The sequence below is a fragment of the Raphanus sativus genome, chromosome 6, assembly GCF_000801105.2.
Source record: "Raphanus sativus cultivar WK10039 chromosome 6, ASM80110v3, whole genome shotgun sequence".
In the NCBI taxonomy this organism is placed as follows: Eukaryota; Viridiplantae; Streptophyta; class Magnoliopsida; order Brassicales; family Brassicaceae; genus Raphanus; species Raphanus sativus.
In genome coordinates, this window is record NC_079516.1 from 26,162,446 (window position 1) to 26,226,388 (window position 63,943).

Sequence of the window (63,943 nt, forward strand, 5' to 3'; positions counted from 1 at the left end):
GAAGTTTGTAATACCCTGTGTGGTACAAGAGATTGAATTTCCTCATGCACTATGCGACACTGGTTCATCAGTCAGCATCTTACCAAAGGTCATGGCAGACCATCTGGGCCTGCAAGTAGAACCTTCACCAGAGATCTTTACTTTCGTGGATTGCTCTCAGATAAATTTTGGAGGCTTCATCAGAGACCTGGAGGTACATATTGGTGATGCTATCGTCCCTGTGGATTTTCATGTCCTAGACATCAAGCTAAATTGGAACTCTTCCCTCTTACTTGGAAGAGCATTTATGGCTACAGTAGGAGCCATATGTGACATGAACACCAACAGGATGTGCTTGACTATGATAGATCCAGAGATCCACTACGACCCTGTCAATCTTGGCAAACCACCAGCCAAATCAGTGGTAAAGGAAGATGATACTGGTATCATCGCAGTTTGTCATTGTGAAGTCGAGTACGAGACAGAGTACTCGGGATCGATCGACAGTACTTTAACGTCATCGATCGACACGTACAAGTCAAAGGAGATCGACAACAACTATGGAACATCGATCGACAGAGACCCACCAGATGATGAACTCGATCTACCAGATCATTGTTACCCGAATTTCGCCACCCCACCCAACCGAAAGGAAGATGATTACTCAGTAAGGAGTTGGGCAGATAGCGGATTTCATGAGAGTTTTGCAGTAGACATAGCCACCTCTTCCCACAGTGGAGACCACAGTGAAGAACATGATGCAGACTATTGGGAAGAGAAAGCTTGGGAAAATTACTTGGAGAATGACAGATTTGCAATTCGATTCCCAAAATCGATCGACATCAAACGCTCACCATCGATCGATTATCTACTTCATCCAGCAAAACGACATCGTCCATCGATCGACATTGCCAGTATCATATCGATCGATATTAACCCGGACGACTTGAAGGACAAAATCAGAATTTCACCGATTAGGGCAACACATGGGTATAAAAGGATGACAAATCAAGCCACGAAAATTCAAAACTTTTCACCTTCTACCCAGCAGCTTCCAGCACTCAGAAACCTATCAATGGAGGACTGCAACAACATGTTCAATCGATCCAACCGTGCAGCTAGACGTGCACCATCGATCGCCACCACCACACACCCATCGATCGACACCTTCAACAGAGCCCAACCGAGATCTCATGAACCTTATGATATCAGGAATGTTTCACTAACACCTGATGAATTTGGAATTTTCAGGGACACAGATGGCTATGCAAGAGCTATGGATGGAAGAGTTCTGCACATAACCAGAGAAGACATTGCAGACATCCTCCAAGTTGCTAATGGACCAGAAAACATGTTCACACAGCAACGTAGCCATCCAGACATCCTAAATCACGTCCAGGACAACCACAACACCAACACAAGGGAGGATACAGTTCCTCAACACTTCGGTCAACCTAGACATTCACCATCGATCGACATCGTTTCAACACCATCGATCGATGGCGGATATCCCGGATCGATCGACAGACCAAGAGTCAGATCGCCCGACAGACGATTGGAGTTTGGACGACGTGCTTTCAATGCTGATGGATCTAGGAGATTCAAGTGGGAAGCTAAAGATGAATATGGTGTCTATAGAGATGAGTTTGGCTATGCTAGAGGAGTTGATGGTGAGATCATCCATGTTACCAAGGAGCAAGTAAAGAGACTCTTGGATAGAGCATCCCTTTTTCACAAAGGTTGCTTACGCCTTCCAATACACACGCCCTTACCATGCATACACATCACCACCAGTGCCCTACAGTAGAGAGGAGGTAGATGATATGGTGACTGATGTATGGAGAGCTCAGGCGCACCTTGAGACAAACATGAACACATTGGTGGAAGACACTTTCCAGCCTTTGTATGTCAGTTACAAAGACTTCTGGAATGATATGGCTGAGATAAGAGTGGAGCTTGGAAACATATTGACCATGCTTGAGAAAGAGGCTACACCACCAGTATCGACCGACAGAGTACATTTACCATCGATCGACACCGGCAAGACTACATCCATAGACCGACCAGAATGTTCATCACCTAAGAAAGATGAATGGGAGGTTGCTTACATCAATACACGGATTGGAGACGTCTACATCCCTCTCAACAACAATGTCAAATGGTTAAGCAAGAGGATCGATCTTCTACAGAAAGAGTTGGACACATTTCGCCAGAATGACCAAACTCAGAATGCTACTTTTCCATCGATCGACACACATTCTTCACCATCGATCGACACGAGGTTCGCAGAACTGGAAGATAGGATGAAATCGTACATAAGGAAGCATGAACTTTTCAGTCCACCTATCCTGCGATTCCAGGCCACAATGTCACGACAGCTGAACGAGTTACAAAGAGACATGAGCATAGTTCAAGATCATCTTGGCCTTCGTGACAACACGGCAACATCGATCGACAGGTCTAAACCAACATCGATCGACACCGAACCACCACCAGCGAAGAGAGCATGCACCACAGCAGCGGTTGAGGGACTTCGACATGAGCTGTACGAGGCTATGGATGCTATGGAGAGGAGACTCCACGGGACCTGTGATACCATTGACTACACTGTTAACGAACGAGTTAACAGCCTCTGCAGAACTACTCGCCATATGAAGGGCAATATAAGTGCTCTGCAGTACCAAGGACAGTGCTCACAGTCGATCGACACAGTGGATTATGAGTCGACCGACAGACCCCTCAGCGAAATGACCAACGCGCATCTCGTCGCATCGATCGACACCGAGTCTTTCGCAGACCGAGATCAGTTTATTCTTGACAGGATAGATGCATTACAGAGTGAGCTGAAATTATTGTCCGTACATACCTAAACATACCTACCAGACCATTGACAGGAAAGTTGACCAAATCGAATACATCGAGAATTCTATGAGGAAACTTCAAGATACAGTCCTCCAGATAGATAAGAAACAACTACGAGCGGATGATGCCACAAGAAGCTTCGTCGCCACATGGTTCAATAGTAGGAGACACAAGATTGATGATTGCTGTCCGGCAATCAGCGTTTCTGCACCCCACGAGTCACTCACCTACCACAGTCAAGTTAAATGACTATAACCAAGCGCTGAGTGGGAGGCAACCCACTATAAGGTTTTATTTTTCTTTATTTATTTTTATTTTTCATTTTTGCTTTTATTTTTTCGGATTTATTTTGCAGTTTTTATTAGATCCAAGTAGAAGGATAAATCCATCGACCGACATTCACCATTCATATCGCTCGACACCACACGACCATTACTAACGATCGACATATACCACTACGAATCGATCGACATCTTGTCGATCAGGTTTATTCATTCTAACTTGTTATATTTATTAATTATGTTTTATTTATTTACCTCACCACCGGCTGTGTTACACTGGGACAGTGTAATTTAAGTCTGGGGGGGGGAGTTTACTAATATGTGTTTTTATTTTGGATTATATTTAACTTGTTTTTCAAAATTATTTTTCGCATAAGTATTAAATAAGAACATTGATATGGATTTATATTTGATTGTCTGACCACTCTTTAGCACCATTCTAGATTACTGATTGCAGATAGTACTAAAGATGCTAAAGTGGATCAACTTGCTATCTATATTCACTAGCTAAGATTGTTTGAAGGAACCAAAGCTGACCTCCAACACTAATATTGACTTATTTGCTTGTTTTGGGGCTTGGAAATCACTGGATCGGAATCCTCCTACAAGTCTGGAAGGTAAAAAGTCTGTGTGTTTCTGGTTCACTTCCTTCTCTCTCTTCGGCATCTCGAGATCTAAGTTTATGTGATAAAAGATTGAAAGGATTTCTTGAGAGGCAGAGGGGTAGGAGTGATTCCTGCGACCCTAATATTCTAAATCTCGAGGATGATCACACATTGTAGAAACGAGGGATAGGTTGAGTACCGAACCCCATTATTCGCTACACTTTGTCAAAAATGTATGAGTTACAATGCAAATGTCAATGAGATGGATTAGATGACCTATGTGGCATCGAAACCTGTTGAAATTGAAACTAATAAGAGATTCAGAGAAGAGAGAAGAGGGGAGAAAGGGATCAGAGAAGACTACCTGTGTGTTCAGATACTTGTTTGAGTTGAATCCATGTGTCCTTTGATCGATACTCCCAAGGTAAAGCCTGCACTTTTATTTTATGTTAAGAAATGAGGTTAGTAGAGGGGAATGTCAGATGAGAATTGCTAAGTTGTTGGCTAGATGAGTTTGTTTGCTAAGATAGGATAAGACATAATGAACTTCTGTGATTAGGATGTTTAGACATGAATTGCAAACCCATAGAGTGATGACTTCAATATATTTAATCTTTGAGTTCCTGCTATTTCCAAACCTTTTCCAAAGACTACTGTTTTTTGCTTGAGGACAAGCAAAGGAGTAAGTCTGGAAGAGTTGATATACCATGGATTTTACCCGTTTTTAACCATGGTATACTAGTATTTTATTATATATTTAATCTGTTTTCTAGCCTGTTAGGTATGTTTTCAGGTTCAGGAGCATTTTGTGAGAAAGTGATGTTTTTGGAGCATTTTGGAGTGCAAGAGATGATACACCCGAGTTGACCATTCAAGACTAAGTCGGAAGTCAACATTGCGATTATAATCGATCGATACTCATCCCGAGTTGTCGATCGATGTAGCTGAGAAGATCCGCGTACTAGAAGATTAAAATCGATCGATACACATTTAGTGTTATCGATCGATATCGAGGACGAAATGGTTTAGCCGACTACTTCACCAAGACTTCACCAAATTACGAGATTGCCCCTGACGAGTTTTTAACCTAATGGAAATGCTTAAATACTCCTGCAAAGTATTTTTGACGAAACCTTCGAAAGAAGCAAGCTTTTAACAACCCTCAAAGCAGAGAGTGTGAGAGCGAGACTAGAGTTTTATTTGTTTGAGAGAGATTGGAGAGATTTCTCATCTCCTTTTGTATTTTTACTTTATTCTATCTATGCAATTTTTTCATCTATCTATTGTTATGAATTGCTTAGCTATGTCTGAGTAGTCTACTTGTTAGATCTAGGGTTTAAATAGGTTTGTGGGATTAGCCCCAAACTATAATTGCTAAGTTGTGATACTCATCAAATGGATTGTACCATATGCTTGTTTTAGATTAGCTAACTAGAATATAGATCACTAGGATCTTAGATTATCTTGAATTATCCATTTGAGTGATGCCTGTCTCCCGTTGAGAAGAATGACATTTCCTCTTTGAGACCTTGTGGTCATATTCGGCTCGCGCCTAGGCAGATCTAGAAGCCGTCGATCGATATCTCGACAGGTGAATCGATCGGCGCTGCGAAAGGTGTATCGCTCGATATCTCAAAGGATATCGACCGACTCTTTTTCTGTGTCATCATGCGAAAGGTGTGGCCAGAGATCTAGATATTTTAGATATTTTAACCAGTGATTCATCACATATGTTAAGCGGCTGAGATCTATAGTATCATGCAAGCAACTTGTTAAAGCATTTATAGAGATTATAATCTCCATTCTTGAATAGAAACCCTAAATCTAGCACTCTTTATCCCATTTAAACAATCCATCATATTGTTAGTTAGAGCAACTACCTTGCTCATTTTAGGAATTGTTATTTTCATTTCTATCATATAAACCAAATTTGCCTAGGATTGATTAGTAGATTTTATTTAATTGGTTCCCTAACTCCTCGTGATTCGATCCCTAAGTACTACAGCTGTACCTCTTATTTGAGAGAGTAAGCTCTACTGGGTAATTTGGGCACTATCATTTAGCGAATGAAAATTGGCATACGCTCTTCCCAGTTTCTTTTACAGAATATCTAGGGATGGTCGGATCTGATCACCGTCCGGTGGTGGCCTTTCTAGACGACAAAATTCAAAGGAAGAGTGGACAATTTCGTTTTGACAAAAGGTGGATAGGACAAGATGGACTTATGGAATCTATCACTAGGGGATGGAAGGAAAATGATGGAGATGATACGGTTGACGTGGTTACAAAAATAAGTAACTGTCGACATGAGGTTGCTAAATGACAAAAGAATAATCCACCTTATGGAAAGGATAAAATAGCAGACCTACAAAAAGCTTTAGAGAAGGTTCAAACGGATAATAATAGGTCTCAAGAAGAGATATTGGAGATCTCGAAAAAACTCGAAGATGCATATAAGGATGAGGAAGAGTATTGGCAGCAGAAAAGTAGGAATACATGGAACACGGCTGGGGATCGCAGTACTAAATTTTATCATGCTCTAACCAAGCAACATCGTGTTCGTAATAGGATTGTGGGACTTTATGATGAAGGGGGAAATTGGATTACAGAGGAGCAAGGTATTGAAAAGGTGGCTGTAGACTATTTTGAGGATCTATTTACTACCACTTCTCCATCGGAGTTTGAGGTTTTTATTGAGGAGATTACACCAAGTATTACGCATCAGACGAATCAAATGCTGTTAAAATTGGCGACAGAGGAGGAGGTTAGACAAGCTCTGTTTATGATGCATCCTGAAAAGGCACCCGGGCCAGATGGAATGACTGCGCTTTTCTTCCAACATTCTTGGCATATAATCAAGAAAGATTTAGTGGAAATGGTAAATAATTTTCTGGTTTCAGGAGAGATGGATTCCAGGTTAAACATTACTAACATTTGTATGATTCCAAAGACGGAAAAACCAACATGGATGACCGAGATAAGACCGATAAGTTTATGTAATGTTGGGTATAAGATCATATCGAAAGTGCTATGTCAGAGACTAAAGCTTTGCCTCCCAAAACTTATATCAGAGACACAATCGGCATTTGTGGCAGGAAGGCTGATTTCGGATAATATCCTCATCGCTTAGGAAATTTTTCATGGACTACGAACCAATAAAGCATGCCAAGGAAAGTTTATGCCAATCAAAACGGATATGAGTAAAGCGTATGATAGGGTGGAATGGGATTTTATCCAAGCTCTTCTGCATAGAATGGGCTTTGATCCTCACTGAATAAAACTGATGATGGGATGCATATCTTCAGTGCAGTATCAGATTTTATTAAATGGCCAACCTCGGGGTCTCATTGTTCCTCACAGAGGTTTACGACAGGAGATCCGTTATTGTCTTACTTATTTATTATGTGTACAGAAGCTTTGATTGCCAATATAAAGAAGGCTGAGAGGGGGAAACAACTTACGGGAATGAAGGTGGCTAGAGCATGCCCATCTATATCTCATTTGCTTTTTGCAGATGATAGTCTTTTCTTCTGTAAAGGGAGAAAGGAAGAGTGTCAAACCATCCTTAGGATTCTAAAGGAATATGAAGCGGTCTCGAGTCAACAGATAAATTTCCAAAAATCATCAATCCAATTTGGTCACAAAATTGAGGAAGCTAGTAGACAGGAGCTAAGAGATATTTTGGGAATTCAGAATCTGGGAGGAATGAGATCTTACTTGGGCTTGCCAGAGAATATTGGCGGGTCTAAAATCCAAGTCTTTGGATTTATTCAGGAGCGTTTGAATAGTAGGGTAAATGGTTGGACTTTTAAGTTTTTTTACTAAAGGGGGCAAAGAGGTGATCATTAAATCAGTGATAACGGCACTGCCAAACCATGTGATGTCCTGTTACAGGTTACAAAGGCGACTGCAAAGAAACTAACAAGTGCAGTTGCACAATTTTGGTGGAGTCTAGGTGGAAGTACTAAGGGCATGCATTGGAAATCTTGGGACAAGTTAGTGTTGAGTAAGGAAGAAGGAGATTGGCTTTCAAAGATTTTATGGATTTTAATACGGTAATGTTTGGTAAGCAACTGTGGCGATTGATAGAGAAATCCAATACTTTATTTTCACGAGTTTTCAAAGGACGGTACTTTAGGAATGCTTCACCCCTGGAACCGATCCGCTCATATTCCCCGTCATATGGCTGGAGGAGTATTACTTCTGCTAGATCTCTGGTTAGCAAAAGACTAATTAAAAGGGTGGGAACATGATCTTCTATCTCAGTATGGAATGATCCATGGATCCCACCCACCCGCCCGAGACCATCAAACAAAAATCTTCATATTACTTACCCTGATCTGACAGTTGATTCCCTCATCGATTCAACTTCAAGAACGTGGAACTCGCAGGCACTTCGGACTTTAGTGGATCCCCACACTACAAGAAAATATGAATATTGCTACCACAATATTTGTCACAATATATCATTTTTTCGTCACAAGTGTTCTATTGTGACCGAAGTGTGACAAATTATAAAAAGTCACAATAAAATGGTCACAATTCAGTTTTCGTGTCAAGATCGTCACAATTTTAGTGACCATTTACTGTAGTAACAAATTTGTCACCAATTGTGACAAAATATCAAAGTCACAAAAACGACACGATTTGTTACTAATTAAATTGTCATAAATAGGTTGCAAACCGTGACCAAAGTTAAGCCACAGATTCGTCACAAGTTGTTACCAGATATGTGTCACCCATTAGTTACATATTCTGACCAAAATTATGACGGTTATTAGTCACAGTTTGCTACGGAAAGATGGTAATGAAATTGTCGCAAACTCCTCTAATTTGTGACGTTTTATTGTTACTAATCTTGTAACATATCATGACTAACAGAGTGAAAAGAAAGTGGCTAATTAGTCACAGACTGTAATTATAACATTAGTTTCAAATATATAAATATTATATAAATATACGATGAAACAACTAAAAACGTTACAATTCATATACCAAAATAAAAGTTAACATCCAAATCGAATAACAAAGATAGGTTCACAAAGAAAATAAACATGAAACAGTCTTAACAAAATACATAATAAAAGATACTAGAAACAAGGGGTGAACGTGAGCTTCATGGAAAGTGGAAATTTTTGGTGGTGGATCCAAGTCTAGACTCTGAGATTTGTGATAGACTGAACAAGAGTCTCCATATTCTCAAGTCTTTTCTGAAACTGCAGATTCTCTTCACGGCTCTGTTTTAGTTCTGCTTCCACCTCTTGCAATCTTTGTGTTATCTTTTCAACTTCTTCAGAAGTTTCGGGTGCATTCGGTGAAACATCACAAGCTGGTAAAATCTTACTGTGTAATGCTCCAAGTCCAAAGACACGTCCCTGCTTAGACATTCCAGCAGCCTAATAGAAATGAAAAAAAAACATGAGAACAAAAACAAAAGCCCTACAAAACTGTAACTACAATAAATAATAGTATTCACCACTGTAAACATCACAAGAAATGCACGTGTAGTTAGTAAAAAAAAAACAAGACAGATAATCAACACTAACTATTACGTGTATAACAGATAATCAACACTGTAACTAATAAACACGTGCATAAAAAAGAAACAAGACAGATAATCAACACTGTAATTATTACGTGTATAACAGATAAAACACTGTAACTAATAAACATTACAAAAGTTATAACGGTATAAGAGTTTAGAATATTACCTTGACATAAATTTCATTTTTTTCACTCTGGTCAAGATTCTCAAGTGTTACATTATCTTGACCAGAAGATTCGAGCTGTCCCAAACGTTCTTCCACATGTTTCTCATAAGTTTCTGCAACCAAGCGAGCACGCTCATCAACGTATGTTCCGTCAGGTCTTTGATGAGTTTTCTTCATCACAGCAATAAAAGAGGAGTCTTCATTGTTTGCTTCCTATAAACAAGTATATAATTAGAAAATAAATAATACAAGTATGAAAATAAGAAACTAAGAATGGAAATATAAACCTTACCAGCACATCTTGAACTTTGGCATAGGAACATGAACCCGCTCTATGTCGATGCGGACCTAAGCCATTGCGATCAGACAATCGAGAAGCACGTGCACTAGCACTCGTTTTTTGGCTTTCGCTGTTGCCCAATAAGCTTGCATAGTGGTCCAATAATCAGACAAAATCCAGTCAGGTTTCACTCCTCCTTTCTTTACAACACTTACCATTCCTTTGAGGCGATAGGCAGCAGTTTTGTTAAACTCTCTTTCAACTGAATAGTTGATTGAAGCATCCCAATTGAACTTTTTCTGAAACAGAGTATAGCAAAGATGATGAATTAATTATAAAATCATTACAGAATTAGATAAGAAACATAAAATTTATACCTTAAACATTGAAAACCATGTTCGTTTATAGTAAGGAGGCACTTTTTTCCAAGAGTACCATGGTCCTTTGAAACAACCTTGAATGATCTTTCTGATTGCAGTTGACACTTCAGTGTTGTGTTTAAACCTGTTCCATTGAAATAAAATTAGTTATGAATTATAAGTCTGAGACAGATGGTAATCGGTAGGGATCGGACAGTACCATTTAGATCCATTGTTTCGAGAATGATGGAGCATGGGCAAATCTGTACGAACTACATATGAATCTTCCATATGTACACTTGGTTCAGAATTCGCAACAGGTGCAGGCGAGAGAGCAGGGGAAAGGGGTTCTTGTGAACTACTACCAAATTGATGATTTGATGATCTCCCATAGGAGCGCCCACCTATTATTGGTGAAGCCATCTAGGAAAACAATTGATCAAATAAGATATAATATAATCATGAATAAAGCTTTGATACAGTTTTAGCAATTCCACTCCAAATCCAGAATCAAGTAGAAATTACCCTTCTAACTGTGGAAAACAAACTGAATAAAGAAGACGACGGAGAGATCGAGAGAGCAACAGATAAAAGAGATACCTAAAATGATAATCTTTTGGGGGGTTTTAATGGGTTCGTGAAATTTTTGGCAACACTTGAAGCGGTAATAATGAAAATTTCTTGCCTCCACAGATCCACTAACAAAACTTCAGGCGGCTTGATTAAAACGTGTGGTTATTTAACAAAAAAATTTCATGCCTCCACTATCTAATTTTTAGACGTGTGGTTAGTTGACAAAAAAAAATTACTTAATGAAAATAAGAAAAATTTGTAGCTTAAATAAGTCATAGATAATGACAATCGTTAAAAAAATAATGACAAAAAGTAACAAATATGTTTTGTGAAAAGATCGACTAGTAAAGACCTCGTACATTTAAATACAAAGTATTGTCCATGACTATATATTATTAGGCATGGGCGTTCGGGTATTAATTCGGGTACGGGTCGGTTCTTTCGGATGTCGGGTTTTTAGGGTTTTGAAATTAAATTTCATTTGGGTATTATAAAATTTCGGATCGGGTTCAAGTCGGGTCTTCCCGGGTCCGGGTGAGTTCGGTTCTCATGCATATGAACCTGAAAAATAACCAAATAACCAAAGTATCTAAAATGGGTTCGGTTATTTGTATTCAAATTAACCAAAATACCCGATTCGGTTTAAATTTTTATATCTAAATCCCTCAAAATAACCAAAAGTAACCAAAAATATCCATTCTATATAGTTTTTGGGTAAACTTTTATCCAAAATACACGAAAGTACCGAAAATAACTATTATTGTTAATTTATAATATTAATTTAAAATATTAAAATAATTATTAATATAATTATAACATATATTTTTATACATATATTCACATTTCGGATATCTTCGGGTACTCATTCGGTTCTCGGTTCGGATCGAGTTCGGGACCGGTTCTTCGGATATAGCAATTTAGAACCCATTTGAATATTTACTCCGGGTCTGATCGGGTTCGGGATCCTGATTTTCGGGTCGATTTCGGATCGGTACTTCGGGTCCGGATATTGTGTCCATGCCTATATATTATATAAGAAGCTATATATAAAATATGGAAAAATGCTTCAGAACCCATGATTCTTATAAAAAAAGATTGACAAGTCATCTCCAATCACGATTATATAAGCATGACGAGTTTATAAGCATGACGTTTTATAATGGCTGCCCAAGAGATGTGTTAGTTTCTTTCAAGCCACAAAACAGTAGTGAATGTATACTAGAACTCTTCGACCCACCGCCACATTCCTCTCTTTCTCTTCTTTGAAAAAAAGTTAAATCATTCATCTCAAAAACACTTGTACTATGTATGTAACGTTTGTTTGGTTTGATACTCAACCTACATTTACATGAAAATCAGAACAGAGTATGCTTTTATGCTCTTGACCAAACCATGCACCACTGTAAATGTGTATATTTATATATACGAAGGCGCTGACTATCACTATTAACAATATATATATATTGTCTTGTTAATCTGTAAAGTTTTTATGTCTCTGTTTTGTCTCTCATGGTCAACAGCGACTTGTTCAAAACCTTACGACACGACTTGGTATCAACCGCGTCTTTCTCCAGTTATAAGTTGACTGATAATGATATACTTGTTTAGGATCAATACATAATACTGCTTTGTCACCTGTTTCTAAGTGATTATGAATCGTAATCCATGATAAAACAGAGTATTTGGGTGTTGCTCCTTAAAACCATATCCCGTTATCCAGCAAACTCTTGGATCCACAATTCTCGTTATGTCCCAAGTGTCTCTGGTACTAAACATCGTTTTGAAAATATCTCTTTCCCTTTCCACAGTCTAACATCATCCTCTGGCACTAGACCTTGTTGTCTCAGTTTAAGAATTTCATTTTCTATCGTGATCAAGTGATCAAGACGATGTCTCGACGGTACGACTGAATGGGTCCATTCTCTTCTCTACTTCTCCCTTGTCAAGTGAAAGAGACAAACAAACATGTGTAAATTCAGATACCTTTTCCTCTTCTAATTGTTGTAATAACTCTCTATCAGATTTAGACCAAAGAGAGAAAGAGACAAACAAACATGTGTAAATTCAAACAAAAAAGTTAGAAAAAGTTTGACGTACGTAAACATGTCAATTCATCACTTCCAAAAATCGTTGTTTAACAGAACGAAACGTAACAAGTAAAAATAAAATGCTGAAATATAAGTCTTAAATCAAAATAAAAGACAAACAACGACCAGTTTAGTCAGACTCTTCTTCTGACACTTCAATATCTGAATTTCCACCTTCATCTGATCCAGATTCACCATTATCACTGACATCATCAAGGTACTCTGCTTGGCCATGTAGATTTGTTAACGTCTCGACTTGCACAGAATCAACATTCATAGCTAGAGAATCATTCTCAGACTGCATCGCAGTAAAATCTAAGTTCCCTTTAACCAAAACTCTCCCTCTTGGTTGTATCACTATTGCTGCTTCCCATTGGTGATCTCTTTTCCGAGTTACTCGCGGATACGGAACGTAACATACTTGATCTGCTTGTGAAGCCAAAATAAAAGGATCATATTTTCCATAGCGCTTTGTGACATTAACATCAATAATGCCTTACTTGTTTATCCGGATACCTCTTCCACTGGTTGAGTCATACCAGTCACAAAAGAAAACCACAACTTTCAGATCAACAGGTCCAGGATAGTGGAGTTCTAAAATCTCTCTTAGTATTCCATAAAAATCAGGCTCATCATTCGATCCACAAGATGATGTACCTTTCACACAAACTCCATAGTTGGCAGTTTTTTTTTCTTTCCCATGATCATATGTGTGAAATATGTAACCACGAGAAAAATAAATTGGCCATGAAGTTACTTTTATCATTGGACCATGAGCAAGTGACTGCAACCATTCCGGATATGATTTAGCAATACAGTTATCCTCCACCTGTTTTCACCCAACAAATACAAGACACTTTAGATAAATTAAAACCTTAACAAAATTAATTATTTTTAAAACAACTTATTTCTTACATGTTTTTGCAACCAATTTGCGAATTCTTTTTCTTTAAGAGTGATTAAATCATCATCACTTATCCCTGGATGATCAGCAGTCATGATCTCATCAAACAACCTGTAGAGGAATCCCTTTTAGAAAGACCAATTTTATAGGAAATTACTCTTGTTCAAATGTAAAGAAAATATAGATCTTACATACCTTTCAAATGGTTTTAATTGTTCGCAATTTAGCAGAACATATGTATGTGCATGATGGTAGTCTTTTGTTTGAAGCCATATATCCTTTGCTTTACCACTACTTCTCCCATGTTCGGAAAACATATCTGGAATACCACCAAGTTGGTGTGTATATTGATCATAACCTCCTTCATAATGCCGAGCTTCTGTACGACTCTTTGTTTTGACGTGCGACTCAAAATAATAAGAACAAAATGTTGAAATTTCTTCATTCACGTATTGTTCCACGATTGAGCCTTCTACTTTAGCCTTATTTTTAACCTTTTTCTTGAGGTGGTACATGTAACGTTCGAAAGGATACATCCATCTAAATTGCACAGGTCCTCCAAGTTGAGCTTCATATGGCAAATGAACTGGTAAATGCTCCATTACATTAAAAAAAGAAGGAGGAAATATCTTCTCAAGATTGCAGAGAACCATAGCAATATTCTGATGCAGCTTCCTGACCTGATCTTTATGTAAAATTCTTGCACCAATATCCCGAAAAAATGAACTAATCCCTGCAAAAAAAAATTAACTGTCATTGCATTTTATAAGTTGTAGTACAGACTTCGTAACAACATGAGCCTTAGAGACGTGAACTTTACAGAGAATCTAGCTTTGCATGGAGATTAAACAAATAATTAATCACATCCAAAAGAGAATCTGTCTACCTCTCTTTTGTTTTTTTTTTTAAGTCTGCATGTCCTTAATCACAAAAAGTCAGTTTAATTATAGAACTACAAGGAAGAAGAAGACGACAGAATCAAAAACTTGCCTTTGAAACAAACACCCGAACCATAAAATAATTATAAAACTACAACATTACCCTAGAAAACGTAATGTGGAGTTCACACGCTCGACTAAAATACTATTGCCGCTTATTCTAATATATGTTTTACTAATAGAATCATATTAGTTAACTCCATCGCTTGACCTGACAGTTTAAAGAAATACTATAATTCCTTTTTCATGTATGTAAATATAATGGAATGTTTCTATACGTACCAGATAGAGCATCGTGTACTGACTTATCCAAAAGTTCAGCAAATGCAACTGGAAGTAACCGTTGCATAAAAACATGGCAGTCATGGCTTTTCATTCCAGTTAACTTTCCTCCGGCAAGATCAACGCATCCGGATATACTTGAAGCGTATCCATCTGAAAACTTAACATCTTCTTTCAGCCACTGTAAAAAGGTCTTTTTCTCATCAGCTTGTAATCTGAAAATTGGAACTGGAGCTTTTCCATCAGATGTTAAATGCAATTCTTTCCGATTACAATACTCTTTCAAATCAAGCCGCGATTTAATATCATCTTTTGTCTTTCCCTGCACATTCAATAAGGTATTGATGATATTATCCCAGAAGTTTTTCTCGATGTGCATTACATCGAGATTGTGTCGAAGTTTATGATATTTCCAGTAAGGTAACTCCCAAAAAATGCTCTGCTTATGCCAGTTGTGAGTATCACCATATCCTTGTATTCGTCCATGATTTCCTCCACAATCAGCTGTTTTGGGCAAACCTTTGACATGTCCCTGCCAAAGTTCTGCACCTGTTAGCAACTGAGGGGGGCTACCAGTCTCAGCCCTTCCTCTTGTAAAGCTCTTCTTGTTTCGCCGATAACTATGATCTAATGGGAGAAAACACCGATGACAATCAAACCAACTTGTTTTTCTACCATTCTTCAACTGAAATGCATTTGTCTCATCCATACAATAAGGACAAGCTAACCGACCATGAGTTGTCCATCCAGAAAGCATACCATAAGCAGGGAAGTCGCTTATAGTCCACATTAATACAGCTTTTAATGAGAAGTTTTGTTTGGTAGAAATATCAAATGCTTGAACGCCGTTAGACCACAAATCTTTCAACTCGTCAATTAATGGTTGAAGAAAAATATCAAGACTTCTCTTAGGATGGTTAGGACCAGGGACCAAAACAGTCAAGAACATATATTCTTGTTTCATGCACATCTCTGGAGGCAGATTATACGGAGTCATTATAACAGGCCATAACGAATAATTATGTCCCGACATACCAAATGGATTGAAACCATCTGTGCATAACCCAAGATAAATATTTCTTGTCTCTTTTGCAAAATCAGGGAATACCTCGTTAAAGTGTTTCCATGCTTCTCCATCTGATGGATGAGACATTTCCTTGTCCTTAGTCAAGTGTTCGGCATGCCATCTCATGTGTACTGCAGTACTTCTCGACTGATATAATCTTTTTAGTCTATCAGAAACCGATAGATAGAACATTTGGCGATATGCAACTCTTTTCCTTCCAAGCTTTTTAGTAGGACGAAATCTATCTTTTTTGCAGAATCGACATCTTTCTTCATTTTCAGCATCTTTCCAAAAAAGCATGCAATTCTCTTGACATACATCAATTTTATGGTATGGCAACCCCAATGACCGCAAAAGCTTCTTCGTATCATAGTAAGAATCCAAAGAGATGTTACCTTCTGGCAAATATTCTTTCACCATTTGTGAAATTGAGTCCATACAATTTTGAGGAAGATTATAATCTGTCTTTAGATTCATCAGCCGAGCTGCTAAAGATAATTGTGAGAGGCCTTTTGTACACCCATCATATATTGGAAGTTTAGCAGCCTCCAAAATATCATAAAATTGTTTTGCCTCGAGGTTAGGTTCTTCTTCCATGTTCTGAACATCTGAAATCATATCCACGTAAGGACTCTCTTCCTCTGTTTGACAATCATCTCTCACTGTTTCTTCAGGCACAAAACTATTGTCGTTGAACATAGCATAGTCTTCCCCATGAGAAATCCAAACCCAATAATTAGGCATAAACCCCCTATTATATAGATGTCCCGAGACTGTTCCTTCTTGGCATAATTTTCCATTTTCACATTTGATACATGGACAGAAAAGCTTGCCCGTCTCTAAAAAAAGTGGTTGATTCATCGCAAACTCCATGAAATTCTTCAAACCCTGACAAAATTCTTCGGAAACTTCATTAGACGTTTGATTGATTCGCCTATACATCCAACTTCTCGAAGAGAAAATATTGCCACTTGAACTCATTGTGCTATATGGAATTCACAAAACCATGTGAGATGAGCTGAATTTTTTAGGTCGGGAAGAAGAAAACAAAGAATACGTCTTAGAGGAAGATATTTGTTCTATATTATTGGTGTTTGTTACAAAAATATTTAATTAGAAAACTAAAACTAATTGTATTTTTTTACTCACGTGTTTCTATATTTCTGTTAAAAGTATTAGTTTAAAATTTTTTTTGTTGTATTCCCATAAGATAAACATGTCTCCTTATACTTAGGTCATAGAATATTTAATATATAGGACATATCACATGTTATTATTGATATGAATTAATGAGGCAAGTTATTATTTTAATTCCATTCTAATGATAAAGACGATTCAACAAAGATACTGACTTAATTTTTATTATCTGAAAATATTTTAAAGAAACCTATGTTCACAGAGAGATAATGGCTTCGTTTTTGGAATTAAGAAAGACTTTTTGGAGTAATTCCTTATGGCAGTAGATAATCTGTATTTTTATGATTTATTAATCACGTTTTTTACTATAACTAAGCTAATTGTAATTAAAATAATAACAAAATGTGATGAACCTGTTTCACTTTCATAACAGTTGATGTCGTCATCTTTAATCACATAAATCATTTAAATAAGTGACGTATTTTGGTCACATAATCAATAACAATATTTAAGACTGAACTTGTCGTCACTGGTTCGTAATTGTTTGTGACTTTCTTTTTGTTACTTTCAATTCTGTCACAAAATTATGACTAAATAGTAACTGTTTTATTACGGCTACGTTGATGGAAAAATTTTAGGCATTGAAATAATAAAATTAATAACGTTTTGATCGCATAATTTATAGCAATATTTTATGACAAATTTTTCGTCTCTAATTCGTCCTTATTTGTGACATTATTTTGTTACTTAACATTCGGTCACAATATTATGACCAAATTATTACCATTTTGTAACGAAATAACTTGGTCACAAGTTAGTTAACAATTTGTCACAATATTGTGACAAACTATTTTGACACAAAAATTAGTCACAATATCCATGTTTTTTTGTAGTGCCAGGACGTCAAACTTATCGAAAGTATACCCCTGAGTAAGGTTCATTCGAGGGATAAAGATGGTTGGCATTTTACAAATAATGGAAAATACACAGTGAAATCAGGATATCAAGTGGAGAGAGTTTATCCCGATGAAGAGAAACCATTGACAGTGTTAGGTCCGACAGTCGATATCCTGAAAGCATATTGCTGGAAAGTTAAATGTCCACCGAAGATGAAGCATTTCTTATGGCAACTGGTATCAGGATGTATAGCAGTTAAAAAGAATCTGCAAGCACGAGGACTAAAAGGAGAAATATGCTGTGATAGATGTGGAGCTCTATAGGAATCAATAAATCATGTGTTTTTTGAATGTCCACCAGCGCATCAGGTATGGGCTCTATCACAGATCCCCTCTAATCCAGCTATCTTCCCCTACCAATCCCTTTATACAAATATGGATTATTTATTTTGGAGAGTTGATCCTAAATTGGAAAATCATCAGTTTGCTTGGATTCTATGGTACATTTGGAAAGGGAGGAATCTTAAGGTTTTTAGTAATTTTGATGTTGATCCGAGAGATACATTAAAATTGGCAGAGAGAGAATCTGCACTATGGATTTATACACAAATTGTGAATACACAGGTACATGTTAGACATGTCGACGGTATCAACCCTGGCCCACGAATAGAGAGATGGTGTTTCACAGATGGATCATGAAAGGATAAAGATCTAGTCTCGGGACAAGGTTGGTATAGTACTTTGGAAGGATTTGATAGCCTAATGGGAGTAAGGAATGTCAGAGCGAGTCTCTCTCCCCTGCATTCAGAAGTGGAGGCACTGATATGGGCAATGGAATGTATGAAAAATTTACGCCAGTTCAGGGTTACGTTTGCAACAGATTGTTCCCAATTGGTAAAGATAGTTTCGGAACCAGAGGAATGACCAGCTTTTACAAGTTAATTGGAAGATATAAAGACCCTTAAAGCGTCCTCGTCAACTCAGAGATTATTCATGTACCACGAACACAGAATATGCAGGCGGATAGACTAGCACGAAGTGTTAGGATGCAACCGTCTTTTGTCGTTCACATGGACTCCGAGTTACCGACTTGGTTTTCCGAGTCAAGATGAGAGTTTTTGTTTATGTTGATGACAAAAAAAAACTTGCAAACTACATTTTTATTTAATTGTTTTAATCTGACTCACACAAATTAAAATTCATTTCTCTCTAATATATCTCTGAATCGTAGCAACAAAAGGAAAAATGCAATGGCGAAAAAAATCATATAGCTCCAACGACGGCACGGAGTGTAAAATGTTCATATGTGAGAGAGTAATATTTGAAAGTGATATGAAACCAGACTAGTTCTCCAAATATTTGGAGAGTTTTACTTCAGAAAATTGTTGACTGTTGATGATGCAGGTCAGAAAAAAAAACAGAACAAAATTGATGTAGAAGAAAAAATGAGTTTTTTTGTCTTGGAAGAAGGTTCTGTCTATTATCTTAGATAGATACTTAATGAAAAGGACCACTCTGACTATCTGTCTCCAGATTATCGTGTATGGAACAAGGTGGTTCACTAACCAAACTGGATATGTGGGACGCGACAGAGAAGTGCCTCAGTCATGGTCAAATACCAATGTTAAACGTCGTTGGGGTCGAAATCGGATACGGCAAAGTTAGAATCCAAATATCCGTTAAAAAACTAATTAACTCAAGAATTTTTTTACGTTTTCAAGAATGGAAAACTTATACGAAAAACTTATACGAAAAAACTTACGGGGAAATCTTGTTTTAAAACAACGATTTCTTAAATCAACGATACAATATTATCAAAGGCCAAAACATCCGTAAACAAACATCTTAAAAGCATCGTAGCATCACGATGGTTTCGGACGCTTGGACGATGGGTTCAGTCCACGGCACAAACTCGGTCGCTATAGCGACCGAGCCTCGAGCAAGCGACCGAGCTCCGAACAGAGCTCGGTCGCTATAGCGACCGAACTCCGTATAAGGCTTGGTCGCTATAGCGACCGGGCTATGGATAAAGCGCGGTCACTATAGCGACCGAGTATACGTGAATTAACCATTTTTCGAAACGTCCAAAGTCTTCCGAAACAAGGATACGACGTAAAACTATGCACTCTCGACTATCCTTATAACAATCCTCCGTAAGCCACGGCTAACCATTCCTTGATTTCTCGGTCAAATGGGATCATCAGCTTGGTTTACGATGAAACCGCGGAAAATTAACTTTATCGGAGAAATCGTAACAAACGTCTCAATCCAAAAGACGGCCCAAAGGGTTCTAAACTTGATTCGAGGCCCACTTACGATTTCTTAATATCCTATAAACCTTGCAACGGATTATGCTTGGAGGATAAACATCAGTTTCCCCGGATAAATGGAAAGTTTCCGCAGATAATCATGAATATCGAAAAAATGGAATATCTCAGTTTTTCGGATTATGACGGCTTAAGGGCAAAAAAGGAAGGCGTAAACCGACCTAGGAGGGAGTATATAAGGAGTTCAAAGCGAAAGGCATAGAGGGAGACTTTTTTTCAGAGCAAACTTAGCACTTAAAGTGATTTTAGGAATTTTTCCGTTTTTTATTATTTTGAGCTGCGACTCTATTAGGGTTTAACCACCTTTAGGTATTAGACTAGGAATCTCGCCGACAGCTCTCGTAGCCGAAGCGCTCTTACCTTGTTGTAACGCTTATACGCAGATTCGGAATAAATCCTTCTTTCGCACTTTTTTACGATTTCTTATTATTCTAGTTTTATTTTCGTGTTCTTATTTCTTGGCGTGTGGTTTCTCAGATATCCGGGACCTCTGGGAAATTAGGGGTTTCCTAGTTTCCTAATTTATACTATTTATTGACGATGCAAATTTCGGTTCCCACAGTTTGGCGCTAGAAGGAAGGGGGGGGGGTACAGATCAATCTTACTTACAACCAGCACACGCTCGATCAGACATGACTATTGACGATACAACGGACTTGCAAACTACTCTCAACGGAGAAAACAAGGACGCTTTGAACACTCCAACAGCGGATGTATCTGCGGCTAACGCATCTGCTAACGCTGCGACGCTCGACGAGTTAAAAAGATGCTTTCTGCCTACGAGAAGAGGTCGGAAGAGCAGGATAAACTCGTGGGAACCTTAACCAAACAGGTTCAAACCCTAATGGCAAGGACCCGCGTAGTCCTCCCTCGCGGATCTACGAAGCTCCGTGGAAGAAGACTCGAGTTTGCAACCCCACGCGATAGGCCTGGAACTTCGCAGGAACGTCCTTCTAGACAAAACCCTAGCAAAACATCTCCTGTCAAGAAGAGCAACTCAAAAAATTCTCCGCCGTCCGAAAAGGACACCGAGGTGAATGAAGTCGAGCGCATCGACTTGGAGCCCAGCGATGACTCCGAGGAAGACACTGACGTCCATCCAACAAGAACCCGCAGCCAGTCAGCTCGGGAGAATTCTCCGTTCGACAAACCTATGACGGAAGAAGAGGAAAACCTCTATTGGGTCGAACAGGAAGAACTAGCCAAAAGACAAACCGAGATTACTCGCCGCGAACACCGACAAGCTTGGAAGAACGCTGAATAAAATCTGGATATCCGCGATCTCCGCGATTACATCACCAAAACCGCTGCGGAAGTAAGGGCCGTGAAATCGTAAATTCACCACGCCACGAGTGCTGCCCCAGAAATCGATAGGCTACTCGAGGAGGCTCGTAAAACGGCTTCCACCGCGCGCATCTCCGAAACCAAGGTGTCTAATCCGGAGAAGCTCAAAATACCGATATATAACGGTACAACCGATCCTAGAGCGCACCTCCAGGCATTCCATATCACTATGGGAAGATCTAGACTCAAAGAGGGCGAGAAAGATGCCGGCTACTGCCGCATGTTCGTCGAAAATCTTGAAGGGCGGCGCTCGAGTGGTTCGCCCGATTAAAGCCAAACTCCATCGGAAGCTTTGGCCAGCTCGCATCAGAATTCCTCAAGCAGTACTCTATGTTCATAGATAGAGAAACTTCCGATGTCGATCTTTGGAGCCTATCCCAAAGAGAGGACGAGCCCCTCCGAGAATTCATGAGCCGGTTCTAACTGATCATGTCAAAGGTCAGCGGAATCATCGACAAAGTCGCTACTGACGCGCTTAGAAAGGCATGCTGGTTCAAGTCGAAGTTCAGAAAGTGGATAACACTCGAAAAATTTCGCACGATCCAGGACGCCCTCCACAAAATCTCGGACTACATAATAATCGAAGAAGAGACGAAAGTCCTACCGCAAAAACATAAGACGACAAAGAACCCTTCGAAAGACGCGGATTCGAAATCAAGGAAGAAGACCTCTCGTAACGGCAAGTACGTCCATCATGAGAAAGAAGAACTCAAAGGCGCGCACAACTACGCGATCAATCCGGAGCAAGGCAGAATTTCGGGGAATACGTGGAACCGCAACCAGAGTTACGACGAAAACGTCTATTGCGAGTTCCATCAGACCAGGGGTCACTCCAAGACTAATTGTAAAGTCCTGGCGGCAAGGCTGGCCGCGAAGCTGCTTGCTGAGGAACTCTCTGAAGTAACCAGCGTCAAGAATCTAATCCTCGACACCGACCGTCCGCCAAAACCCGATAAAAACCATCCCGCGGAAAACTCTTCTCCGAGAAATGAGGCAGGAGGATAAACACGGAAGGAGACCAGATGACAAGGGGAACGATAAGAACCGCATAAGGGTAAACATGATCATCGGAGGATCACAGTACTGCAAGGACTCGGTTTCGGCCATCACAGCCTACCAACGGAAAGCCGAGTCGAGTGCGAAATACTCCACATGGTCTCCTTCTCGAGATGGTCAGGATGGTCCGGTGACGTTCACGGAAGAAGAAGCCGGCCGAATTGACCAGCCTCACTGCGACCCCTTAGTCGTAGATCTCATAATAAGAGATCTCGAGGTCGCAAGGATACTCATCGACACCGGAAGAATGATCAACGTAATCTTCCGCGACACCCTTAAAAGGATGAACATCGAGCTTAGGGAAATCACCCCTGTACCAAGACCGCTTCCGGGTTTCTCCGGACAAACATCCATGACCCTAGAATCCGTCCAGCTGCCCGTCATGGCAAAAAGCGTCACCAAGATAGTTGACTTCACAGTGGTAGATAGCCCAGCTATTTACAACGCGATCATGGGAACTCCATGGCTAAACGCCATGAAGGCTGTTCCTTCAACATATCACTTGGGCGTCAAATTTCCAACCACAACTGGAGTCACGGCAATCTGGGGTTGTCAAAAACAGTCGCGACTTTGTTTCTTAGCGGAACATAAGTTAAGACAGATCACGACAACCTCCACGGTTAAACGCAAGCGCACTCAGCCTCTCGCCGAAAATGCCCCGACAAAGAGCACAGCGACATCTTCCGCAGAAGCAGATTCGGAAATCGGAACCATCCCCGATTCCGAAGACAACATCATAACTCAACTGGAAGAGAAAATCCCGACGAAGACGTCGACCCTGCGACTAAAGCGGTCTACGGAAAACTAACCGCCGAGTAAACACACTGGCGGCACAATCAGAACTACGAGATGCCTTGATCCTCGAAAGGGGTACGTAGGCAGCTCATCGAAAGACGAGTTCAGATATCCCCCTCTCAAAAAAGCGGGGGGAGTGGGTACATATACTCGTATACTCCCACCTTTTAAAATTTCCGATGCACCTTTGTAATCGAGTTATTTTAAACATAATAAAATTTTCTACTACAATTCGCATATTTTTACGTATCAAAAAAGGCGAGACATCCTCATCTCGTCATTATAGAATCAAAAAACAAAAAACAAAATGTATAATCTCGGAAAATAACGACGAGATGTCGTCAAAGTTAGATTCCAGGTTATATGAGCAACTATCCAAACGCGATAAAAAGCATAAAAGTTTATACTCCGCTCGTCGATTGGCCCCGATAAGCACATCAGCCGTCTTAAACAAACGCAACTCAATCATTCCTTAAAAGAATGTTTCTCTAACATCCGACAAAAGGATAAAAGCGCGCAATAAAAATCCCGAAATTTTGGTCTAGCACTTCTAGTTGGCTTAAAAATTGTCTCTTGAGAGATGCTCAATTCATATCATACAAGTCGAATAAGCCGAGAACCTATCGCAGACTTTAAATCGATGCGAATCAGGTTGAAATCATAACAGGAAAACTCATAGCCGGCTTGTCACCGCATAAACCTTTATAAATCGAAAGTAAACCTAAGTCTTGCCCTAAACCCAGCGCCCTGGTCTCTAACATCTCAAAAACATGATATCTAAAATGATATGAGATCCTAAAGCATGTCTCTCCGCTCCATATCTCAGCATTCCAAGTCGTTGCAAAACTTGCTCTGGACGTTAAAAGGAATACAAAAGATCGAGCGCCACGTTGGAAATAAATACGAGACGACAACTCGGATTTATTCCAAACAAACGAATTTTTTTAATAAACCCGCGGAAGGGATTCGAAGCCACCAACGGCCACTCCCAATATTACAATCAGGCTATGCTAGCCAGAATATAGTCATTAAGGCAACACTCGGACGGATAAGGATAGAAGGCCACACTTGGCCACACAAACAGAAAGATAAAGGGAAATCGCTTTCCCGACAAACGCCAACTTAAATCAATAAAGGACTAAATCCTCCAACGACGAAGCTCTGAATTCGCCCGCTGGATAGGTCACCTCGTCCTCGCCTCCCTCCGCCTCGGTCGCTACCTCCACCGTGTCGGGAGAAACTGGGATCGGCTCCCAGAGTCCCCAAATCTTCTCTTCGATTGGAGGAACGAGTGACTCGGCGTGAGCATACTCCTTTATACCATCCTTCATAAGGCTCAGCTCGTCCTCGTAAACATAGTCGCTTTCCCGCGTTCTCAAAAGAGTTCCGACCGAACCGCGACATTCACGAAAATCACCCACTGCAACATCGGCCGCCCTGAGGTTTTTGTACTCATCTTGAAATCGCATCGCACGATTCTTCATCTCGGCAACGATTTCTCTTTTGGCTTGCCTCCTCGCTCGGTGAATCTCCGTAGCATGGTCAGTGGCTGCCTTCAAATCCCGCTCCAAGGTCTCCGCCTGGAGTCGCGCAAAGTCCTTCACATTTTTCCTGCCTTAAAACGCCAAATTCTCCTTTCTCTGTGGCTCTCCGCTAAAGCCGAACCAAGATTGTTCATCACCCACGAATTTCGAAAAACAAATTTTTATTTTCTCGAAAAAGAAAACAAAGATACACTCGAATAAATTCGTGAAAAAGTTTAGGAAGAAAAAATGACTGACCCTATTGACCGCGCGAGAGCTCTCCGCGACTATATCAGGCATCTCTGTTTCTTCCGCAAAAGGAGGTGGATTAGGGTTGTTAGGAAGGCCGTCGAAAAAATCATCGAAGTTAGGAATTGGCATGTCGCTCGAGCCGTTTCCATCACTGAAACCAAGATTCGGATCCCATCCCGGAAGCTCAAAATCGTCAACGGAAAAATCATGGTCCTCAAGTTCAACGCCTTGTCTTTGGAGGACAATCCGGACGGTTTCTTAACCGGAATGCGCTTCGGAAGACGCTCCACGGGAGCAAAGTCTACGTCACCATTCGCCTCGAAATCGCGATGGTACAATCTAATCGCCCTGCGGACTCTCTTGCGAGTAAAAAAGGTCCACCAATAGTCACCACTCCTAAGTGTATCCCTCACCTGCATGATATCCCTTGGCCATGGATGCGCCACACGAACGTATGAGGTAGGATTAGGAACCGTCCGGAACATCGGAATAAACTCCTCCTCAACAGACGCGGCATCGAGTCGAACGAAAAAGAAAAAATGCCTCCATTGGTTGAAGTTAGAGGAGGTTCCTCTGATCACCGACATCATGGTACTAGGGGTTAGTCGCTAGAAACCCGACTCCGTAACGTATTGCACTCCTAAGAGCGCCTCGAAATGATCGGTAGTAAGAGATAAACCATGCTTGTAACTCAAAATCACGAGACCAATGAGAATCTCAAAGCTCGTAGGATTCAACTGGTTAAACGAAACCAGGAAACGGTCCAGCACGCAGACGATGATCTCGGGGATTTGAAACCAAAGGCGACAGCGCCGACAATACAGCTTCATAGCACGTAAAGTAACCCTCCGGAGGATTGTCAGCATCCTCCCCACGCCTAGGAATTCGAAGCTCGACCGCTTCCGGAACTCGAGCGTACTCTCGAAGTCTCGCAAGAAAAAGATCGGTAGTCTTGCTCGGCAGACCAGGCCATGCGGCTCGAGATCGCTTAATTGGGAAAGCGTCCTCCAGAGGACATTTGATTTGGTCGCTGCTTGCTCTCCAGTATGCATCGAGTTCAGCCGTATCCGGGGGAAAATAGTCTAACTCGGCCTTCATAACGAGAAGCTCCTCATCCTGATTACAGTCGGGAGAAGAAATCTTGGAAGTTTTCTTCTTGGAAGATTTTTTTCCACCTCTAAACATCTTTGGAATTTTTTAAAGGATTCTTTCTCAAAGAAATTCTTATGAAAGATGGGTGAATAAAAATGAGAGGAGTTACCTTCTCTTTTATAAGCTTCAGGAATTACTATTCAAACTCGAAATTTTGGATACAAACTTGGCCTAAAAACTCGCATAACGATAGAATCTTGCCAACCAACGATTCTAGCGTACTGGGGGGCTAAATGTTGGGGTCGAAATCGGACACGGCAAAGTTGGCATCCAAATATCCGTTAAAAAAATTATTAACTTAAAAATTTCTACGTTTTCAAGAACGAAAAACTTATACGAAAAAACTTGCAGGAAAAAATATTGTTTTAAAACAACGATTACTTAAATAAACGATACGATATTATCGAAGGTCCAAACATCCGCAAAGAAACATCTTAAAAGCATCGTTGCATCGCGAAGGTTTCGGACGCTTGGACGATATGTTTCAGTCCACGGCACAAACTCGGTCGCAATGGCGACCGAGTCACGAACAAGAGCTCGGTTGCTATAGCGATCGAATCACAGAATCAAGCTCGGTGGCTATAGCGACCGAGCTCCGTATAAGGCTTGGTCGCTATAACGACCGGGCTGCGGACAAAGCTCGGTCGCTATAGCGACCGAGCATACGTGCATCAACCGTTTTCCGAAACGTCCAAAGTCTTCTGAAACGACGATACGACGTAAAACTATGCACTCTCGACTATCCTTATAACAATCCTCCGTAAGCCACGGCTAACCATTCCTTGATTTCCCGATCAAATGGGATCATCAGCTTGGTTTACGATGAAACCGCGGAAAATTAACTTTATCGGAGAAATCGTAACAAACGTCTCATACCAAAAAACGGCCCAAAGGGTCCTAAACTTGATTCGAGGCCCACTTACGATTTTTTAAAGTCCCATAAACCTTGCAACGGATTATGGTTGGAGGATAAACATCAGTTTCCGCGGATAAATTGAAAGTTTCCGCAGATAATCATGAAGATGGGAAAAAATAGAATATCTCCATTTTTCGTATGATGACGTCTTAAGGGCAAAAGAGGAAGGCGTAAACCAACCTATGAGGGAGTATATAAGGAGCTCAAGGGCATAGAGGGAGACTTTTTTCAGAGCAAACTTAGCACTTAGAGCGATTTTAGGAATTTTTCCGTTTTTTGTTATTTCGAGCTGCGACGCAATTAGGGTTTAGCCGCTTTCGGGTATTAGACTAGGAATCTCGCCGACAGCTCTCGTAGCCGAAGCGCTCTTACCTTGTTGTAACGCTCATACGCAGATTCGGAATAAATCCTTCTTTCGCACTTTTTACGATTTCTTATTATTCTCGTTTTATATTCGTGTTCTGATTGCTTGGCGTGTGGTTTCTCAGATATCCTAAATAACTAAACAAGCAATGACAGATTCAGTTTCACACAGACGAAACATATTAAAACTAAACTATATTTGTTCGAAGTTCTAGATCATGTTCGAGAAGTTCAAAAATATCCCTCACCTTAGCAAATGTGGAAAATGGATTTCTATGAACTCCAGATGCTTGGATATATTCCAAATCTGAAATCAGGGCGAAATTCTGAGTCGTAACGTCTTTTGAACGGTTAGAAAGTGGGTCTGATCAAAGTCTACAGAAAAATCAACATGCTGGTCAAAAGTTTTCCTTGACCGAAATCGATTTTAATTGGACTGCCCGATTTAACCTTAACCGACATTAAATTAATTAATTAATTAAATCAACCGGTTTAATCCTAATATAAATCTAATTAATTTTAACCGACCAGTTTATCCTAACTGATTCTAAATTAACTCAAACCAGTCAACTAACCGGTTTACCGAGTTCACCGAGTCGACTCAGCCGAGTCACCAGTGGCGATGGCGGAGGGCTACGGCTTACCGGCGGCAGCGGCGCGTGCACATGCATGCACGGCAAAACTTCTAGAAGCGCGTGCTGCTTCGTCCGTGCCCCGATGCGACGAGAGGAATGCGATGAAGGTCTTGCATGCACGAAATTCTCAACGGTTATGGAGTTATGGTCGATTTACTAAAACGGACAAAAATAAACTTAAAATGCATGCGGTTCCAGCGGTTACCTAGGGTGATGATCGGTGGTGACGAGCTGGGCGTGATCGTGGCACACTTTGGCTCTGGCGATGAGCTCCAACGACTCTCTCTCTGAAAAATGATCACACCTCCTATTTTTTTCTTGATGCAATGGTGGAGAAAAACAAGGTTGGGAGGGGTATTTATAGGCAAAATAATGGCTTTCGGAAATGTGCATGAGCCTTAGCGTGCTAACAATTTCCGAGACCAAAATTGGGTTGCTACAATTCTCTCCCACTAACAAGGAATTCTTCCTCGAATTCAAGTCATTCGTTGACTGCCCAATAACAACATAACAAACCTCTGAAAAAACAATATGCTCTGTCGACTGAGATCTCCTCATGAATCCCATCTCTCTCCTAACAGACTCTGATAGAAACGGTCAATATTTCCTAAAATGCTTTCACTTGACAATACATAAACTCCACTGGGTGACAAGATGCATACCATCTCTCTAAGGTTAATGGGCGGCTGCTGCAAAATGAGCTCTAACTCTCTCTCAACCTTTCTTAAAATATAAATCAAATATGTAAGCAACTGCTCCAATCCGCTTCACAATAGAATATGGTCTCATATACCTCGGTTTAGTCTTTTTAACTTCCGAGTCTTAGATCCTCTCGGAAATGTTCTTATTTTCAGGTATACTCGATCACTGACCTGAATCTCCAAATCCTTACAGCGCATATCTGCATAACTCATGTGACAGTCTTGATTTCCCCAAGGCCAAACTTTGAGCGTGTCTATTTGCTCTACCTAATTGGAATCATTGGTGATCCTATAATCTGCTGCCCCCCCCCCCCCCCCCCCACACTTTTATCCATCAAAGTGGTGTACGCAAAGCCTTCTATAAAGAGTCTCATATGGTGTCATCTCAATAATCAAATGATAATTTTAGATGTAGTTAAATTTTGATAGAGGTAGATATTTCCTTATTCCTTCCCACTGTAAGACGTAATCCCTGACCATATCCTCTAAGGTCTGAAAGTCTCCTCTGACTGACCATCTATCCGCAGGTGATAAATCGTACTCATATGAACCTCTGTTCCGAGCGCCTTCTGAAAGACTCTCCAAAATGCAGATATGAATTTTGCTTCCCGATCCGATACAAAGCTGACAAGAACTCAATGTAATCAACAACTGATCAGCACTAGATGGCTTCTTAATTACTAGGAAATGAGTTAACTTGGTAAGTCTATCTGTGACTACCGATATGGTATCATTTCCACATATGGTGATTGACAATCCAGTAACAAAATCCACGATCACCATGCCTCATTTTCACTCTGGAGAAAATTGGCTCAACAATAAAATTATATGTAACTCATCCTTATATATACTCATCTGGTATGTCTGACTCTACGACGGTGATGTAGCCACAACTCTTTTCATACTAGGCCAACGATAGTAGAATTTCATATTTTTATACCCCTTGGGGTTCCTGGGTGGATAGAAAAACTTGAGTGATGGGTTTGCTGTAAGATCCCTTTTCCTAACAGTTTATCGCCTGACAAAATAAACTCGATTTCGGTACAAGTGCATCCTACTCGGAATTGATGATATCCAATCCTCTCAATCTCGATTTTCTTAACAAAATACATATCGCTATCCTGCTCTTGGCATATTCCCCACAGTAAATCTGTCTATCCCAAAGCTTCACGACCATATATGTATCCCCCTACTGAACTAAACATAATCTGGAATCTTGCAAGTGTTTCAGTCAGCTCTTGAACCTCCTTGGTTCTTGAGACATCGCTCATGTGCCTCTTCAAGGCATTTGCTACTTGGTTGACCATAGCAAATTGTGTGTAGTATCCAACCTGTAGACTCCTACCAACTCAAACCATATGTATTGCCAAAAGTAATACAAGTTTTAGTGAATGTAAAAATATTTCAGATTCTGATGATCCTGAAGAATATGAACTTCCTTCCCATACAATTACAATCTCAAACTTTAACGCAAATACAATTGCTGCTAACTTTAAGTCGTGCGTAGGAGGATTGGCCTCGAAATACGTCCCAACTGACCACAAACATAAAACTTAATACGCTTCCCGCTATGACGGTGATGGCAACAGGGATAACTTGGTATCTCATACTGGCCCCCTTGCTCACTTCTGGGACTATGAAGCCTTTCTAGACTTAGTCTTAGCTGCTTCAAAAATTATGCTCCTCTTCTAGACATGCCTCATGTTCAGCAGCTTTCTACACTAAATCTTCCAATCTGCAGTAAATGATGAAACAACAACTGTTGTAAATCACTACTCGCATCTTATTCAAAACTCTCTGATTAGGTATCCCTCTGAAATGCCACCTTCGATAAACCTGCGAAGTTTACTGATCTCAGCCTCATACTCTCAGATAGTCGTAGTATTTTGTCTTACATGCTCAATGGTGCTTTTCTTCTTATCCACAGCTTCCTTTGCAAGGTACTTTTTTGAACTTTCGCATAAAATCTGCAAAGATAAGCCTATCATGTCCAATGTGGCTCCATCGTACTCCTCCCCACAACACTACTGCATCTCCACGTAGATACTGCATAGCCAATCTAAGAGACAAATCTGGTAAGCACTCAATAAATTTCTAGCTTTCGTTTCAAACTCATTTCCCAATCATGTGCAGCTGTAGTATTCACTGTTCCACCAAAACGCTCCATATCCATGTTCCTCATCCGACTTGATGCTTATGCAATGACATGATCCTCCTACATCAAATAAAAATCCGCAAATTCTCATCATGCTCCTCTATGCTCTAGGAATATATCAAGGTCTCGCTGATGAATACAACCATACACTAATCCAAGTGCTCACGAAAGGATTTATTCTTAAGTAATTCACAAATGCTATCGGTGCATTCTTTAATCGAAATTATATCATTACAAACTCATAATGTCCATAAACTTGTACGGAAGGCCGTATTTCGTACATACTCCTCAACTATAACAGTCTGATGGTATCCTGATGCCAAGTCCATCAAAAACGATGAATCTCCATGCAGCTTAATCCAATAACTCATCAATACGCAAATACTTATCCTTGCTAGTCACCTTGTTCAAGCCTCTGTAGTAGATACAAATAATGAAATATTTGTCTTTCTTCTTAAACAGCAATATTGGCGCTCCCCACGGTGAGGTACTCGGCCTAATAAAACTCTTGTCTGATTTATTTTCAATATGCGGCCATCTCTATTGACACTAATCCGTATGGAACTTGTGAAAACGATGCTACTCCTGGTACCAATTCAATTGTAAGAAAGTATCCTCTGTCTGGTGGTAACCTTCTGAGACCTCAAATACATCCTCATACTTATCAATAACTACAAAGGTTCTGTGGACTAATGTCGTCCATCATCCTTCCTTAACCATCAAAATGGTCGCCAAAAATTCATTTGCTCCTCTGTCCAATAACTCCTCAGCATGTGCTACGGAGGCAACATACTCTCATCTTCTCCAAGAATATGAAGTCTTGCCCTCAGGAAAAATCAACACTAATCAATGTCATGACAATCAATCCATCTAAAGAATGACATCATAAAACTCAGTTTCATCTCTGACGAGACTCTGAATAACTCAATTCTTCCAAGCATAACTAGTACAACTTGATGAATATAAATAGCTCTCAAAGTCCTATGTCAGTTTCCAAAACTGACACATCTCTGAAATGAGTAACACAACAAAAAAAAAAACAGGCAAACTTGCCAAGTGTAACTCCAATATCAACACAACACGATCTGGTGCACCCCCAATCTGAAAATGATCCCCACGAGTTTACAAACCAAGTGTACCTCCAAAATAATCAATTTACACATACACCATAATAACACATGCCAATCAATGGCTCAAACCTCACATCACATAAACTCATGTAACAAAAACTCGTGAGATGATAGCTTGAAATTGGGTGGTGGCATAAATGTCATATATCCTTGGATTAATGACTAAAGAAACTGATAAAACACTGAGTTATCTGACAAACTAAGACATCACACATATGCTGGACATATGGTATACCGGTGTTTGCCGAAGTATGAATAACGTTGATTTTACTCATCGTCATAAAAGAGCTAATAAAATTAGTAATTACTAGACATAATGGCACTAAAATAATTTATAAAAACAATTTTTAACTTATTATATATATTTTTGAAAAATATTGAAAACCAAATCCTTTGACCGCCATCCAAGGACGGTTTCGTCCCGTAACCGCGCTCTGATTCCAAAATGTAACACATGTCACCTTCTACCTTGATGACAGTGTGTCAACCCAACACCTTGTCAAATAACAATATCTCGAAATACAAAAGCCCATATACCCAACTACACTCAGCCTAAACCCTATAAAAATCTGAAAGAAAAGCCAGTACCACCAAATCCATCCAAATATCACATGATTGTTTGTCTCACCTGAAATAGGGAAGAAAGAAGGGTGAGCGATAGAGGAATCACTCAATGAAGTATGGGATGCTAAACCCGAAGCGCGTGCACTTAGACATAGCACACCGAATAAATATAATTTAATCCTAATAAGTACAAACACGGTACCTAAACTACCAAACAACAAACAATGGTCCTACAAAAGGTGCGCACTCGCTGCCCCGTAATAGGCCATAAACTTAAAAACCACTCGAGATAGTGCTCGGACACCGCCATCATACGATTTATCGACACCTCCAGAAATACGGTCTAGCCGGTCAACTGAACCAGCCGTACCCTCCACACAATCTGACACACATGAAGACCTTCATGTAGTCGCCTCAAACAAAGCTAAAAAACAATTACATTAAGCGAAGCAAAATCAGTGTAGAACCATCTAACACCCTAGTTTCGGTTTAAGCAAAGAACCTAAATAACTAAACAAGCAATGACATACTAGATTTCACATAGACGGAACATATTAAAACTAAAATATATTTATTCGAAGTTCTCGATCGTGTTCGTGAAGTTCAGAACTAGCCCTCATCTTAGCAAATGTAGAAGAGTGATGTCTATGAACTCCAGATGCTCAAATAGATTCCAAATCTGAAATCAGGGCAAATTTCTGAGTCAGAACGCTTTTCGAACGGTTATAAACGGGTCTAATCAAAGTCTATGGAAAATTCAACCCAGTCAACCTTGACCAGAAATCAATTTGACCTAACCGACCGGTTTTCCTTAAACGAAATCGATTTCAATTGGACCACTTGGTTTAACCTTAATCGAAATTAAATTAATTAATTAATTAATTAAATCAATCGGCTTAATCCTAACCGAAATCTAATTAGTTTTAACCAAACAGTTTATCCTACCCGATTCAAAATTTATTTAAACCAGTCAAACCAGTCAACTAACCGGTTTACCGAGTTGAGTCACAGAGTCGACTCAACTCAGCCGAACTGGCCGAGTCACCGGCAAGTCACCGGTGGTGATGGAGGAGAGCGGTGGTTTACCAGCGGCGGACGGAGACAGCGGAGAACGGCGACGGAAAGCGGCGCAGCGGCGGAGATGATTTCCAGCGGCGGCATGTGTAATGCACGCGCGTGCACGGCAAAAGTTCTGGAAGCACGTGCGGTTTTGTTTGGGCTCCAATTGCGATATTTTTTGCAGCTACAGATTTGTCTCGACGATAGGAACGCGATGGTAGTCTTGGATGTACGAAATTCTCAATGGTTAGGGATTTATGTTCAATTTACTAAAACAGCCAAAACTAAACTTAAAAATGCATGCGGTTCTGGCGGTTAACTAGGGTGATGATCGGTGGTGACGAGCTGGGCATGATCGCGGCACACAGTGGCTACGGCGACGAGCTCCAGTGAATCTCTCCGAAAAATGATCACACATCCCCTTAGATCACTCTCTCTCTAACTTTCTTATTCTTTTCTTGACGGAATGATGGAGAAAACAAGGTTGGGAGGCGTATTTATAGGAAAATAATAGCATTCGGAAACGTGCATGAGCCTTAGTGTGCTAACAATTCCGGACACCAAAATTGGGTCGTTACAGATGTAGCAATTCCAAAGAAGACGGCTACCAACAACGAGAATGTTACACAAAAGCCAGTCGCAAGCTCTTTCTTGATAAACAACCATTGGAAACACCAAATTTTAAACTCACACGTCCCTGAAACCTCCCCATATCCAACCCTCACATCTCCAGAAAATCCTTGTCATCATGTCAATGTTGGAAACGTTACCGGGACGTTTCCGAGCTGTCCCTGTGAAGTCCCTGTTTCCAAAACGTCCCTCGTATGTGAGACAGTTGCTAAGTGTACGAAGCCGTGCAGCCTAGATTTTGGGAGACCACCAGAACTTTTGTGTAACAAGATGGTGGCCAAGGTCTATGGGTTTCTTAAGTCTGGTCAGAGGATTCGCAAGTTCAGATGGTTGAGTAACCTAATGTGTGTGCGCTTAATTGGAGTTATTGCTGTGAAAGGCAAAAATGAAAGAAGTAAGATCACTGATCGTAGAAAAGATTTAAAGATGCAAATTTTCACAGAGAATCACTATGGATATTCTTTGGTTTCAGTCACCTTTTAGACGAACATGGCCTGGTAGTGGAGTCCAGGAGGAAGCACAAAAGGGATGCACTGGCAATCATGGACAAGGTTTGTCTAAATAAGGAGGATGGCGGTCTGGGCTTTAAAGATATATATGATTTTAATACGGCAATGCTGGCTAAACAATTATGGCGGCTGATCGAGAAACCTAACACTTTATTTTCGCGAGTATTTAAAGGACGTTATTTCAGGAATGCTTCACCCCTTGATCCGGTTCGTTCGTATTCTCCGTCATACGGTTGGCGGAGTATTTCTTCAGCTAGATCTCTGGTTAGCAAATGACTAATTAAAAGGGTGGGAACAGGATCTTCCATATCTGTGTGGAATGGTTCATGGCTCCCAACCACTCGCCCGAGACCAGCAAACAAAAACCAAGTTACAAGTCCCCCTGATCTTACGGTAGATCAACTTATCGATGTCGAACTGAGAATATGGAATTCACAGGCAATTCGAGCTATAGTGGATCCAAAGGATGTAAAAATAATAGAAAGTATACCATTGAGCAAAATCCATAGGATGGACAGAGATGGATGGCATTTCACACAAAATGGGAAGTATTCGGTTAAATCTGGGTATCATTTGGAAAGGGTGTATCCAGATAAGGAAAAACCGCTGGCAGTATTTTGACCCACAGTGGATCTTCTCAAGGCGCACTGTTGGAAAATTCACTGTCCACCTAAACTTAAACATTTTTTATGGCAGATAGTGTCAGGGTGTATAGCGGTGAGGAAGAATTTACATGCTAGAGGACTATCAGGGGATATATGTTGTCATAGATGTGGCGTTTCAGAGGAATCTATAAACCATGCGTTTTTTGAATGTCCTCCAACACGCCAAGTGTGGGCCTTGTCCCAGATACCATCTAACCCAAACATCTTTCCATCTGAATCTCTTTATACAAATATGGATTATTTGTTCTCGAGAGTCTTACCGAAAATGGAGGATCATCAATTTGCATGGATCCTATGGTTAATTTGGAAAGGACGAAACAATAAGGTTTTTCGTAACTTGGATATCGATCCGACAAATACACTTAAACTTGCGGAAACAGAAGCTAAGCTTTGGCCGGACGCACAATTGCTCGCTATCCAGGTGGTAGATCGACCAATCCCGTGTCTACCAGTCATTCCAGGTCGTTAGTGTTTTACAGATGGTTCGTGGAAGGAGAAAGAGGTGTTTTCTAGTCAAGGATGGTATAATACCCTTGAAAGTTTTGCAGGGCTAATGAGGGCAAAAAATGTCAGAGCTTCTTTATCTCCTCTTCATTCTGAGGTGGAAGCATTAATTTGGGCAATGGAGTGTATGTGAAATTTACATCAGTTTAGGGTCACGTTTGCAACAAACTGTTCTCAATTGGTAAAGATGGTGTCGGTACCAGAAGAATGACCTGCTTTTGCATCTTACTTTGCAGATATCAAAACTTTACAGGAGAATTTTTACAGCACAGAGATCATATATGTACCACGCACACAAAATCTGAAGGCCGATAGACTAGCACGAGGGACTAGAACTCAAACGTCATTTGTTGTGCACATGGATGAGGAGCCACTAACTTGGTTTACAGAATCTATATGAATTTGTAATAGTCGATGATAAAAAAAAAAGATGAACATGGCCTTTAATGCATCGGATGAACAAAAAATATATATATGCATACTAAAATACCAAGTTTTATGCCAAGTCACGCATAAAAATGAAGCATATTAGAAAAAAACAATGTTCTAAAAATCGCTAGATGGTGATTAAGTGTTTTATAAAGGATTATTGTTTATGCGGATGCCTATACTAATTTTTCGGATGCCTAAAACGATTTTTAAATAAATCATTTTAAAAAATCGTTTCGTTTATACCCGATTTGTCGACTATGCAGACACCTAGGCGCCGCCTAGACTGATCTTTATAACACTGAAAAAAACAACTAGCATGATAATTATTGGCAAGGAATAAACATTAAAAACAGAGTCCACAACTTACACATAAAAACCCGTCTGTGTTCACAATCTATCTATCTCTCACCTTTCTCTTTTTCTCTTTCTAAAGCAACCACATTTCTCTTCCTTCTTCATATTCCTCACCTTCTGCAACATTAAGCTTTCAAGAAAAGAAGAAGAAGAAGGAGAAGAAGAAGGAACCATGAGCTCCTCAATCATGAAAACCCTTCAGATTCGTAAACCCGCTTCCCTCCCCGTGTCTTCAAGCACCGCCGAAGCTAGTGAACCTGGTCTTCTCCGTCGTCGTCTTTCTTCGCTTTCCTTAAATCTCTCTCGTAACCAGCCTTCCACTGACGATTTACACAGATCCAAGTCTGTCTCTGCCATGGCAGAGCAAAGAGGTAGTAGCTCTGTGAAAGAATGGTGGGAATGGAGTTGGTCACTGATTCTATTGAAGAAACTACCAGTCTTCTTCACAGATCTCGAGTTTAACGAGAACCAAACTAAGTCATCGTTGGGGAAACAACAGAGAGGCGGCTTTGCTCAGGTGTTCTTCAGGCTCCGATCTGAGATCCGCCGTCTCCTCCGTACTTCATCCTCCGACTCTCTCCCTCTCTCATGCAATCGATGATGTGGCAATCTTGCTCGTTGAAGGTTTTGCACTTTGGCTGTGTGGTGGATCTATTCATATTCTTTATATTCAAGTTCATGCTCATCGAATGTTTACTCATATTCTTTATAAGCAAAAATGTCCTTCATATGTTCTTACTTCAAATGTGATTGATGAAGTTGTTTGCTGTAATTCCTAGATCTCATCATGTTAAAAACATTCTTTTGTTGTGAAATGTATAATTATTTCATTTGTTTTGTACTAAAATCGATGCAATCAACGTTATAGGCTGGTGAGTCGGTGACGAAAAAGAACGCAATATTTTTTGATGAAGAACATAAGACGAAATTACTATCAGTGATAATAGATTTGTTTCTCTGTAATTCAAAAGTTTAGTTGAAAAATAAAGGCATGACTAGATTGAACGTTACTACTACAATACAAGTCAAATTAGAGCATTTGAAGTTCTGAATTAAAGGTCAAAACATTCGAGCTGATTTTACTTTTATTTCCTTTTTGTATTTTGCGTGAAAATAGGCATAAATAGCGTTTTGACGTGTTCATGAAAAAAGAAAGAAGTACAGTATCTACGAAACGTCGGCTATAAGTAAGGCTGTCATTATCTTTTGTGGTCGGTGGGGACAAGAATGAAAACCGCGTCAGCGATCTGGCTATTATCTGTCATTAACTAAGGGGCTGACCGGTTTTCCCGCTACCACCCGCAAACGCAGCTTTTGCGGTTCATAGCGGTTGTTGGCGTTTCGAAACAATCACAGAAAACGCTACAAATCGTTTCAAACCGCTCCGAACCTCTTAAAATCAAAAGCTGGTTCCAGCTAGCGTTTGCGGTTGCGGGCGGTTACGGGAGGGTAATTTTTTTTCTTTAAAAACAGAATAAATAAAAATAATACTAAAAATATCCGATAAAAATTTTCAATTGAAATAATAGAAATTGTAAAATGTATTCATATTATATTTCAATTTATATTATAAAAATTCAAAATTAAAATATTTTCTATAAATTTTTAAAATTGAATAATATGATTTTATAAATATAAATTTTATATTTATCATATTATTATGATTTTTAATATTTTTTATAATTACATAAAATGTAAATATTGTTCAATTATTATTTAACAGATGTTGCGTTTGATAGTTTACCAATCATAAGAGTCCCGCAAACGCAACAATTTCTAACAGCTGTACCAGTCGTACAAATCTCTAGAAAACACTTAAAACCGCAACCATCCACACCCGCAAACTCCCGCAGCCGCAACCGCAACCGTTGCGGTTACACCAGTCAGACCCTAACTAGCTAGCTGAATCTTAAGTTTTTCATTACCATATCTTTTGGACCGTCCTTGCCAATTTTAAAATAAGAAAGATAAAGTTACAAAAAAATTTAAAATAGGAAAGATAAGATTTTTTTTATCTATAAGGTATTATTCAAAATAACTTGAAATATAACGGTTGATTTGTCCGCATAATGGTCAAGTGGTAAACTGAGATCTGAAATTGTACACTTTTCTCAAAGTGTAAGCCTCCACCTCCACTAAACAAAATCGTCTCTATATGAGAAGTATATATTTCGATTTTGGTTTGTCTGGTAATCTGATGACACGCATTCGGCTACCTCCAAAAACATTAGTCGCAAAGCGATGTAAACTCGAATTAAACAATGCAGTGGCTCGTCGGAGAGAATTAGATATTGTAACACTATATGCCTTTATATTAAGATTGACTGGATCATCCGTTAAGATTTATCGAAAAATATCATTTGAATTCGATTTGATATGACCTAAACTGGATTGAGCATTCTTTTTGGGAAATTTCCTAAAATACAATTTTCATAATACCACTTTCATGTTTACACTAACTATTTTTACCGTCACTTTTAATGAAATGTTTAGATTTGAAGATTTAGAATTTTGGGTTTAGATGTGATGTTTTAGAGTTTAGAATATACAGTTTAGAGTTTATAGTTGAGGTTTTAGGGATTAGGGTATTGAATTTAAGGTTTAGGGTTTAGAGTTGAAGATTTAGGGTTTAGGGTTTAGAGTTGGGGATTTATGATTTAAAGTTTGAGGTTAGAATTCTGAAAAGCATATAAAACAAAGATATAAGAGTTTTTAATCTCTTAATGAATAAAATATTTTTGAAAATGTGTATTTAGTAGTAGTAAAAATGAATAAATGTACCTTCAAAATGGTATTTTTAAAAATTCCTCCTTTTTTGTTTAAGATCCCATGACCATAGTTCAATTTTATTTTCAAGCAGAAGTTTAGTTATGTAATATGTTACATTTGACCTAAGAGCTAATTAGTGGTTTTCTTTTGGTGAACAATAGTTCCAGCTTACCAGATTACATTAGTAATTATAAATATGATTCATCTATTATTCCCAATGAAAATTAACTACTTTTTGTAAAAAGAAAACAGTTGAATAGTTTTTAGAGAGATTTTTTGCTTGTTTTCATTTCCCGCTTTTAAAGTTCCGTCCTTTTCTATTTCTTCGGTTAGATATCTTGCTCCCGTCGTCGCACCGTCTTCTCGGTGGACGGTCGGCTTTGGCGCACCGATGTTGCTCCTTTCCGTCAAAGGAGAACATGCGGCTTCAGTTTGTGTGTTCAGTGAGAGGCTTTTTATGCTCCGGTTTCTTTTGGTTTGGTTGCGTATCTGTGGGTTTCGGCGTCGGATCTGGTGGAGCTCTCGAGTCGTCGAGATAGGCTTTCCGGCGTTTTGATGTGGTGATGAAGTAGAGGCGAGCGGCGTTGATTTGGGTGGAGATCTCGGGTTAAGCCCGGTGAAGTTCTCCGGTGGTCTTAAGTTGGTATCGGATCCGAGGATTCGCGACGACGAGTGGGTCTCGGTCGTGGTCTCCGGAGTAGACAAGCAACGGCGAGGCTCGGCGGTTGAAGATGATCGTGTAACACGTGTGCCCATCTGGTCGTGGATCGTGACACGTGGGTGTGTGCATCGAAGTGTCGGTGGAGGTTGGTTTTTGTGTGGATTTGGGTCTTGGCCCACTTTCCTTCGGTTTAGGCTGCCCAATTCTCGCTTGGGTTTTGGTTTAATTGGTTTGTATGAGATTTGGGTTTCGGTTTTGTATCTTTTGGGCCTTGGGCCATTAATATAATTCAATTTATGAAAAAAAAAGAATAGTTTTTAGAGAGAAAAAAATCCATTGAATAGTGAATTTGAAGTAAATCTAAGAAAAAATCATGCAGAACAGCTAAATGGCAATCATGAAATCCAATACATTTCACCAAACTATGGAATACACTAATCAAAGTTGACACAGAAATAATACAATGCATGTGCTGTGAATTGTGAAGAGTATATATGCCCTAATAGATTATTAAACAAGTGGGGAGCACATGGGATTTCCTGTCATGTTCCAATCTACCATATTGGGACCAATGTATGATTGATAATTTCGAACAACCTGAAGTTTGGTTCCAAAACATCACTTTAATTACATGATTTGAGACATATTAGCTCATCATATTCCACATTTCACATTCTTTTCATAGATAAATATGAATTACGTATATACACTTACTCGTTTCATACAAAAGTATTTGTACATAGAGAAATGGTGAACGGCCTAGATTTGTAACTTATATAACACATGCGGTTTATTGGAAGATGATTAATCTCTAAGAACTCAAAAAGGTTCAAAGCTTTTAACAATGGAGATGAAACAAAGCTCACCAAACTTTAACAATTGATACAAACAAACAAAACAAAAGAGAGAGACAATATAAATAGTCCTCTCACCTACTGATGAAACATAAGGAAACACTTTTTGCTTATTCATCCACCAATAATCATACAGTAGTTTTTCTTTAAACATTTTAAACTTAAACCTTCAAGGGATTCAGCTCCCTTCCTGCACCTATTAATCCGGTTTTCTCTTCAGCCTTCTCTGTAGCCTGAGCCGAGCAAATGGTTCAAATACACTGCTGTGTAGTGTGTAATGTGCCTACACATCTCTCATGCTGATGTTTAGGCTATTTCTCATTGTTCGTCTCCCGATACCAGCATTTCCCTTTTGCATCATCGCAACAAATTCTCCATAGTCAATCCGTCCATCCTGTAACACCAAAAAAAACATAAGTTTTATCAGCAAGAAGAGATGAACATTGGTTAAAAACATGTCAAGAGGCAAAGCTTTACATTGTCTTGATCAACTTCTTTGATTACATCTTCAAGAAAAACATCGGTCATCCCATGTTCCACGCAAGATTGTTGCAGCTCATCAATGGTGATGTAACCACTTCCATCTTTATCAAAGTACTGAAACGCAGAGACAAGATGCTCTTCTCTGTCTAGTTTATTCAGATGAATCGTCGCTGCAATAAACTCACTGTAATCTATTGTACCGCTGTTGTCCACATCAGCCTAAGACACAACAGAACAACTATGGTCATTGTCTGTCTATATAGAGAAAGGAAATAGTATAGTATTTATACCGCTTCCATAAGGTCTTGGATCTCAGTGTCTTTCAAAGTAGAGCCATATCTTCTCAGTCCAGCTTTGAGCTCATCAAAAGTGATTGCACCGCTGTTATCAGTATCCATTGCCTCAAACATTGCTCTTAAACCTGCAATCTCTTCTTCTGAGAGGCTCTCAGCTATCACCTTCAATGCCATCTTCTTTAGTTTATTCATTGCAGAAAACTGTTTGAGACGAGACAGAACAGCCGGATCAAGTGCTCTATCTGGTGCAACACCGTTCTCACAGATCCATGGATGACCTGAACAAAATAGTCTTATGTTGTGTGGTTACCAAAAAAATTGTAACCAATTATTGAAGATACAATGATTACGTACGCAAGACTTCATGAGCGGTCAAGCGTTCAGAGGGATTGGGGCATAACATCTTCCTGATCAGATCTTTAGCACTGTCGGATATCACAGGCCACGGATCTGACTCAAAGTCGATATCTCCTTTCAAGACAGCATCAAATATTCCTTGTTGTGTTTCTGATCCCAGAAAAAAAAAACACAAAACCAAACTTTAGGTAATCTCTTTAAGAGAAGTCATCTTAAGCAGCTATACACATACCTGCCCAGAAAGGAGGGACACCACTTAGTAAAATATAGAGTATAACACCAGCAGTCCACACGTCAGCTTCTGGACCATAATGTTTGAGAAGAACCTCAGGAGCAACATAGTATGGACTTCCAACTACATCCTTGAATATTTGGCCTGAAGTTTTAGTATAAAAACACATTAAGGCAAAGCAAAAGAAGCACTCTAGAGATCAAGAACAGCTGCGAAGTTGCAGCATGTACAATTTCAATGATGAGAAGCTCTAAATCAGACAAGATTCTTCATCAAAGCAGGCTCTATAATTTAGTATTTGAATACCTAAGATTAATGTCTTCTTAAATTCGTTGATATCTTTATAGATGAATACAAAATTAAGCACAAATGAATATATATAAGAAAACAATGAAACCAGAGTAGTTATCAAATATTCTCACTGCATCAGTAAACTAAATACCACATAACCTGGTTTGAAGAAAACAGAGAGACCAAAATCAATGGCCTTGAGAGAGAAATCATCATCCTTATTAACCAACAAAAAATTCTCAGGCTTCAAGTCTCTATGTATGACACCAAGAGAATGACACGCCTCAACGACACCGACAACGATCTTGGTCAACTCAGCAGCTTTCCTCTCGCTGTAATGACCTCTCTGAATAATCCTATCAAACAACTCACCACCAGCACAAACCTCCATCACAATGTGAACATACAAAGGGTCCTCATAAGCTCCTTTGATCGTAACAATGTTCTTGTGACCAGCCAAATGGTGCATTATCTGAATCTCCCTCCTAACATCCTCAACATCTTCCTTAGAAATCAACTTACGCTTGGATATAGACTTGCAAGCGTAGTCAACACCGGTTGCAACCTCGGTGCAGAGATACGTGGTTCCGAACTGTCCTTGTCCTAACTTACGGCTCAAGGTGTAAAGATCACGGATGTTAGGAGTCTTGTGACCAAGAACGTAGTAAGCTTGGTTGTCCATGTTACGCCGCATAACAGGTTCTTTCTCGGGGAGCACAAGGACAGGGATTTTGTTATTGTCTGTTTTAGGATCTTGGTCTTGTTCTGCGGTCGGAGAAGGAAGGGAGGAAACGTGGGTGGTGGTTTTGGAGTTTTCCTCGGGCCTACTACTACTGTTATTGCCCTCGTAGATTTTGTCCTTGAAAGAACGACGGCATGAATTGCCCATGAAACTTTATGTTCACTTTCTTCTTCTCCTCATCCAACGAACACTGTTGAATGGTGAAAGATTTAGACAAGAACACCGAATCAAAACCAGAGAAGCAAGAAAAGTATCGAAATTTGAATGAAATCAGACAAACCCACATCAGATCAAGAATCAGAAATCATAAGACGAGAGCTCCAGAAAAGTCGTATATTGAGAAGTTTGTTTAAATGTTCCATCGATCATTTGACAAATAATACACGAGGAATATGTAATTAAAGAGGAATAACAAAGACAGAGGATCTTGTACCAGAATAGCAAAACAACTTAGAAGACGATAAAAATGGATTAGGATTAAGATTCTGATTAAATTTCTGGGAAATGAGCGATGGAAGAAATGGTGAAAAAGAAAAAATGTTCGTCAACGCTTGTTCAAGTCAAAATAACAAAAGAAAAAATGTTTATTTCTTTATAATATACTTATATATTATATGTGTTGCTGTTTCTGATTGTGTAATTGGAAGCGTTGAATCATCAATCAGAGTGTAAAGATTTGTTAATTGTTATGATGACGGTGAAGGAGAGAGAGGATGTTCCCTTTCGGAAATGTCTTAAACGCGGTTTCGTCTCACCTTCTTCATTCGTCTCTTCCCATTTAATTATTAAACTAATTATCTCTTTAATTATTAAACTAATCATATCTTTTTTTACTCTGTCTAATGAATAATGATAGCTGCAACTTGCAAAGTAGCCTAATGATTTAAGAGTTTTTTTTTGTTTCATTACCTAGAGTATTTTATTATTCATATTTAATATTCTATCGTTTCAAAATAATATATGTTTTTGATTTTCACACATATTAAAAAAATACTTAAACTTTTAATCATAAATACATTTTTTTTCCAACTGATCATAAATACATTATTTTCCGTTATTAACTATTTTTTACAATTTATCATTATTATATGCACTAAAAATGTAAAATATGTATTTTTAGAAATAAATTTTTTTTCTAAAACATATATCATTTTGTAACGGAGGGAGTATCTTAGAAAAACAAAATAATAAAAATTTGTTAAATTATATTATATTTTAAAAATAAAATAGAAAATTAAAATAAATTAAAAATAATAGTTTCTAAAATTCATGTTTGTCAAGATAAATAAAAAGTTATAATATGTAACTAAAATTCCTTCTTTTTGTTAAGCCAAAGAAACACACATCATATATTCCAAAGAAACCCTCATCAAAAATCATTTCAATCTATGAAAAAACGTTACTTTTTACAAACTGACGATAGATTTTGAAAGAGAATGAAAGGATGAAAGGAACCTGACGTCGGAAAAATGATGGTTCTGATGATGGACAGAAGAAGACGAGGCGGATTTGGTGGATTTCGTCACTGTCTCGAGTTCTTTGGTTTAGGGTTTTGAAGGATTGATTTCTGATCGATTTAGGGGAAAATGAGAGACACTTAGGAAAAAAAGATTGTCTGAAAAGAGACACACGCGGGTCATGTCCATGAATCCAAGTTATTGTGGAACGGGTCAATTAGAGAGAAGTTAGATATATAAATATCAGATTTCATTAAGGACATTTTTGATTAAAATATGATTAAAAATATTATTTTTGATTGGTGGAATAATTTAGAAAAAATATAAAATATTATTTTTTATTGGTGGAATAATTTAGAAAAATTAATTGAGGTAATGGGGGCAATGGAGAATAAAGTCCTGAAAAGACATGAGAAGCAGTAGAACAATTTAACCAGAAAAGGAGAACAACATTAAAGGGAGAAGCATGAGACTCTTTCTTATAGTTTCTTTCATTGTCTTCGTGTTTCTTGAAACATATGGTTTTAACGATGATATGCAAGCTTTGCTCCAGCTCAAGTTTCAAGTTTCTGAAAAGAAAAGAGGTGTCCTGTCCTCCTGGAATAACTCTGTCCCTGTCTGCAACTGGGACATGGTTAGATGTGGCCTCAAACATAAGAGAGTTACTGGTTTAAACCTTGGAGGATTGCAGTTAGGGGGAGTGATATCACCATATATTGGTAATCTTTCGTTTCTCATGTCACTTAATCTCTCTGATAACTCTTTTGGTGGAACCATTTCTCATGAGGTGGGAAATTTGTTTAGACTTCGATACTTGAGTTTGAGCTTGAATTTTCTTGAAGGAGAGCTTCCATCCGGTTTATTTAATTGCTCTAGATTGTTGAAACTTAATTTACAGTCAAACCATTTTGTACAAGATATTCCATCAGAGCTAGGATGATTGACGAAGCTTGTTGTTTTAAATCTTGGCAAAAATAACTTGAAAGGGAAGCTCCCTGCATCTATCGGAAACTTAACATCCCTCAAAAGTCTTAGCTTGGGATATGCAAGGAGAAATTCCAGATGATATAGCTAGACTGAGTCAAATGGTTATTATTTCGTTATCAAATAATAATTTCTCAGGAGATTTCCCTTTCCATTATGTCTACAATTGGTCCTCACTTGAGGTATTATCCATCTCTGCTAATGGTTTATCTGGTAGCTTGAGGCCTGATCTTGGTAATATTTTACCAAAGATCCGAACGTTATTCCTGGGAAGTAATTATTTCACTGGAGTAATTCCGGCAACACTTTCTAATATCTCGAGTCTTGAAGCGTTGGCAATTGAGAACAACGAGTTGATAGGAAGTATTCCTTGGAGCTTTGGAAATATACAGAATTTGCAAATTATGGCACTTAATGGCAATTCTTTGGGAAGTTACTCTTCTGGAGATCTTGATTTTCTTGATGCCTTAACTAACTGCACCCAACTAGTGAGCATAAATGTTGCTCGTAATCGGCTCGGGGGTCCTTTACCAGCCTCCATCACCAATCTGTCCAGAGACCTCTCTGATCTACAGCTTGGGAAAAATTTCATATCTGGAAGCATTCCTGATGACATTGGTAATCTCATTGGTCTACAATCACTTGGGTTGCAAGAGAATATGCTGACCGGGTCACTCCCAGAATCTCTTGGGAAGCTTTCTGGTTTGGGGGAATTATATTTGTATTCAAATAGAATGTCAGGACAGATACCATTCTCCATTGCTAACATCACTATGTTAGCAGAACTATATTTGAGCAACAACAGCTTTGACGGAATGGTTCCTTCAAGTCTCGGTAATTGTAGTCAGATGCTATATTTATATTTAGGATTTAACAAGTTGACTGGTATTATACCTTGGGAAATTATGCAAATCCCCTCCCTTATCCATCTAGTCCTGGAAAGTAATTTGTTTACTGGCTCTCTGCCAAAAGATGTTGGGCGACTACAAAACCTTGTTTTACTAACACTTGGGAATAATAAATTATCAGGACAGCTCCCACAAACTTTGGGGAATTGTCTCTCGATGAAAGATATTTGGCTGCAAGGGAATTCTTTTGGTGGATCCATTCCAGATATAAGTGGATTTCTGGGTGTTGAGAGCGTTGATTTGTCAAACAACAATCTCTATGGGAGTATACCTAGATACTTTGCCAACTTTTCCTCGTTGAAGTTGCTGAATCTATCCATCAACAACTTTGAAGGATATGTGCCAATAGAAGGAGTATTTCAAAATGCTTCTACAGTCTTGGTATTTGGGAACAAAAACCTATGTGGAGGCATAAGGGAGTTGCAACTAAAGCCATGTCTAGTCGAAACACCTCCACATCATCCATCTCTTTTGAAGAAAGTTGTGATCGGGGTCAGCCTAGGCATATCTTTTCTTTTGCTATTATTGTTCATAGCTTCTCTACGTTGGTATAGAAAAAGAAAGAATGACCATCTTACCAATAATCAAACTACTTTGACATTGGGGCCCTTCCATGAAAAGATAAGTTATGGAGATATACGAAATGCGACTGATGGCTTCTCTTCGAGCAACTTGATCGGTTCTGGAAGTTTTGGCACCGTGTTTAAAGCATTGTTACCGGGCGAGAGCAATATCGTTGCAGTGAAAGTTCTAAACATGCAAAGACGTGGAGCGATGAAGAGCTTTATGGCAGAATGTGAATCTTTGAAGGACACAAGGCATCGTAATCTTGTGAGACTATTGACAGCTTGTTCTAGTATTGATTTTCAAGGAAACGAATTCAAGGCTCTAATCTATGAGTTCATGCCTAGTGGAAGTTTAGATGTGTGGCTGCACCCAGAGGAAGTGGAAGAGGTTCATAGGCCATTAAGAACCTTAACACTTCTAGAAAGGCTTAACATAGTGATAGATGTGGCTTCTGTTTTGGATTATCTTCATGTTCAATGCCATGAACCTATAGCTCATTGCGATCTTAAGCCAAGCAATGTCCTCCTAGACAGTGATTTAACTGCCCATGTCAGCGACTTTGGTCTCGCTCGACTCCTCCTGAAATTCGATGAGGAGTCCTTTTTCAACCAGCTAAGCTCATCTGGCGTCAGAGGAACCATCGGCTATGCTGCACCAGGTAGAACTATCACACATTTGCAATTATCAAATGAAGAAAAGTCATTCAAATTTTTATCTTACTCCAATTGTGAAATATTGGTGCAGAATATGGAATGGGAGGACAGCCATCAATACATGGTGATGTGTATAGCTTTGGGGTTCTTCTTTTGGAAGTGTTCACTGGAAAAAGGCCAACCGATGAGTTATTTGGAGGAAACTTTACCCTACACAATTACACCAAGTCGTCATTGCCAGAGAGAGTATTGGAAATTGCAGATAAATCAATTTATCACAACGGTCTGAGAGTTGGTTTTCCTATTTCTGAGTGCTTGACATTGGTTTTGGATGTGGGACTTAGGTGCTGTGAAGACTCTCCAAGTAACCGGCTGGCAATGAGTGAAGCCGTGAAGGAGCTAATCTCAGTCCGGGAAAAGTTCTTTAAATCTAGAAGAACAGCCAGAAGTTGAAGTATTTAAAGCTCACTTAAAAAGCTTACTCTGAGGCTTGTATAATCGGACGTTTCTCTCTATTAAACATAGCTAAAAAAAAAGATTGCAAAATATTGTTAATTTGAGTGTGTTATTTTGCAGACAATAAATTGTTGTCGTGTTATCAGCTTAAGTTGTTATACAATTGGGAAACGTAAGAGAATCTTACATAATACCATAATACGTTTGAAGTTTCAGATTCTAATGTTGAAAGAGAGAAAATATACTCTTCTAAGCTTCACACTGACACCTTAGTTGCATCCACTGGTTTCGGCACACCTCCACTGGTAGGGCTATAGTATCCAAATTGTATAACCACTGGTTAGATGAGTATCAGAGGAGAAAGATTAGAGATTCGGAGAGATGTCTACTTACAATCCACTTAAGACTTTGATAGCGTCATAAAAGAACCACTGCAAGGTTATGACAGGTCCAACAATCGTTATTCGAACAGGAAGACTTCTGGTGAAGAGACCAACAAACCCAATGTTTCTCACAGCCTGAATGAAGCTCAAGCAGTAAGAGATATCAATCTATAAATAGTTTCTTTGAGTGATGTAAAGATCGAATCGTTTACGATGGTTAAGAGTCTACCTGCAACACATTCTTGGCTTTGTTGTTGTAAAGAGACGAAACAACCACATCTGCAGGGTTAGAGATGACTGTACCTACGGCTCCAGCAGTATAGCCAGCAAGACATGTGACACCAAGTTGTTGAGCTTTAGAGCAATCTTGCTTCCTTTTCTGGATAATGTTTCGATATATAAACTCAACTGACTGCTCAAACGTTGAGAACATCACCATAGAAACTGAAACCACACAGGAAAGAGACACAAAATCAACAAGTATGTTTTTAGTACAGAATACAACCAAGTCTACAGAAAGGCTGATATGCATCAATAGCTCAAGTATGTGTCTCGTATAGTAAAATTACATGGAAGATTGCGACACCAGAGAGGAAAAAGTCCCCTGTAGAAGCTGCATTTTGAAGAAATAAAGACTCAATGACTAACCCAAAGCAGAATGATTGTTGAGTTAAAGGGCTTACCCAGCAAGACCCTCATTTCTATACACTCTTGGGAACCCATCAAGCAACCCTTTTGCAAACCTGGGCTGCGTCTGAACTCTAACTTTTATAGCTTCAAAAGGACACAAGGCCATATCTGCGAATATCTGAGCAGAAGCACTACTGAGAAAATATATGGAAGTTTTCTTGTTGTTAGGCAACACATTGCTGTAGAGTGTCTTGAAGTACTCATAGAGTCCAAATCTGCACCCGCCTTGAACACCATAGCCTAAAAGTTTCCCTGACCAACCTCTCCAGAGATAGGAATGTCCATGCTCTCTCAAGAGAGTTGAGAAACCTGAGGGAATGCTATTGTACTTCACAGGATTCACCTACAAAGAGCGTGTGATCTATCATTGATTGTTCAATAATGATGATCCAATTTGAGCACAGACAAGACCAAACACAGTAACTCTAGCAGTTTTAAACATCATTACAAGAAACAAACAAGATTATTAGAGACTTTTAGTATCAAAATGGAATTAGCTTCAAGAACCCATTTCAAGAAATCAAGAAACGAAACCTGCATATTGACTTTGAGGACATCAAGAGGGGTTATAGCCAGATGTGTTGTTCCGGCACTGATCATTCCTCCCATGGTACAAACGGTGTAGAACCAAGGAGACGACAGTTCATCGTCTAACTTCCTCTTGACACTTGTCATCTTCTACAAAAAGCTGTTCTTTGGCGTTTCTCCAGAAAAGCCAAAACCCAGAAATCAAGAAACACGTCAGGAGAGGGTCACATGAAAGCTATCGAAGAAGGGGGAAAGAGACTACGTGGAGGGTTCTCATGTCTGATGGTGATCCTTTGTCCACGTCCCACGGACGGTAAAGACAAGACCAAGAAGGAAACAGAACACTCTCTTTTACTTTTAGAAACAAAAAAAGTTCCAAGCTTTCGGGAACGAGTTAGAGGAAAAAATGTAGTCTTTTTGGGAAATGAATGTGTTCTGAAGCAGATTTTCATCTTAGGTTTCACGCCGGCAGATAGATTCGTTTCTTACTGTTACAGAAAAAAAATTTATGTCTTCTTTGTAGAATTGGGCTTTTATGGGCCTTTAGTTAGGGCTATTCTTTGTTCACGCCAATAACCTTCATCTTCGTTCAGTATATAGTTATAGACTAAGCTTGTCTTTTGATCAAAAAAAAAATAAAGACTAAGCTTGTCTGATTCCCTCTTTGAGTGGATGTGTGCTTAATTATGCTTCGGCTTCACTGATCAAGTATTCAGTTGCAAGCATTGTTTGACAGTGCCACTTATTGGGACTATCATGTGACCTAGGAGAGCTCGGAAATGCCACCATTGAGCTACTTTTGCAAACCGGTCCTTCCGTATATTTACAGAATCGATTTGAAGTTCAAAACTTTCCCAAGATAAAATGTGGAAGTGTAATAGTTAAGGATAACCAAAACTTAATAACTGGCTTGAATTCATTCCAAAAGAAGCGAGACTACGATAGCTACAACAGTTTTATTTGAATTCACAAACACGTTAAACCATTGAATTTACAGTGCCCTCTCTCTAACAAAGTCTCAGAATAAACCATAGGCATACCAAAGGAGACTAAACAAAACTCAGAGTACACTGTCACCTCTATGATTCTCTACCTCAAGTTGACAAAAGATTTAAACTTGGAATCTTTTATTATCACAGTCTAGTTCCAATCCCATGAAAATCCCAGTTTAGGTGATTCTGAACACTATTTTTCTTCCTTCTTTGTTTCTCTCAAAGCTTCTTTAGCTTTCTCTCATGCATGCGCCCAATGTTTCTTAAATAACATTATGTTATGTTTTGTTCCTGACTGAAATAGTGAAAATCATGGACTTCCTCAGTAAAGCTGATTAGTGGAGTGGGATCAGAACCAGCTGACCTCTGAAACAATGTTTGTCCCTCTTACAACTTAAAAGTAGTTCTGAAGTTAAAAGTGTATCATACATCTAAATCACTGTGAATGCTCTAGTTTGCATGACTGGTAATATGTATATATTCTTTATCCAAATCTGCATCTAGGACAAAATCCCATTTTGCTTACAAATGAGGTGTATGTTAAAATATACATCAGATGAACAGATCATAAGAACACTTCTTTTTCATATTGGTGTGGATGAGATACTACTATTTGCATTTATAGAAAGACTGCTTCTTTTGCGCTTAAACCTTCTCTTGGATTCCTCTTCTTTTTCATCAACATATGCTAGAAACGTCTGCAGCTTTTTCAAACGAGAACTCTCTGGTGAAGGTATATCCTTTTCTTCTTCTTTTTCTGGCTTGTGTTTGATGAAGTTGCGGACTATCTTGACGAAGTGGATAAAGAGAGCGACAAGACAAGCGATACCACAGACAAGGAACATCCCCCAGAAGCTATGCACGTTGAGCTGTTCTGAGTCACCTGACTGAGACCCGTGTGGGCTGCTGCAGTTAGATTTGGAAAGCCATCTATCATGAATCCTCTGAAGCTCCCCAGTTTCAGATAGACCAAGAATTGCTGTTGACATGTCCACTGCTAAAGGAGAGTCTCTTGGGAATGCCTTTTAAACAGAGAAGCAAGATCAGATTATTGTTCAAACATGCTTTTGGTAAAGAGAGAAATGATTCAAAAGATGACTCACAAATCCCCAACCACATCTGGTGAACTCTTGACCTCTGATGGCAAACATGCAATAATCCGAGAGGAAGAGATCAACATAAGGACGTTCATCAACAATCGCTGCAACAGTACCGTTTTGAAGCGCAGTAGCGTATTCTTGAGGAGAGCCGAGAGCTACAAGTCTTGATCTGGCGATGTTGAGCTCGTCAATCATATAACTTTCAGCAAATGAACCAACCTGGAAGCCAATACGACCACTGCTGCTGATGAGTGTATCAACTCCTTTTATAGGTGAGTTTAGCTGTTGCACTGTAAGAATCGATGTCAGACTCGCGGTGTAGCTAGATGTAATGATCAGAACCACAAAAAGCCATATCAACAGCACCATGCGACCAAGTGTGCTCGTTGTATTCTCTCCTGATAGTTTGATTTCATAAAAGATGTTAAAGAAAACTTCACATAGTAAGTAACTAAGCTTGAAGGAAGGAGGGGTTGATACTTACTGTGAGAGAAAAACATAGTCGAGAAAGTGAACCTGCATTGTTATAAAAGATTTAAAGCTTGTATTAGCTATAACAATAAGATGAGTCATGTGTACTAACCAGATAATGGTAATGATTTGTCTCCTCGGGGGACCTCGAAACTCATCGTTTGTCCGGTGTTCAAGAATCCATATCACAGCTCCAACGACCATGAAAAAAGAAGCTGTCACAGCCCACATAGGAGGAGTGAAAGGGCGTAAGAAGGCCCAAGGATTTTCGTTAGGTGCTGTGACAGGAGCCACCACAACAAGTCCTGACTCAATGTAAGGCTGAGTATAATCCACAATCCTTGTTCGTTTTGTGACAATGGCTATATCTCCTACAGCAGCATCGAAGTCAACCCCATTGGTAACCTTGTCGATCAGATCATTGTAGTTTGGATTCTGGAGACCGTCTCCGAAGAAGATGAACTCGTGAGGAACCGGATAAGAAAGCAGTTTCACCGCAGCTTCAAACACATCAATGCAATACCCTTGCACTTTGTGGCTGCTTCCGTTGACCCTTGAGACAAAGTCCTTGAAGCTTGCTCTATCAGGAACACCGATCCTCAACAGCTTCCCGTTGTTAGGAAAAACCCATCCACGAGGAGTAACCGAAGTGCCACCAGGCCAAGTTACAGACTTCAGATGCTGGTTTGAGCTGGAACGGTTTGAAGGTTTGTTATAAAATGATTCAGGAGGGACAACAGAGAGACCAGAATGGTTAGACCAGTAACCTATTTGGTGAAATCCTCCATCGACAACATTGATAATATCATATGAAGGCTGCACCATTGATCTGTCTCGATGAAACTGAACCGGACCTGTTAGACCAGACATCTTTGTATGTATAATGTAATCAAGAAGTTGTGGCCCTTCATCAAATCTGCTCAATGCACTTAGATTCAACGCTTCCCCTTTCAAGCTGCTTAACTTTGCATCATGAGAGAAGGTTAGATTACCTCCAGCTTCTAGAAATGACTTCACAGCTTGTGCAATGATCCAGACCGTATCGTAAGCATACAAACCATAGACATTCAACCCAATAGTCTTGTTCTTCTTCCACCGTGCGGCAAAGTCTCTTTTCTTTCTTGAATCAGGCGTGTGAAGACGCAGTGCTAGAACTCCATTGAGAGATTTGAGATCCAAGGGATAATCTGAGTCTACCAGAGAAGACAACCAAGTTGTAGCTATCCAGACATAGCCTTTCTCCATCATCCCTAGTCTCTTTGCTTCCTCAAAGATCATTTTCCCTGTGTTTGGGAAAGTGTTCACAACGATTATCCGAGACTCCATTCCACGGATCTTAGTCAGCTCCTCTATGATCTCAGCTGGACTAGTAATCACAACATCCAGTGGAAGCACCGCCTTGTAAGAAATCTTGCAACGCCTCTCTTCAAGCTCATCACCTAACGCTGTTACACCGTTTCTGCTGTTATCATCATCGTTATATAAGGCCACTACATCCGACCAGCCGTAGTATGTGATCATCTCTGCAATGGCCCGCATCAGGAACAGATCGCTAGGTGCTGTTTGGACAAAGAATGGGAACTGGAGTGGAGAGAGGGTAGGGTCAAGAGCCGTGAATGACAACATAGGAACAGTAAGCTCATTAGCGAGATGAGATAGGACATGAGCCATGATTGATGTCTGTGGACCAATTATAGCGACTACATCAGTCTCCATGAACTGCAATGCTGCAACAATAACATGTGTTAAGTAAAGTAAGTTTTCCATATGGGGATATAATGAAAACAAGATTGTGAGCTTTTTTCAGTTCTAACCTCCCATGATGCTGAGGAAACCACTGCGTTGAGCATCACTGATCATAATACGCAGCTTTGATCCACCGAGGAAGGTAGGATCAGAGTTGACATCTTCCTCAGCAGCTTTGAAAGCAATACTTGCAGTTTGGCCGTACATGGTGCTTACACCGAATATAGCACCCACGTTAATCACAGGAGGCCTAGAAGTAGAAGCTCCCTCTGAAAGTAAACCAAGAACAATGAAGCTCAACAGAAGACAATTCATTGCTTGGTTCCTTAATATGGATCAACAAGAAAGAGAAACTTGAGCTAAACCCAAAACAAGTTTTCACAGGGACAGAAGCAAAGCCAAGTAGCTTTCAGTTTTAAACAGTGAGAAGGGAACTGAAAAAAAGTGTCACGGGAGGTTAAGACGGTGGAGATGGGTGAGCGGCAGAGATGATGCCAAACCCCAAAACCAATTCATGCTTTAAATAAACAAACAAAAAAGAAAGATTTCGTGAGGGCGTTGAAAAAATAAAAAGCTTAGAATAATAATGGCTGGAAAGGGATATAGACCAAGACATGAGGAACAAGCAAGAGAAAAGAAAATGACATTGAAAAGGGGAAAGTGAGAGGCTTATTCAATGAAAAAGTGAGTATAAAATAGTTCAAAATTAGAGAAAGGAACAAACTTTTTCTCAGTGGGATTTGAAAATTTCTGATTACTAACAAACAGAATCTATGGAGGAGACACAGCTTCAGGATAAAACGTGGGAAATGACATGGCTAACAACAACAAGTGGTCACCGAAACGAAGATCTCCATTATAGTATTTTGGAATAAAGAAATTGACAAACACTGAAACTGTGAAAGTGGACCACTTCTGAAAACACTTGAAGAACTTGAGTATATGATTAAGAAAAAGTTTTTTTTTTCTTACTACTTGTAAATATTTTTATTGAAATTGGCATGATACTTTTTATTGAAGTTAGCATGATACTTGCTATTAAATAAAGAGAGAATATAATTGAGGAAAAAAATACAAGATGTGTTGTGAGTGAGTACCTAATTGAACAAACCAGTGCACGATGAAAAGAATGAAATGATGAAGGATAAGAATTTTATTTGGAAGACACACCGTGTGCAATGATACAATTACAAGTGAATGGGAATATCCACTAAAATTGGACCACAAACCAATATCATCAACGCACTCCGATTAGTGAACTTAAAAAGTATTCCACGAGTGACAAATCGACCAGAGACAAATGTATGGTCTATAGTGTGGGTGTACGCCTAAAACATTCAGTATCAAAACAAAAATAAAACTATATCTTGAGCGATCCAAACTACAAAAATTGGTATCACAATTCTTTTAATACCTGCAGTGTACTTTTAGCTCATGAGTTGACTAATCTTTTGAAATCACTCAGCCTCTTGAGGAATGGTGAATGTCCACCCTGGAAAATCTGAATCCTCAAACAGAGATGTTGGAACCGCTTTGTAGAAGGCTAATGGAACTTGTTTTACCCTTCTCCGAATCTGCCATTTTTAAATATATATATATGTCCGTTTAATGGGATTTGCTTTCGCACTAATTAAAACAAGGAGTTTATGCATAAGAACCAGAAAGCTACCTCGTCCCCAAAGATGGTGGCATATGAACCAGAGCTGAAATCTTCTATTTTCATTTCAGTGGTTTTCGCTCTGATGGTTAGATCAGTTTCCAGCGATGAAACAAACCTACACAAGAAAACGGGGAGACACCAAGGAGATTACTACATGTATAAAACAAAAGAACTTCATTCTTTTTGTTATTATCGTTTGGTGAGTGAAATATACCTTGAAACTGGTGGGCAGTAATGGTGGCGCAATGTGTCAATCTCCCAAAGGGAACTCCCTGTTAACAAGTAATGAATATCATCAGCTCTCTTACGAAATGGCCTCACAAGGAAGCAAAACAACACCCTCACAATCAGAGCTTCATTTTGTGTGTGAATCTAGAGAAACAGGGAAATTTAATCAAGCTAATGTATCTTGTTTATGCTACAGTGCCACCATTAAGAAAGTAGAAATCTAGAAATACACAGCATAGATAATACTTTTGGATTAATATGCTTGAGTTGTGTATAAGACTGAGAAAGTCAAATACTTACTCATGGCACCAGTTTTTTTGAGATCACATTCCTGGTTGTTGAAATAGTCGATACCAAGCTTTTTGATGGTCTTTGGTCGGCTCTCATTGGATTCTTCATCTTCTAAACTGGCTTCATTGGCGGTTTCAACGGTTTCCTGCACAAAAGTGACCACATTTGTGTCCATGCTTTTATTCAGTCATGAGCGATAATATCATAGAATTTAGTCACTTTCTAATTGTTGCATTTTCAAGCACTATACCTGATGAACAAGATGGTTGATTGTAGGATGTCTTCGCAACAGGTTGTAGATCAGAGCCGTAATGACCAAAGATCCCGAAGGAGGAACAGAAAGTGACAATCTGCTTAGTTTCTTTGCGAATGAAGCTGCCAGATATGCCGGGAGCAATGAGGACCTAAGACAAGCATCAAGAAGCTGCAGAAATCGTTTCAGATACCGAGGGAACACGATAACAGATTATAAATTAGTAATTCATAGTCACTCAGAATCCGGCAATACCTGAAGAAATCTAGCTCGGTGCTTAGCCACAAAGACCGAAGGAACCAGTAAAGCATAGAGTTTTTCATAAAAATTGGGATATTCCAAACCATGTTCCGTCATGAGGATGAAGAGGCTGCTTAGAGCCATCACACTAACAACTCCCCCGATATCATATGATTTTGTTAGGAAGTCGCTGCAAGTTGAACAAGTATGGTAAAACATATATAAGCAATTATCAAAGGAAACAATGTACAAAACAATAAAAGCTTTGGTATAAATGCCTACCATAACATTGCAGGATTAGACAGATGGGGAATGACTGTCTGGTGAATACTAGCAAGAACCTGAGCATCACCAAGATAGCATATTGGTAAGTTAATCCAATTCCAGACAAAGGGTTAGTTGTGAAAGTAAACCAGCTAACCTCCTTGTAAACGTCAAGGGGAAGTGGCAGTCTGAGAAATGAGATCCATGCTTTAGTGAACTTCAACTTCATCCTCTTGGCAATTGTAGTCGGTGAAAGAAGCTAAAAATTAAAAAGAAAAAGTAAGCAATTGTATTCACGGATTCAGTATATTTTAGTAAATGAAAACTTACATTGCCGTCTTGATCTTTGTTCTTTTTTTTTTTTTTTTCGGTTTCACACTACCACTTTCATCTGATAATTCATTAGCAAATCTTAGAACAGATGGCGTCTTTTAGACAAAATTTGAAATAAATAGTCAAGTGAAACATCCACCTGAACCACTCCACATCTCGTGGTCAGATTTTTCAGCTTGTTTCTGAGGTGGTGGAATTCGAGATAAAACTTGATAGATCCTGCGAATGGAGAGTTCCAGGCTACAATCCAAAAACAAATTCCATATCATGAAAGTTACATTCAAACAGTCCCAAAGAAACGATCAGCAAATACAACAAGTTGTACAATAAAAGCATCGAAAATGTACTGATACTAACCTGTCTTTCGATCCATTCTCAGTCTCACTATTTTTTATCACAGTTCTGTCACCTACAAAAGGCCAAAAACCCACATCAGTTACACACACAAAACAAAAAGAAAGTAACAGATTTATGTCAATAAGAAAAGGAGAAATAAGCGCACCAGACACAGCTGATGCTTCCAGAGTTTTCACAAACTTCTCCATGCTGATGTATGTAAAATAGCTAACACAAATGGATAATTAAGAGTCAATCCCAAATGAGCAAAAAATAACATGCTAAACCAGAAGAAAGAACAAGATGAACACATATAAAACAAAAGGGCTATCAAACAACATACCGAACATCAATGTAGTTGAAGTACTTTGAGGTAAGTATATCCAAGAATATATCAACATCAACTGCAGAGTGAATCTGCAAAGACAACAGTAAAAGCATTACAGCACTGCAAATAATGAGCCAAATAACATGAACTAAAGAAACTTACAATAGCATTAAGTAATCTGTGGTAGATAGAAGAGTGAAATCTTCCCGCATTCAGAAGCTTTACAAACTCCATTAAAGTGCCCAAAACAATATCCTAAAAATAAACATCATTGTTAAGTCTACATGAAACGACGACGTTTGACTGCGATGCTAAAACAGACAGAGACAGTGAGTTACCCTTAGAGTATCCTCTGATTGCTGAGAGACAAGAACATCGAGTAGAACCTTCACGAACTCGTCAAAGTTCGATCTTAGCCACGCTTTGAAAATGACTTCAGGGTCTTCATCGACTTCAGCTGTCTTGGTCTTTGACGAGTCACCGTCGTCTTCTTCGGAACGAGGTCGTTTCGATGAAGAAGGGTGTGAAGAAGAGGTGGATGGAAGCTGAGAGAGAAGAGGAGTGAAAAAGGACTGGAGTGAGAGGAGGGATTCAACGACAAACTGCGGCGGAGATTCTGGTGAGATGAAGGAGAGAAGGAGAGGGAGGTTGTTTATGTGAGTTCGAGATGAGAGTAGGTCGCTGCCTAGTGACTTGAGCTCTTTCAATGTGTAGTTTTGTTTCTTCTTTTGGTTCTTTGAGAGAATCGACGCCATTGTTGAGTCTCCTCTGGTTTCGTGGCGGAGACGGAGGGTTTAGCAGAGGAAGAGAGGCGCAAGAAAAACCTAACGATGCAGTTGAAAATAGTACGACGTCGTATTGAGCACTCGCGAAACAATGAATATATACGGGGTCCCGTAACATGTGCTAATATTAAGATTTAGCCCCAACATTTTTAATTTTCAGTTATAACCCCACTAAAATGTGATTGCGCTACAAAGTTAAATCTGAAATCCTAATCCAAACCTGTAGTACCCTACCCAACCCAACCTGAAAAACTGACTCCAAAACTAGAAATCAAATAAATATTCAAAATATTTAATTAGTATTCAAAATAAATATTCAAACCCTAAATTTATATTTTAATTCTCATTATTTGAATTAGAATCAATTCCAAAACGGATTTAAACATGGAAATGTTATTAACTAAAACCAACCAGATCATATAAAAACCAGACTGGAGTCTACCAAGATAAACCCGATCCAAATGTTCAGACGCTGTTAAGTAAATACTTAGTATTATTATTAACCCTACGACTACTGATGTATAAATACTTTTCCCATACTCAATATTACAACTATTCAGCGTATTCTATATGGTATCAGAGCTTGAATAACCTAAAGCCGCCATACTCTTTTCAAAAAATTTATGTCTTCTTCACCATCATGTCTGCCACAAACTCACCGATCCTTACCACTGAGACAATCGTGGTCTCTCCGACAGCTTCTATTCTGAATATCAACATGCACAACGTCACCAAATTCACCGGCTCCAACTTCTTAATGTGGAGTAGACAGGTCCATGCCTTACTTGATGGCTATGACCTCGCTGGTCACCTTGAAGGATCCATTGTTGTCCCGCCTGCAACAATCACTACTGATGATGTTGTCACACCTAACCCCGCCTACAGCCTCTGGAAACGCCAGGATTGTTTGATCTACAGCGCTCTGCTTGGAGCAATCACCACCACGATTCAACCTATCCTATCAACTACAGCAACCGCTTCTGAGATCTGGACCACGCTGACGATGACCTATGCTAAACCAAGCCGAGCACATGTTAAGCAAATTCGCCAACAGATCCAGAACTGGAAGAAAGGATCTGAGTCCATCAATGAATATTTTCAGGGCCTTACCACTCGTTTTGATGAACTCGCCTTGCTTGGAAAGGCACTGGACCATGAGGATCAGATCGAGTTCATACTCAATGGCCTTCCGGAGGAATACAAACCATAGCTGATCAGATTGATGGTCGTGATATTCTTCCCTCTTTACCGGAGATTCATGAGAAGCTTCTTAACCAAGAAGCCAAGCTTCAAACTCTCACCACACCAACTCCAGAGGCTCCTCCAGAAATAATCGCTATCAGACCTCTCGCCGCGGTGGTTACAACAGTAACAACAACCGTGGTAACCAGACTTGGCAGCAACAACAGCTTACCACTTCCAGTCAACAAAGCAACACTCGTGGATACCAAAGGAAGTGTCAGATATACAGTGTTTTTGGTCACAGTACTCGTCGTGTCCGAAACTCCATGGCACTCTTCCTGCGACTTCAAACCAGCAGCTTTCCATGCCAAACTCCCTCCTCTACCAACCTCGGGCTAATGTTGCGCATGCAGCACAGTATAATCTGAACTCTTGGCTGCTTGATAGCGGTGCGGATGAAATATATCGTCATTGACTACCACTACGTACGAGGACAGATACAGAACCGTCTTCTGGAAACGCCAGGATTGTTTGATCTACAGCGCTCTGCTTGGAGCAATCACCACCACGATTCAACCTATCCTATCAACTACAGCAACCGCTTCTGAGATCTGAACCACACTGACGATGACCTATGCTAAACCAAGCCGAGCACATGTTAAGCAAATTCGCCAACAGATCCAGAACTAGAAGAAAGGATCTGAGTCCATCAATGAATATTTTCAGGGCCTTACCACTCGTTTTGATGAACTCGCCTTGCTTGGAAAGGCACTGGACCATGAGGATCAGATCGAGTTCATACTCGATGGCCTTCCGGAGGAATACAAACCATAGCTGATCAGATTGATGGTCGTGATATTCCTCCCTCTTTACTGGAGATTCATGAGAAGCTTCTTAACCAAGAAGCCAAGCTTCAAACTCTCACCACTCCGCCATCCTCCACTCCTGTCACGGCAAATTACACCAACTCCAAAGGCTCCTCCAGAAATAATCGCTATCAGACCTCTCGCCGCGGTGGTTACAACAGTAACAACAACCGTGGTAACCAGACTTGCAGCAACAACAGCTTACCACTTCCAGTCAACAAAGCAACACTCGTGGATACCAAAGGAAGTGTCAGATATACAGTGTTTTTGGTCACAGTACTCGTCGTGTCCGCAACTCCATGGCACTCTTCCTGCGACTTCAAACCAGCAGCTTTCCATGCCAAACTCTCTCCTCTACCAACCTCGGGCTAATGTTGCGCATGCAGCACAGTATAATCCGAACTCTTGGCTGCTTGATAGCGGTGCAGATGAAATATATCATCCTTGACTACCACTACGTACGAGGACAGATACAGAACCGTCTTCTGCGCGTTTCACACGTCTTTACACATGATCAACTCGCCGACGGTCTCACTAAGCCACTTGCAAGAGCTCCTTTTCAGTATTCAAGATCCAAAATTAGTGTTACTACAACTCCACCATCTTGAAAGAACATGTTAAGTAAATAATACTAGGTGTTTTCCTGCACCATGTGCAGTAAAATTGATTTCAAAATTTAATTTATATTTGAAATAAGGTTTATTAAATATTATAGATTTTATTATTTTTACCGATATTTAAATATGGATTTTATTTATTTAAATATTAAATTAAGATAAAATGATTTTTATTTAACATATATTGTATAATTATCAAAAATTTGAACTAACAATATTTATAGAATTTGTAGATATATAAGAATCTAATGATTTTACTATTAGAAATCAATTTTTTTTTAAAATTGTAGCAATTTTTAAAGATTTAGTAATACAAATTGTATAATTATAGAAAATAAAATATAATATAATTTCGAAGTTTTAATGTTATATATGAATATATTTATTTATAGATGATGTATGTGATATTACCATATTTAAAGAAGTTTACCAGAAATAAATATCAATATTAAATGTAAGATATGAGTTATTACCATATTTTAAAAAGTTTATCAAAAATATAAATCAACATTAAATGAAATAATCCATGTCATATTTTTCGGAAACCATGTCATCAATTTTAGTAGCCATGTCATATTTTTTTTGTGAAACTGATTGTAGAAGGTTTATTAAATATTATAGATTTTATTATTTTTACCGATATTTAAATATAGATTTTATTTATTTAAATACTAAATTAAGATAAAATAATTTTTTTATTTAAAAATATATTGTATAATTATTAAAAATTTGAACTAACAATATTTATAGAATCTGTAGATATATAAGAATCTAATGATTTTACGATTAGAAATCAAATTTTTAAAAAAATTGTAGCAATTTTTAAAAGATTTAGTAATACAAATTGTATAATTATAGAAAATAAAATAAAATATATTTCGAAATTTTAATGTTATATATGAATATATTTATTTTATAGATGATGTATGTGATATTATCATATTTAAAGAAGTTTACCAAAAATAAATATTAATATTAAATGTAAAGTATGAGTTATTACCATATTCTAAAAAGTTTACCAAAAATATAAATCAATATTAAATGAAATAATCCATGTCATATTTTTCGGAAGCCATGTCATCAATTTTAGTAGCCATGTCACCATGTGCTACTAAAATAATCTAGGTGTTTTCCTGCACCATGTGCAGTAAAAGAATTTTAAAATATTTTTTAAAAGATAAATATAAATTATATTTATTTTTTATTAATATTATAAATTTTCTTTTTTTATCAATATTTTAATATAAATTTGATTTAACTGAATATTAAAATTAAGATAAAACCAATTTTGTTTATTTTGAATTATATTTAAGAATGTGCATATATATATTTAAAATTATAATCTTAGGTAGATTTTTATATCTATTTATTTTAATTAAATATATTAAATAAATATGTAAAATTTCAGAATTTTCAAAAATTAAAACTAAATAATATTTATAAAATCTGTAAATATATATAAGAAACTAATGATTTTACAATTTAATTTGATTTTATGATTTAATTTTATAATTTTCTAAAAATATGTATATATTTTTGAAATATTTTTAATTTAAATGATATTTCAAAATTTGAAATGCCATAATTAAATATATTTATTTTAATGATGATTTATGCGTTATTGCCATATTTTTAAAAAGTCCAAAAATATAAATCGATAATAAATATAATATATAAGTTACCATATTTTAAAATTTTTATCAAAATATAAATTAACATTAAATATAATTGTCCATGTCATATTAATCTATAAGACATGTCATCAATTTTAGTAGCTATGTCACAATTATTAATCTAGGTGTTTTCATGCACCATGTGTAGTGATGGATTTTTTAAAAGTTAAATTTTATATTTTAAAATGTAATTTATTAATATTATATATTTTATTATTTTGACTAATAATTAATATAAATA

The 63,943-nt window shown here is 38.8% G+C and overlaps 6 protein-coding genes and 1 long non-coding RNA gene across 9 annotated transcripts; 2 read left to right on the top strand and 5 right to left on the bottom strand.

The window, feature by feature from the left end:
* Window positions 1-8,664: 8,664 nt before the first annotated feature.
* Window positions 8,665-10,822, bottom strand: LOC130496385 (uncharacterized). 2 transcript variants are annotated; one of them, XR_008935496.1, is made up of 6 exons: window positions 10,678-10,822; window positions 10,298-10,500; window positions 10,096-10,222; window positions 9,731-10,017; window positions 9,439-9,651; window positions 8,665-9,123 (listed from the first exon to the last, which is right to left on the bottom strand). It is a non-coding gene; the product is annotated as an uncharacterized LOC130496385 (long non-coding RNA). The 2 variants fall into 2 exon arrangements; XR_008935495.1 differs by having other exon boundaries at window positions 10,603-10,761.
* Window positions 10,823-37,003: 26,181 nt separating this feature from the next.
* On the top strand, window positions 37,004-37,873 carry LOC108807035 (uncharacterized). Its single transcript, XM_018579272.2, has one exon. It carries the CDS (start codon window positions 37,199-37,201, stop codon window positions 37,625-37,627), a length of 429 nt encoding a protein of 142 aa, XP_018434774.1. The 5' UTR covers window positions 37,004-37,198; the 3' UTR covers window positions 37,628-37,873.
* Window positions 37,874-41,245: 3,372 nt separating this feature from the next.
* Window positions 41,246-44,434, bottom strand: LOC108811711 (calcium-dependent protein kinase 6). The gene is made up of 6 exons (XM_018583796.2): window positions 43,129-44,434; window positions 42,679-42,822; window positions 42,444-42,596; window positions 42,084-42,367; window positions 41,788-42,012; window positions 41,246-41,704 (listed from the first exon to the last, which is right to left on the bottom strand). The coding sequence occupies exons 1-6, from the start codon at window positions 43,856-43,858 to the stop codon at window positions 41,594-41,596; spliced, it is 1,647 nt and encodes a 548-aa protein (XP_018439298.1). The 5' UTR covers window positions 43,859-44,434; the 3' UTR covers window positions 41,246-41,593.
* A 1,451-nt stretch (window positions 44,435-45,885) lies between these two features.
* LOC108811709 (probable LRR receptor-like serine/threonine-protein kinase At3g47570) lies at window positions 45,886-48,951 on the top strand. The gene is made up of 2 exons (XM_018583794.2): window positions 45,886-48,285; window positions 48,372-48,951. The coding sequence occupies exons 1-2, from the start codon at window positions 46,212-46,214 to the stop codon at window positions 48,731-48,733; spliced, it is 2,436 nt and encodes an 811-aa protein (XP_018439296.1). The 5' UTR covers window positions 45,886-46,211; the 3' UTR covers window positions 48,734-48,951.
* LOC108811712 (mitochondrial phosphate carrier protein 1, mitochondrial) lies at window positions 48,808-50,793 on the bottom strand. Its single transcript, XM_018583797.2, has 6 exons — window positions 50,344-50,793; window positions 49,803-50,152; window positions 49,689-49,732; window positions 49,349-49,563; window positions 49,130-49,254; window positions 48,808-49,047 (listed from the first exon to the last, which is right to left on the bottom strand). Exons 1-6 carry the CDS (start codon window positions 50,482-50,484, stop codon window positions 48,993-48,995), a joined length of 930 nt encoding a protein of 309 aa, XP_018439299.1. The 5' UTR covers window positions 50,485-50,793; the 3' UTR covers window positions 48,808-48,992.
* Window positions 50,794-51,783: 990 nt separating this feature from the next.
* On the bottom strand, window positions 51,784-56,202 carry LOC108811708 (glutamate receptor 3.1). Of its 2 annotated transcripts, XM_056989318.1 has the most exons (6): window positions 56,061-56,202; window positions 54,715-54,915; window positions 53,013-54,627; window positions 52,914-52,945; window positions 52,433-52,827; window positions 51,784-52,351 (listed from the first exon to the last, which is right to left on the bottom strand). In XM_056989318.1, exons 2-6 carry the CDS (start codon window positions 54,851-54,853, stop codon window positions 51,914-51,916), a joined length of 2,619 nt encoding a protein of 872 aa, XP_056845298.1. In that variant the 5' UTR covers window positions 54,854-54,915; window positions 56,061-56,202; the 3' UTR covers window positions 51,784-51,913. The 2 variants fall into 2 exon arrangements, with proteins under 2 accessions (XP_056845298.1, XP_018439295.1); XM_018583793.2 differs by lacking the exon at window positions 56,061-56,202 and having other exon boundaries at window positions 54,715-55,516.
* On the bottom strand, window positions 55,775-59,432 carry LOC108811710 (protein NUCLEOLAR COMPLEX ASSOCIATED 4). Its single transcript, XM_056989319.1, is given in 15 exon segments — window positions 55,775-56,220; window positions 56,316-56,421; window positions 56,521-56,578; window positions 56,835-56,970; window positions 57,076-57,249; window positions 57,334-57,508; window positions 57,601-57,659; window positions 57,740-57,841; window positions 57,909-57,973; window positions 58,055-58,155; window positions 58,273-58,324; window positions 58,418-58,479; window positions 58,595-58,668; window positions 58,742-58,834; window positions 58,918-59,432. Coding segments are annotated over 15 exon segments (1,791 nt in total). The 5' UTR covers window positions 59,335-59,432; the 3' UTR covers window positions 55,775-56,103.
* Between the last annotated feature and the right edge of the window lie 4,511 nt (window positions 59,433-63,943).

Bases quoted from the DNA above. Each gene is read 5' to 3' on its own strand.
- LOC108811712 (XM_018583797.2), bottom strand. From the start codon at position 50,484: ATGACAAGTGTCAAGAGGAAGTTAGACGATGAACTGTCGTCTCCTTGG. The intron at 50,153-50,343 runs GTTTCGTTTCTT...CGCTCTTTGTAG, and splicing joins TCCTCAAAGTCAATATGCAG to GTGAATCCTGTGAAGTACAA. The intron at 49,564-49,688 runs GTAATTTTACTA...GTGTGGTTTCAG, and splicing joins CTGGTGTCGCAATCTTCCAT to TTTCTATGGTGATGTTCTCA.
- LOC108807035 (XM_018579272.2), top strand. From the start codon at position 37,199: ATGAGCTCCTCAATCATGAAAACCCTTCAGATTCGTAAACCCGCTTCC.
- LOC108811711 (XM_018583796.2), bottom strand. From the start codon at position 43,858: ATGGGCAATTCATGCCGTCGTTCTTTCAAGGACAAAATCTACGAGGGC. The intron at 42,823-43,128 runs GTTATGTGGTAT...CTAAAACTTCAG, and splicing joins CTCTGTTTTCTTCAAACCAG to GCCAAATATTCAAGGATGTA. The intron at 42,368-42,443 runs GTACGTAATCAT...TATTTTGTTCAG, and splicing joins GACCGCTCATGAAGTCTTGC to GTCATCCATGGATCTGTGAG.
- LOC108811708 (XM_018583793.2), bottom strand. From the start codon at position 54,961: ATGAATTGTCTTCTGTTGAGCTTCATTGTTCTTGGTTTACTTTCAGAG. The intron at 52,828-52,913 runs GTAAGTATCAAC...TCAAACTATCAG, and splicing joins GACTATGTTTTTCTCTCACA to GAGAGAATACAACGAGCACA. The intron at 52,352-52,432 runs GTGAGTCATCTT...TCTGTTTAAAAG, and splicing joins CCAGATGTGGTTGGGGATTT to GCATTCCCAAGAGACTCTCC.
- LOC108811709 (XM_018583794.2), top strand. From the start codon at position 46,212: ATGCAAGGAGAAATTCCAGATGATATAGCTAGACTGAGTCAAATGGTT. The intron at 48,286-48,371 runs GTAGAACTATCA...ATATTGGTGCAG, and splicing joins CATCGGCTATGCTGCACCAG to AATATGGAATGGGAGGACAG.